Source organism: Salmo salar, chromosome ssa05 (genome assembly GCF_905237065.1).
Source record: "Salmo salar chromosome ssa05, Ssal_v3.1, whole genome shotgun sequence".
Lineage (NCBI taxonomy): Eukaryota > Metazoa > Chordata > Actinopteri > Salmoniformes > Salmonidae > Salmo > Salmo salar.
The window spans coordinates 47,929,144-47,991,960 of record NC_059446.1 but is presented as its reverse complement, the minus strand read 5'-3'; the positions used below and the strand labels follow the sequence as shown (position 1 = coordinate 47,991,960).

Here is a 62,817-nt window from a genome sequence, read left to right as displayed (position 1 = left end):
TGTCTCCGACTAATTTTTCAGCAGAAATAAAAAATGGAGGCGATTTTAAGTAACATTCCAAAATTGTATTATGAAAGCTGTCTGTTGTAACTGATATTGCCATAGCACAAGAATGGGGGCAAAACTATCAGCGTTTTGTGTGAGGTAATCTTTATAGTTATGCTGTCATATAGCCAGATTTGCTGAAAAAAATAACTCTGCCTCCCAATAGCCAATGTTTTCACATTAGATCGCTATTGACTGTGTGTCTGTGTCTAGCTTTTTTGATATGCTGCGTACATACAGTACCAGTCAAAAGTTGCCACCTACTCATTCAAGGGTTTTTCTTTATTTTTACTATTCTACATTGTAGAATAATAGTGAAGACAACACAATGAAATACACATATGGAATCAAGTATTAACCAAAAAAAGTGTTAAAGAAAAAAATATTTTTTATTTTAGATTCTTCAAAGTAGCCACCCTTTGCCTTGATGACAGCTTTGCACATTCCTGGCATTCTCTCAACCAGCTTCATGAGGAATGCTTTTCCAACAGTCTTGATGGAGTTCCCACATATGCTAAGCACTTGTTGGCTGCTTTTCCTTCACTCTGCGGTCCAACTCATCCCAAACCATCTCAATTGGTTTGAGGGCAGGTGATTGTGGAGGCCAGGTCATCTGATGCAGCACTCCATCCCTCTCCTTCTTGGTCAAATAGCCCTTACACAGCCTGAAGGTGTGTTGGGTCATTGTCCTGTTGAAAAACAAATGATAGTCCCACTAAGCCCAAACCAGATGGGATGGCGTATCGCTGCAGAATGCTGTAGTAGCCATGCTGGGTAAGTGTGCCTTGAATTATAAATAAATTACAGACAGTGTCACTAGCAAGGCACCCCCACACTTCCTCCTCCATTCTTCACTTGGGAACTACACATACAGAGATTATCCATTCACCTACTTTGCGTCTCACAAAGACACAACGGTTGGATCCAAAAATCTCCAATTTGGACTCCAAAAGGACCAATTTCCACCGGTCTAATGTCCATTGCTCGTGTTTCTTGGCCCAATCAAGTCTCTTCTTAATGGTGTCCTTTTGTAGTGGTTTCTTTACAGCAATTTGACCATGAAGGCCTGATTCACGCAGTCTCCTCTGAACAGTGGATGTTGAGATGTGTCTGTTACTTGAACTCTGAAGCATTTATTTGGGCTGCAATCTAAGGTGCAGTTAACTCTAATGAACTTATCCTCTGGAGCAGAGGTAACTGGGTATTCCTTTCCTGTGGCGGTCCTCAAATTTTGTTTCATCATAGTGCTTGATGGTTTTTGGGACTGCACTTGAAGAAACTTTCAACGTTCTTGAAATGATCCATATTGACTGACCTTCATGTCTTAAAGTAATAATGGACTGTTGTTACCCTTTACTTATTTGGACTTGGTCTTTTACCAAATAGGGCCATCTTCTGTAAATCCACCCCTACCTTGTCACAACTGATTGGCGCAAAATGCATTAAGGAAAGAAATTCCACAAATGAACTTAAGGTACACCTGTCTTGGCTAAGGGTGGCTACTTTGAAGAACCTCAAATATATTTTGATTTGTTGAACACTTTTTTGGTTATACGGTATTATTCTAAAATGTAGAAAATATTTAAAATAAAGAAAAACCCTGGAATGAGTAGGTGTCCAAACTTTTGACTGGTACTGTAGATATTGCTTTGCTTATGTTTGCAATAGATTTCTGTTACAAAAGACAAACAAGTACAGTTTGTTCAAACAGTCTTTCATGTACAAGAGGCAGCAGAGTCATGGAGGGTGTAAGCACTGAGCAGTAGCTAAAAGGACTCAAAGGGAAGTGGTAGCGGTTCCTGCACATGCGCAGAAATCTCAGCATCTTTATGCCAGAAAATACCTGTCCCAGAGAATTCCGAACCGCAGCCACTCTGTAATTCTTACATTTAAGTAATTTAGGAGACACTCTTATCCAGAGCGACTTGCAGTGCATACATTTTTTTTTCTCGTACTTGACCACAACCCTAACGTTGCAAGTGCCATGCTCTACCAACTGGGCCACACAGGTTCTTATCTAGAAAAGGTTTTTGAAAAATATTGAATAAATGCTCATCAGTTCATAAACCGACATGTAGCCTGTAAATATGCAATGAGACCAGGGAGGACAACAAGGTGTGCCTCGATCCATGACACTACAATTGTTCTGATCTACACAATGAATATTGTTTTTTCAATACTATTACGTGTGTACTATCAAAGTTAGTTTGCAGTCAGGGTTAGTAGAATTTCTTTACATTAATATTTGGTTCAGTAATGAAGAATTCTCAGGTCTCTAAACTGCTACAATATTGCTACAAACTTTATTAGCTGGCAATGATCATACTTCATCAGCATGTTACTGTTCAATTCTGAAGTGTTTGATCATTGCAGAGACCTAACACGATTCCGTCTACAGAAAACATTTAACGACATTCACTTTTTTCCCAAACGTTGGGCCCTGCTGAACAGGTCCCGTTTTTTTGGCAACAGTGACATACTGTTTGCTATCAAAGCTTGCAATCGCACAATTTCAATTAGAGGAAATACATTGTACATTTTATAGGTTATGATCCAAACCACCAACTCTGATATATAAAGAGAGGGCGAATGGTAGAAGATGGAGAATGTTAAACAGGCCCTTCGAAAATATGTTTCTGTATTTCTACCAGCATGTCACATGTGCAACCAGAGGGTGTGAATAAATAAATAAATAAATAAAAACTCTAGACCACCTTCACTCCACAAACAGAGACGGATTCAAAGCTCTCCCTCACCCTCCATTTGGCAAATCTGACCATAACTCTATCCTCCCGATTCCTGCTTACAAGCAAAAACTAAAGCAGGAAGTACCAGTGACACACTCAATACTGAAGTGGTCCGATGATGCAACTGTTATGCCACAGGACTGTTTTGCTAGCACAGACTGGAATACGTTCCGTGATTCATCCAATGGCATTGAGGAGTATACCACCTCAGTCACCGGCTTCATCAATAAGTGCATTGAGGACGTCGTCCCCACAGTGACCGTACGTACATATCCCAACCAGAAGCCATGGATTACAGGCAAAATCCGTAACAAGATAAAGGCTAGAGCTGCCGCTTTCAAGGAGCGGGAGATTAATTTGGACGCTTATAAGAAATCCTGCTATGCCCTCAGACGAACCATCAAACAGGCAAAGCGTCAAAACAGGACAAAAATGAATCCTACAACACCAGCTCTGACATTTGTCAGATGTGGCGAGCTGCCCAGTGACGTGAGCCTACTAAATGAGCCAAATGCTTTTCATGCTCGCTTCGAGGCAAGCAACACTGAAGCATGCATGAGAGCACCAGCTGTTCTGGACGATTGTGTGATCACGCTCTCCGTAGGCGATGTGAGCAAGACCTTTAAACAGGTCAACATTCACAAGGCCGCAGGGCCAGAAGGATTACCAGGGTGTGTACTCAGAGCATGTGCGGACCAACTGACAACTGTCTTCACTAACATTTTCAACCTCTCCCTGACCGAGTCTGTAATACCCACGTTTCATGCAGATCACCATAGTCCCTGTGCCCAAGAATGTGAAGGTAACCTGCCTAAATGACTACCGCCCAGTAGCACTCACGTCAGTAGCCAGAGAAGTGCTTGAAAAGGCTTGTCCTGGCTCACATCAACAGCATCATCCCGGAAACCCTAGACCCACTTCAATTTGCTTACCACCCCAATAGATTGTAAATAAGAATTTGTTCTTAACTGACTTGCCTAGTTAAACAAAGTTCAAAAAAATTTTAAAAACGCAAGGCTCTCCAGAGGGTGGTGCGGTCTTCCCAACGCATTACCGGGGGCAAACTACCTGCTCTCCAGGACACCTACAGCACCCGATGTTACAGGAAGGCCAAAAAGATCATCAAGGACATCAACCACCCGAGCCACTGCCTGTTCAGTACAGGTGCATCAAAGCTGGGACCGAGAGACAGAAAAACAGCTTCTATCGCAAGGCCATCAGACTGTTAAAGCCATTACTAGCACAGAGGCTGCTGCCTATAGGCATAGACTAGAAATCACTGGCCACTTAAAGGAATGGATCAATAGTCACTTAATGTTTACATATCTTGCATTACTCATCTCATGTGTATATACTGTATTCTATACTACTGTATCTTAGTCAGGTCTACTCTGACAAAGCTTGTCCATATATGTAAACTCAGCAAAAAAAGAAAAGATCTCTCACTGTCAACTGCTTTTATTTTCAGCAAACTTAACATGTGTAAATATTTGTATGAACATAACAAGTTTCAACAATTGAGACAAACTGAACAAGTTCCACAGACATATGACTAACAGAAACGGAATAATGTGTCCCTGAACAAAGGGGGGGGGGGGGGGGTCAAAATCAAAAGTAACAGTCTGTATCTGGTGTGGCCACCAGCTGCATTAAGTACTGCAGTGCATCTCCTCCTCATGGACTGCATCAGATTTGCCAGTTCTTGCTGTGAGATGTTACCCCACTCTTCCACCAAGGCACCTGCAAGTTCCCGGACATTTCTGGGGGGAATGGCCCTATACATCACCCTCCGATCCAACAGATCCCAGATATGGGATTGAGATCCGGGCTCTTCGCTGGCCATGGCAGAACACTGACATTCCTGCCTTGCAGGAAATCACGCACAGAACGAGCAATATGGCTGGTGGCATTGTTGTGCTGGAGGGTCATGTCAGGATGAGCCTGCAGGAAGGGTACCACATGAGGGAGGAGGATGTCTTCCCTGTAACGCACAGAGTTGAGATTGCCTGCAATGACAACAAGCTCAGTCCGATGATGCTGTGACACACCGCCCCAGACCATGACGGACCCTCCACCTCTAAATCGATCCCGCTCCAGAGTACAGGCCTCGGTGTAACGCTCATTCCTTCGACGATAAACGCGAATCCGACCTTCACCCCTGGTGAGACAAAACTGCGACTCGTCAGAGAAGAGCACTTTTTGCCAGTCCTGTCTGGTCCAGCGACGGTGGGTTTGTGCCCATAGGCGACATTGTTGCCGGTGATGTCTGGTGAGGACCTGCCTTGCAACAGGCCTACAAGCCCTCAGTCCAGCCTCTCTCAGCATATTGCTGAGAGAGGCTGGACAATCCCATCTGAGCACTGATGGAGGGATTGTGCGTCCCTGGTGTAACTCGGGCAGTTGTTGTTACCATCCTGTACCTGTCCTGCAGCTGTGATGTTCGGATGTACCGATCCTGTGCAGGTGTTGTTACACGTGGTCTGCCACTGCGAGGACGATCAGCTGTCCGTCCTGTCTCCCTGTAGTGCTGTCTTAGGCGTCTCACAGTACGGACATTGCAATTTATTGCCTTGCCACATCTGCAGTCCTCATGCCTCCTTGCAGCATGCTTAAGGCATGTTCACGCAGATGAGCAGGGACCCTGGGCATCTTTCTTTTGGTATTTTTCAGAGTCAGTAGAAAGGTCTCTTTAGTATCTTACGTTTTCGTCACTGTGATCTTAATTGCCTACCGTCTGTAAGCTGTTAGTGTCTTAACGACCGTTCCACAGGTGCATGTTCATTAATTCAAATCAAATTTATATATATAGCCCTTCTTACATCAGCTGATATCTCAAAGTGCTGTACAGAAACCCAGCCTAAAACCCCAAACAGCAAGCAATGCAGGTGTAGAAGCACGGTGGCTAGGAAAAACTCCCTATAAAGGCCAAAACCTTGGAAGAAACCTAGAGAGGAACCAGGCTATGAGGGGTGGCCAGTCCTCCAGACAGGAAGACCACGTCAGTGACTCAACCCACTCAAGTGACGCACCCCTCCCAGGGACGGCATGGAAGAACACCAGTAAGCCAGTGACTCAGCCCCTGTAATAGGGGTAGAGGCAGAGAATCCCAGTGGAGAGAGGGGAACCGGCCAGGCAGAGACAGCAAGGGCGGTTCGTTGCTCCAGCCTTTCCGTTCACCTTCACACCCCTGGGCCAGACTACACTTAATCATAGGACCTACTGAAGAGATGTGTCTTCAGTAAAGACTTAAAGGTTGAGACTGAATCTGCGTCTCTCACATGGGTAGGCAGACCATTCCATAAAAATTGAGCTCTATAGGAGAAAGCCCTGCCTCCAGCTGTTTGCTTAGAAATTCTAGGGACAATTAGGAGGCTCGCGTCTTGTGACCGTAGCGTACATGTAGGTATGTACGGCAGGACCAAATCGGAAAGATAGGTAGGAGCAAGCCCATGTAATGCTTTGTAGGTTAGCAGTAAAACCTTGAAATCAGCCCTTGCCTTAACAGGAAGCCAGTGTAGGGAGGAAAGCACTGGAGTAATATGATCAAATTTTTTGGTTCTAGTCAGGATTCTACCAGCTGTATTTAGCACTAACTGAAGTTTATTTAGTGCTTTATCCGGGTAGCCAGAAAGTAGAGCATTGCAGTAGTCCAACCTAGAAGTAACAAAGGCATGGATTAATTTTTCTGCGTCATTTTTGGACAGAAAGTTTTTGATTTTTGCAATGTTACATAGATGGAAAAAAGCTGTCCTTGAAACAGTCTTGATATGTTCTTCAAAAGATCAGGGTCCAGAGTAACGCTGAGGTCCTTCACAGTTTTATTTGAGACGACTGTACAACCATCCAGATTAATTGTCAGATTCAACAGAAGATCTCTTTGTTTCTTGGGACCTAGAACAAGCATCTCTGTTTTGTCCGAGTTTAAAAGTAGAAAGTTTGCAGCCATCCACTTCCTTATGTCTGAGACACAGGCTTCTAGCGAGGGAAATTTTGGGGCTTCACCATGTTTCATTGAAATGTACAGCTGTGTGTCATCCGCATAGCAGTGAAATTTAACATTATGTTTTCGAATGACATCCCCAAGAGGTAAAATATATAGTGAAAACAATAGTGGTCCTAAAAAGGAACCTTGAGGAACACCGAAATTTACAGTTGATTTGTCAGAGGACAAACCATTCACAGAGACAAACTGATATCTTTCCGACAGATAAGATCTAAACCAGGCCAGAACTTGTCCATGTAGACCAATTTGGGTTTCCAATCTCTCCAAAAGAATGTGGTGATCGATGGTATCAAAAGCAGCACTAAGATCTAGGAGCACGAGGACAAATGCAGAGCCTCAGTCTGACGCCATTAAAAGGTCATTTACCACCTTCACAAGTGCAGTCTCAGTGCTACGATGGGGTCTAAAACCAGACTGAAGCGTTTCGTATACATTGTTTGTCTTCAGGAAGGCAGTGAGTTGCTGCGCAACAGCTTTTTCTAACATTTTTGAGAGGAAAGGAAGATTCGATATAGGCCGATTAGTTTTTTATAATTCCTGGGTCAAGATTTGGCTTTTTCAAGAGAGGCTTTATTACTGCCACTTTTAGGTGAGTTTGGTACACATCCGGTGGATAGAGAGCCGTTTATTATGTTCAACATAGGAGGGCCAAGCACAGAAAGAAGCTCTTATAGTAGTTTAGTTGGAATAGGGTCCAGTATGCAGCTTGAAGGTTTAGAGGCCATGATTATTTTCATCATTGTGTTAAGAGATATAGTACTAAAACACTTTAGTGTCTCCCTTGATCCTAGGTCCTGGCAGAGTTGTGCAGACTCAGGACAACAGAGCTTTGGAGAAATACACAGATTTAAAGAGGAGTCCGTAATTTGCTTTCTAATGATCATGATCTTTTCCTCAAAGAAGTTCATGAATTCATTACTGCTGAAGTGAAAGCCATCCTCTCTTGTGGAATGCTGCATTTTAGTTAGCTTTGCAACAGTATAAAAAAATAAATTTCGGATTGTTCCTATTTTCCTCAATTAAGTTGGAAAAATAGGATGATCGAGCAGCAGTGAGGGCTCTTCGATACTGCACGGTACTGTCTTTCCAAGCTAGTCGGAAGACTTCCAGTTTGGTGTGGCGCCATTTCCGTTCCAATTTTCTGGAAGCTTGCTTCAGAGCTCGTGTATTTTCTGTATACCAGGGAGCTAGTTTCTTATGACAAATGTTTTTAGTTTTTAGGGGTGCAACTGCATCAAGGGTATTGCGTAAGGTTAAATTGAGTTCCTCAATTAGGTGGTTAACTGATTTTTGTCCTCTGACGTCCTTGGGCAGGCAGAGGGAGTCTGGAAGGGCATCAAGGAATCTTTGGGTTGTCTGAGAATTTATAGCATGACTTTTAATGCTCCTTGGTTGGGGTCTGAGCAGATTATTTGTTGCGATTGCAAACGTAATAAAATGGTGGTCCGATAGTCCAGGATTATGAGGAAAAACATTAAGATCCACAACATTTATTCCATGGGACAAAACTAGGTCCAGAGTATGACTGTGGCAGTGAGTAGGTCCAGAGACATGTTGGACAAAACCCACTGAGTCGATGATGGCTCCGAAAGCCTTTTGGAGTGGGTCTGTGGACTTTTCCATGTGAATATTAAAGTCACCAAAAATTGGAATATTATCTGCGATGACTACAAGGCCCGATAGGAATTCAGGGAACTCAGTGAGGAACGCTGCATATGGCCCAGGAGGCCTGTAAACAGTAGCTATAAAAAGTGATTGAGTAGGCTGCATAGATTTCATGACTAGAAGCTCAAAAGACGAAAACGTCATTTAAAAAAATATATATATTGAAATTTGCTATCGTAAATGTTAGCAACACCTCCGCCTTTGCGGGATGCGCGGGGATATGGTCACTAGTGTAACCAGGGGGTGAGGCCTCATTTAACACAGTAAATTCATCAGGCTTAAGCCATGTTTCAGTCAGGCCAATCACATCAAGATTATGATCAGTGATTAGTTCATTGACTATAACTGCCTTTGAAGTGAGGGATCTAACATTAAGTAGCCCTATTTTGAGATGTGAGGTATCACAATCTCTTTCAATAATGGCAGGGATGAAGGAGGTCTTTATACTAGTGAGAATGCTAAGGCGAACACCGCCATCTTTAATTTTGCCCAACCTAGGTCGAGGCACAGACACGGTCTCGATGGGGATAGCTGAGCTGACTACACTGACTGTGCTAGTGGCAGACTCCACTAAGCTGGCAGGCTGATTAACAGCCTGCTGCCTGGCCTGCACCCTATTTCATTGTGGAGCTAGAGGAGTTAGAGCCCTGTCTATGTTCATAGATAAGATGAGAGCACCCCTCCAGCTAGGATGGAGTCCGTCACTCCTCAACAGGCCAGGCTTGGTCCTGTTTGTGGGTGAGTCCCAGAAAGAGGGACAATTATCTACAAATTCTATCTTTTGGGAGGGGCAGAAAACAGTTTTCAACCAGCGATTGAGTTGTGAGACTGCTGTAGAGCTCATCACTCCCCCTAACTGGGAGGGGGCCAGAGACAATTAATCGATGCCGACACATCTTTCTAGCTGATTTACACGCTGAAGCTATGTTGCGCTTGGTGACCTCTGACTGTTTCATCCTAACATCGTTGGTGCCGACGTGGATAACAATATCTCTATACTCGCCAGTTTTAGCTTTAGCCAGCACCGTCTTTAGATTAGTCTTAACGTCGGTAGCCCTGCCCCCTGGTAAACAGTGTATGATCGCTGGATGATTCGTTTTAAGTCTAATACTGCGGGTAATGGAGTCGCCAATGACTAGGGTTTTCAATTTGTCAGAGCTAATGGTGGGAGGCTTCGGCGTCTCAGACCCCATAACGGGAGGAGCAGAGACCAGAGAAGTCTCGGCCTCTGACTCCGACTCGCTTAATGGGGAGAACCGATTGAAAGTTTCTGTCGGCTGAATAAGCGACACCGGTTGAGCATTCCTACAGCGTTTCCCTCCAGAAGCCATGAGAAAGTTGTCTGGCTGCGGGGACCGTGCGAGGGGGTTTATACTAACGTTACTATCTGTACTTACTGGTGGCACAGACGCTGTTTCATCCTTTCCTACACTAAAATTGCCCTTGCCTAACGATTGCGTCTGAAGCTGGGCTTGCAGCACAGCTATCCTCGCCGTAAGGCGATCGTTCTCCTGTATATTATGAGTACAGCGACTGCAATTAGAAGGCATCATGTTAATGTTACTACTTAGCTTCGGCTGTTTGAAGTCCTGACGAACCATGTCCAGATAAAACCTCCGGGGTGAAAAAGTTGAATGAAAAAAGTTGAGCGAGGGAAAAACTAAAAATATACGGTAATCAAAAAGTAAAAACCGTGAAGTAGTCAGGTAGCAAAGTAAGATTGGCAACAAAACGCACAGCAGCACGTAAACAAGTCTGCAAGTTGGGGTAAGTGTTTATGGTTCATTGAACAAGCATGGGAAACAGTGTTTAAACCCTTTACAATGAAGATCTGTGAAGTTATTTGGATGTTTACGAATTATCTTTGAAAGACAGGGTCCTGAAAAAGGGACATTTTATGTATATATATTGATTTTGAGACATGATGTAGTATTTTCATATTATTGCAAAGTTCCTGTTCGTTTCAAAGACTCTGTGAAATGTCAATGGAGCACTTAGCGTTCTGCAAGCTCTTTATTTTCAAAGTCTTTTACATTTAATTCAGCTCGTGTGACGTTAGTCTAGCTATTTGCAGTCCGCGGAAACAATTTATAAGACAACGGCCAAAAAATGTAAAATCCTTAAGTTTCGTCGAAAGCTGCACCGCTCTGTCAACTGACCTCAGTGCTTATTATCAGATTTATTAGCTTACAAAATCAGACTTTTTAGATATAATGTTCATGATATGTTAGAGAAAGACCCCACTGAATGATTCAGAACATGACAAATCATATTTGTCTTGGTAAAATTGATTTTATAACATAAGGAAGTGAAATGTCATAACCAAAGTGTTTTCACCCACTCTGGGCAGTAGGCACCCACACCCTACTGAATGCTATATTTTTATCCTGTAATATGGAGCATTGTAGAGGCATAATTATGAATTGTTCTTATCTTAAATAAATATGTAGTTTTAAGGTTGTCCTCTGGTGTAAGTTTCCTTCATCTTGGCTTAGTAATGATCTTTATCTGTTTTATTCATAGATTTTTTTTTTTTCAGTAACTCCATATTACCATCAGTTTATCCTGCAGTCCTGAGGCCTTTTCTCCCTTAGTATCTTTTTACAATTTGAGTGATTCTCCTTTTATACCAGGACTAAACGGACAGATCTCTGTGCTCCACTGTGTGTAACTCCCAGTTTTGTGATGTGTCCCTCCCACCCCACTATAGGAGGAGAATTGTCAGGATTTTGCTCTGTCCTGCACAGCCTAAAGGGTAACTTTCACATGTAGAGGGTCGATGGTAAGAGTAGGGCTCAAGCTCCAACCCATCACCACACATTTATTTTTGCTGTCATCTGTTCAGTTTGCATGTTCGTCATGTGTGGCTGCTATCATAAGTAAGTGTGAAATGACATCACAATTTGTGAGAAATATCTGTGTTGGGATACTGGCTCAGTATTGCCTTCCTTGCTGGTGCTAATAATGGATACTTTCCCTGGTATAAACGAGCCCATCTTGTCAACCCCGGTGACAAGATGTCCTGTCCTACATATCCTCATTCCCCTAACAGAGGAGGGAAGGGAAGCTTCCCCAAGCTTTGTGTCTAATTGTCTCTTTTGTCTTTGTTCCTCCCTGTCCTGTGCTAATTGGATGGGTTACTCACTCTTTCTCCACAATGCCATTCTGTCACACCTAACCTGGCTATTGCTCTTACGTCAATCTCACTGTGCTGCTCCAAACGAATGCTTGTTTTCAGCTCCTGTGCTTTTCCCTTCATTAACCATGTTCTGTCATACCATTGCTGTCTGTCTCACTTCCTCATATCCCCTCATCTTTTTCCTTCTCTAGTTTTTCCTTTTCTCACTTTTCCCTTTTTCTTGACTTCTCTGCATTCCTCCTTTCTTCACACAGTGCACTCCGAGGACTAAGGACCTTCTGGAGAGGGTGATCCGCTCTTCTGAGCTCCGGGGCCTGTGGCCCCCCGGCACCCCCAAGACTGCCCCTGGCCAGGTGTTAAGAGCCAGACCAGAGTCCAGGTCCCCAGCCCCCTCCTCCGCTGGGGCTCCCCCTTCAAGCTGCTCAGGGTCTGCTGATGGGCATCCCCCCACCGGCTGCTCTGGGTTTCCCCCCACCGGCTGCTCTGGGTCTGCCAATGGGCCTCCCCCCACAGAGTGCTCAGGGCGCCAGGCCCCGTCCATGGACTGTCCCCCTGTGAGCAGCAGCAAGAGACCCTCACTGCACTCCAACAAGCCGGCCTTCCGTCTGGCCAGCCCCTCACCCTCCTTCACCCACAATACCATCATCCTGGGAGACGCTTCTGACATGGGCTTCATCCCACTGCACTGATTGCACGCAGTGGCTCCAGTAGGACTGCTTCAGAGTACATTCCCCTTCCACACAGCTCCCTGGAACTCATTACAGTAGCTACACTGCCATGAACCTTTGCAAGTGTTTTTTTTTTAACCATTCACTTTTTCATGGCACTTACTGCGTCTTCTTCTAAACTTAGGACTTAAGCCTGTTTTTCCCCCTGTACTGTTGGTGATGAATTAGCTGGCGAACATTTATTTTCATAGAATGTTTTATTCCTCAAAGGAAATATCTTCTGCTGGCAGCAAGTTAAACTTGGTAACACTGACAAGCACAAAGTTTTTATACACACTTATTCATAGAACATTTGTTTCACAAAGCTTCAAGCCATATGCACTTAATTACTTGGCTGGTGTTCCAGCATAGTAACTAATGAAGCAGCCTCTTTGCCTTTTATGTACTCTGTTGTATTACCTCTTATGCAAATAATTCATACACCTATGGCAGAATAGGGGTGTGTGAGAGGGCTTTTGTTAGTGGATAAGTAGGGTTTTGGGCCTAACTAGCTTCCTATGCTCTTGGTCTTAGCTGTAGTGAAAACACTTAGGGTCTCCCAGTGTAAAGTGCTCTTTGAAGTTACTTTCCACCCCCCATTCTACTCAACTGGCTTTTGGATCGGCCATGTCATGGATATTGTTATGTATTTTTAGTCATTGGCTGCAGTTGAGACAGTGACTCATTTTGATTGGATGGGACAAGAGCTATTGTCTGTAGTGGGCTGTTTCCCACTACAGACATCGTAATCTGTTGGACCTCTTTTTTTCTTCTTCTTCTTCTTAGGCTCAAAAAGTGTTCAGATTGATTGTTGGATTTAAACTCATGCTTGCTTTTGTATATTTATTTCTCACTATGTTTAAGAGAGATTGTCAGTGAGGCAGAGCGGGTGTAAATGTGATAATGAATTTATTCTGGTATTCTGTTTGAACTGACTGGTACTAGACTTTGACTTTCCAAGCTAAATGAGCATGTGCTTTAGGAAAAGAGTTAATCGTGAGCTTGCATTTTTGATTGTCCTTTGAATGTTCCTTTTACATTTATTCTCATTTAAGCACTGATACAAATTTACTACTGCCTGCTGAGTTTCTTCTGTGTTTTGGAGGCCAGTTAATACATTTTGACACAATGTTAACTGTTCAATTAACTTGCTTTGGATTTTGAAATGTGATGCCTGGTTCCCTCTTTTTCCTCATGTATATTGACTGTAATGTCACGTTTTTTTCGTAGAGAGGTAAGGTACAGATTAATGTGATATGTAACGGTTTACATCATGTTTGAAGCACAGAACTTCTAGAAGTGTAAGATGATACCGCTTGCAGGCAATGCAAGTTGTAATTTTGCCTTGAAGTGACCTTTGCCTATGCTGCTAGTGGCATGAAACCATATATCCCTTGGACTGGTTGTTTATCATAGACTACTATCTGTAACATGACATTACACTGAAGGTAATGCTGTTGGCCACAAGGGGGTGTTCTCCTTCCACAACACAATTAGTACATTCTAGATACCTTTCTATAGCTTGTAGAGCAATTGGGGTAGGTCCATTGATGCCTACTTTTCCTTCAATATACTTAAATTAACTGTGTGTGTAGTTGTAGAGGACTGCTGTGTGGTAGTCAACCATCTGTGTATTTATTCATTTGAAACTTCTTATAACTAGGTCAGTTGTATCAAAGATGTTCAGCGCTCCTACAATTTATAAGCTGTGCTTGTACTATTATGGGCTGTTTGATTTGGTTTTGTATTCTGTAGATCATTCCTGTGAGGATTAAACGGAGGAACTGCACCATTGCTCATTTAAAACTCATTAGCTTTCTACTGGTAGTTTTTTTCCCCCCTGCCTCAGAGGAGGATCGTTTTCCACTTCAAGTTGTCATTTGAGAGGTTTTGCAGTAGCAACACTACTGACATGACAATTCTACTCAGTGGAGACTGGTGGGAGGCGCTATAGGAGGACAGGCTCGTTGGAATGGTATGAAACGCATCAAACATGGAAACCACGTTTGTGCGATACCCTGGCCTGACCACAGACTACCAAGTCTCCTGACAGAGTTTGTGTGTATATTTATGAAACGGGTACAAAGATAAATAGAGGAATGGATAGGTTGCACAACAATGTTTTGTCACTGCTATTGACCGATGCTCTGAGCAGTTTTGTATATGTTTTTAAATACATTTGAAACTTCTTATCCTCCCATATATTTTGCCATGCCATTCATTATACAGTGCATTCAGAAAGTATTCACAGCCCTTGACCTTTTCCACTTTTTTGTGTTGATTTTTTTGTCACTGGCCTACACACAATACCCCATAATGTCAAAGAGGAATTATGTTTTTCAAATTGTTTACAAATGAATTAAAAATGAAAAGCTGAAATGTCTTGAGTCAATACGTATTCAACCCCTTTGTTATGGCAACCCTTAATACATTCAGGAGTAAAGTCACATAAGTTGCATAGACTCATTGTGTGCAATAAGTGTTTAACATGATTTTTGAATGACTCATCTCTGTACCCCACACACACAATTATCTGTAAGGCCCCTCAGTCGAGCAGTGAATTTCAAACACAGATTCAACCATGGAGGTTTTTCAATGCCTCGCAAAGAAGGCCACCTTTTGGTGGATGGGTAAAACAAAAAGGAGGGAAAAAAAGACCTTGAATGTCCCTTTGACCATGGTGAAGTTATTAATTACACTGTGGATCAATACAGCCAGTCGCTATAAAGCTACAGGCGTCCTTCCAAATTCAGTTGCAGGAGAGGAAGGAAACCCCTCAGGGATTTCACCATGAGGCCAATACTGACTTTAAAACAATTAAGTTTTAATGGCTGTAATAGGAGAAAACTGATGATGGATCAACATTGTAGTTACTCCACAATACTAACTTGGAGTGGCAGGTGGGTAGCCTAGTGGTTAGAGCTTTGGGCCAGTAACCGAAAAGTTGCTAGATCGAATCCCTGAGCTGACAAGGTAAAAATCTGTCATTCTGCCCCTGAACATATATATACTGTATACAGTGGCAAAATAAAGTATGTGAACCCTTTGGAATTACATGGATTTCTGCTTAAATTGGTCATACAATTTGATCTTCATCTAAGTCATCAATAGACAAACACAGTCTGCTTAAACTAACACACAAACAATTATAGCTTTTCATGTCTTTAACACACAGTGTAAACATTCACAGTGCAGGGTGGAAAAAGTATGTGAACCCTTGGATGTAATAACTGGTTGACCCTCCTTTGGAAGCAATAACCTCAACCAAACATTTTCTGTAGTTGCGGGTCAGACCTGCACAACGGTCAGGAGGAATATTGGACCATTCCTGTTTACAAAACTGTTTCAGTTCAGTAATATTCTTGTGATATCTGGTGTGAACCGCTCTCGAGGTCATGCCACTGCATCTCAATCGGGTTGAGGTCAGGACTCTGACTGGGCCACTCCAGAAGGCGTATTGTCTTAAGTTGAAGCCATTTACTTCTGTGTTTTGGGTTGTTGTCCTGTTGCATCACCCAGCTTTGGTTGACCTTCAATTGGCAGACATATAACCTTACATTCTTCTGCAAAAAGTCTTGATAAACTTGAGAATTCATTTTTCCATCGATTATAGCGAGCTGTCCAGGCCCTGAGGCAGCAAAGCGGCCCCAAACCATGATGCTCCCTTCACCATGCATTACAGTTGGGATGAGGTTTTGATGTTGGTGTGCTGTGCCTTTTTTTTCTCCACACAGTGTTGAGTTGTTTGGAAGGAACACACAACTTTATTTTAATCTGTCCACAGAATATTTTGCCAGTAGCGCTGTGGAACATCTAGGTGCTCTTTTTGCGAACTTCAGACGTGATGTCCTCCCATGCACACCACTCTTGTTTAGTATTTTACGTATCGTAGACTTGTCAACAGAGATGTTATGTTCCAGAGATTTCTATAAGTCTTTAGCTGACACTCTAGGATTCTTCTTAACCTCATTGAGCATTATGCACTGTGCTCTTGCAGTCATCTTTGCAGGACGGCCAGTCCTAGGGAGAGTAGCAACATTGCTGAACTTTCTCCATTTATAGATCATTTGTCTTACCGTGGACTGATGAACATCAAGGCTTTTAGAGATACTTTTGTAACCCTTTCCAGCTTTATGCAAGTCAGCAATTCTTAATCTTAGGTCTTCTGAGATCGCTTTTGATCGAGGCATGGTTCACATCAGGCACTGCTTCTTGTGAATAGCAAACTCAAACTTTTGTGAGTGTTTTGTATAGGGCAGGGCAACTCTAAACATCTCTAATCTCATCTCATTGATTGGACTCCAGGTTAGCCGACTCCTGACTCCAAATAGCTTTTGGAGAAGTCATTAGCATAATGGTTCACATACTTTTCCCAACCTACACTGTGAATTTTTAAATGATGTATTCAATATAGGTAAGAAAAATACAATAATTTGTGTGTTATTAGTTTAAGCACACTGTTTGTCTATTGTTGTGACTTAGATGAAGGTCAGATCAAATTTTATGACCAATTTATGCAGAAATCCAGGTAATTCCAAAGGGTTTACATACTTTTTCTTGCCACGTTATATACACTACCGTTCAAAAGTTTGGGGTCACTTAGAAATGTCCTTGTTTTCCATGAAAACACACATGAAATGAGTTGCAAAATGAATAGGAAATATAGCAAAGGCGTTGACAATAATTGTGTCCTTCAAACTTAGCTTTCGTCAAAGAATCCTCCATTTGCAGCAATTACAGCCTTGCAGGCATTCTAGTTCTCAATTTGTTGGATTGGCTTGATGGGCACTTCTTACGTACCATACAGTAAAGCTGTTGTGAGATATGGCTTTTTCTTTGCAACTCTGGCTAGATGGCCAGCATCCCAGTCGCCTCTTCACTGTTGAAACTGGTGTTTTTCGGGTACTATTTAATGAAGCTGCCAGTTGAGAACTTGTGAGGCGTCTGTTTCTCAAACTAGACACTAATGTGCTTGTCCTCCTGCTCAGTTGTGCACCCGGGCCTCCCACTCCTCTTTCTATTCTGGTTAGAGCCAGTTTGCGCTGTTCTGTGAAGGGAGTAGTACACAGCATTGTATGAGATCTTCAGTTTCTTGGCAATTTCTTGCATGGAATAGCCTTTATTTCTCAGAACAAGAATAGACTGATGAGTTTCAGAAGAAAGGTTTTTGTTTCTGGCCATTTTTGAGCCTGTTATCGAACCCACAACTGCTGATGCTCCAGATACTCAACTAGTCTAAAGAAGGCCAGTTTTATTGCTTCTTTAATCAGGAAACAGTTTTCAGCTGTGCTAACATAATTGCAAAAGGGTTTTCTAATGGATAAATTAGCGGTTTAAAATGACCAAATCAAATCAAATTGTATTGGTTAGCAGATGTTGATGCGAGTGTAGCGAAATGCTTGTGCTTCTAGTTCCGACCGTGCAGTAATATCTAACAAGTAATCTAACAATTTCTCAACAACTACCTTATACACACACACACAAGTGTAAAGGAATGAAAAACAATATGTACATATAAATACAGTTGAAGTCGGAAGTTTACATACACTTAGGTTGGAGTCATTAAAACTCGTTTTTCAACCACTCCACAAATTTCTTGTTAACAAACTATAGTTTTGGCAAGTCGGTTAGGACATCTACTTTGTGCATGACACAAGTAACTTTTCCAACAATTGTTTACAGACAGACTGTTTCACTTATCATTCACTGGATCACAATTCCAGTGGGCCAGACGTTTACATACACTAAGTTGACTGTGCCTTTAAACAGCTTGGAAAATTCCAGAAAATGTCATGGCTTTAGAATTTTCTGATAGGCTAATTGACATAATTTGAGCCAATTGGAGGTGTACATGTATTTCAAGGCCTACCTTCAAACTCGGTGCCTCTTTGCTTGACATCATGGGGAAAATCTAAAGAAAACAGCCAAGACCTCAGGGAAAAAAAAGGCTAGACCTCCACAAGTCTGGTTTATCATTGAGTACCACGTTCATCTGTACAAACAATAGTACACAAGTATAAACACCATGGGACCACGCAGCCGTCATACCGCTCAGGAAGGAGACGTGTTCTGTCTCCTAGAGATGAACGTACTTGTGCGATAAGTGCAAATCAATCCCAGAACAACAGGAAAGGACCTTGTGAAGATGCTGGAAGACACAGGTACAAAAGTATCTACATCCACAGTAAAACGAGTCCTATATCGACATAACCTGAAAGGCCGCTCAGCAAGGAAGAAGCCACTGCTCCAAAACCGCCATAAAAAAGCCAGACTACGGTTTGCAACTGCACATGGGGACAAAGATCATACTTTTTGGGGAAATGTCCTCTGGTCTGATGAAACTAAAATAGAACTGTTTGGCCATAATGACCATTGTTAATGTTTGGAGGAAAAAGGGGGAGGCTTGCAAGCCAAAGAACACCATCCCAACCGTGAAGCACAGGGGTGGCAGCATCGTGTTGTGGGGGTGATTTGCTGCAGGAGGGACTTGTGCACTTCACAAAATAGATGGCATCATGAGGGAGGAAAATGATGTGGATATATTTAAGCAACATCTCAAGACATCAGTCAGGAAGTTAAAGTTTGGCCGCAAATGGGTCTTCCAAATGGACAATGACCCAAAGCATACTTCCAAAGTTGTGGCAAAATGGCTTAAGGACAACAAAGTCAAGGTATTGGAGTGGCCATCACAAAGCCCTGATCTCAATCCTATAGAAAATTTGTGTGTAGAACTGAAAAAGCGTGTGCGAGCAAGGAGGCCTACAAACCTGACTCAGTTACACCAGCTCTGTCAGGAGGAATGGGCCAAAATGGAAGGCTACCTGAAACGTTTGACCCAAGTTAAACAATTTAAAGGCAATGCTACCAAATACTAATTGAGTGTATGTAAACTTCTGACCCGCTGAGGATGTGATGAAAGAAATAAAAGCTGAAATAAATCATTCCCTCTACTATTATTCTGACATTTCACATTCTTAAAATAAAGTGGTGATCCTAAGACAGGGAATTTTTACTAGGATTAAATGTCAGGAATTGTGAAAAACTGAGTTTAAATGTATTTGGCTAAGGTGTATGTAAACTTCTGACTTCAACTGTATATCTAATGCAAATAACTTTACTTGGCAAAGGAGGGTAAAAAGGGGGTAGTTCGAGTTTACCCTCTACTATGTGTGGTCACAGTTCAAAAGGCTGACATTCCCCCAATAAAATGGCTATGGGTTCCTAAAGTTTAGCAGTGCAGGCTATTCATTGAAATTTATATTGCAAGTTGCAACATTGTCTGTGGCTTCGATTTGAACAGAGTTTGAAGAAATAAACAGGTCATGAAATTCAATTTACATTGGGATGTATGCTATGTATTAATTCCCTCAATACAATAGACTGGAATTGGCTTGGCCACAGACAATTTCTCCCTTAATGACAGTGATCAACACTTTGTGTGAAGTGGTTTAGAGAGAGGCATCTCTTTAACAAAGCAACTGGAGTCAGGTTAAAGTGAAGACAAATATTCTAAAAATGGTCTGAGGCAAGCCAATCTAAGGTAAAATCCTCTAAAACTACTAATTTGGATGACAGAAAAGGTTTGTAAAGAACACTAAAGTTGTAAAGAACACTGTAAAGATACAACCCCATCTCACACAACTTTGTCAAAGTAGTCCTCATGATAAGAAACCCAACACCAGAGCAACATCTTCTGCGCAATAAAGTGACTCCAACTTTCCCCCATAGTAAATTCAAGGGAACACTGGAAAACGCTCCAACTTGTGTGTAGACTTGTGTACTACCTACTAGTTTTTTTTGCAGCTGTCAGAGCTGTGTAGATTGTTAGAGTGTTAAAGTGGAGGTGTGTCACCACATCAATAGCGCCCTACATGCCATATTCAATGATGTATATAAACACTGGATTGCTATTGGCCAATGAGAGGCTTTGAAGTCAGTCCTCTATAGGAATGAATGGAATTCTACAGTATTTCAATGAAATGTTTTAAGGACAAAATTACATGTATTTAAGTATTTTTCTTGTTGTAGTGGGGACAGTAACAGTCAAAAACTTTCTAAAAATTATACTTTAAGGAAAATGTTTTATATATTTTGTATGTTTAGCTCACATAATATAATTTAAAAATAGAATAAACATGGCAAAAACAAATGTAGACATTAATAAGTGCATTTCTAAAGCTTCCAAAATATTTTTTACAACGTGCTAGGCCTATTTATATTAAAATATTAATTAGCCCCCCCTAAATAAATCAATATATTTTCTCTACGATTTCTTTTTTGTTTCGTCAACCGTTCCATCGCATCTTAAAAGGCGGGCACTAGGACCTGGGGGAGGCTGCTGCTGCACGCGCTAGTGACTGTTATTCTTTCTTCAGCAAAGATGTCTGACAAAAATACTAGGATGGAAGCACATGTAAGTAATTATAACGTCATAACGAATCATGATTTTTTTTTTTAATGTATTTTTTTTTTTTTTTACAGTTGACAGGAATATGTTAGTTAATGTAGAGACAAACGATTATGGATATGTTTATTATAAAGTTAATTTACAGAAATTGCAATTTAGCAAGCTAACATTAGCCAGCTAGCTGTATGAGTGTTGTGACATGAGTATGAAATTGTAATTCTGGTTGTTTAATATTTCAGGGACTCCTGAAACAACCAGCAAACCAGGCTGTCGTCTTGTGAAACAGTGGATGTATAGATTCTAGCTAGCTTAAGTATTTACTGCAAATTGAATGTACAATTTTGTAAGCTTGTCTTGCTGATATGCCATGCAGATAGCTAGCTACGTTATTTAATCAATGTTCTTGCTTATTGTGCAGTGGAGGATACAAATACCTGTATGCCTATGGATGTGTAGCTAGCTATCTAGCCGATCTGCGTATTGACCCAAACGTTTGGTATATTTATTAGTTCAGAACCTAGCTATGAACTTCAGCTATCATAGCCAGTTGTATCAACTTCAAAAGTCTGAATGACATCAATGAAGCCTTATGGATTGAGTAGAACATAATATAACTTTGTGCCAAGGATGCAAGTTGTATATACATGTAGTTATTACCATACATGAGATCCCCACATTGTAGGCTGTACATTTTAATATATTCACTGATCATGTACTCTACCTTGGCAAATAAATGTGCAGTTCAGGTATGAATGTCTTTCAGATTATTTTTCAGTCATATCCAATACCAGGAGTATCAAATACCAGTCTTTGAATGACTGTGTCTGCATGTATGTATTACAATTATACACTTCAACAGGGTTTACCAATCTTGGTCCTGGGACAGCAATGGTTACACATTGAAACTAACAGACTAGAAACAGGATTTAAATAGTTAAAGGTTGATTTGTAATTCATATATATATATATATATATATATATATACAGAAAAACAGTACACTACACTTCCTATGCATCATGTAAATAGTCTAAAACCGGTTCATCTCAATATTTAATGCCCTTCATCTGCATTGATCTGATAAACACAGAATAGGTGTAGTATTTCATCAAATGAGACTTATTTTTCAACCAGTAGAGAATGTAAAATGGTTTATTGAAAAGCTCATTATCCAAGTGTTATAAATACATGCATTCTAAATATTATAATTGTAATATTATAAATACAAGTTCAATCTGTACTTCAATGCACATCTGTTGTGCATTATAAAAACAGAGGAAGAAAGAGGTGGCGGGAGAGGTGTAAAAGACAAAGGGAAAGAGGTAAAACAGGAGCAGGGAAGGCAGCATATGATTAATGAATCACAGTGCTACCTAAATATTCTCAGTTCATCACAATTACATAACCTTTGGGCTGTCGAGAGATACTTATCTTAAAAGCGGGTGAGGTGGCGATGATAGGACTGGGGGTTGGCATCCTCTCTCACATCAAAACATATCTGCAGACGATGGAGAGAGAGCATGTTTAAGCCTTGTTTTTATTCTAACGTTGTTAGTCATCAATCAGGAGGTGAAATGCAAAACTGACCTTGGATCATTAACTCTGGGACTACTTTATCTCTATTTCAATGTAAAGCATCTCTTTAATAACACTTCCTGTTGACCTGACCAAGTGACCACTCACCTCTGATCATGCTGTGCCCTCTATGTAGCCAGTTCAGATGCAGGAGGGGTTCACCGACACAGCTGATATAACCTAGAGGATCTAGGGAGAAGAGGAGAAAGGGATGAAGTGAAGGAGAGACTTGAGAAAATAAGGTAGTCAAAAGTGACTGTTTTCAACAGGAATCCTGGTGTGGCCTCACCTGGTGTCCACACCACACTAAGTGGCTGCAGAGTACTTTATGCTGAAAAACATGAACGGACACACGAGGACAAACAATATAGCGTAGTTATAGAAATAATGAAGTGTTTTACTATTCTCCATGGTTGGCCCTCTTGCCTATTCTTTGAAGGTGGAAGAAGCCAGTTATACACCTGAACCTGCTCAACACCATCCATCAATCAGATTGATAAATGAGTGTGTGGGTTATAGGGTGTCTAATTGTTCAAAAAATAATAATAATAATAATATCAATATGGGTGATTTAAAATAGCCTGTTTTGTTTTTGTACAGACATCACACCCTTAGCTAAACAGCACCCTCACCTGAGAAGTAGAAATCAAAGGGAGAAAAACTGTGAATTCAATAACTGCAGTTGACATAGCTAAGTAAATGGAAGAATACTCTTATTGCAATGTGAATGGCTCTTAAAAGAGCCTTTGGTTGTGCATAGTGTAGTCTATGGTGTTGCCAGGGAACAGCACCCTCTTCGAAGAAGTAGAAGATCTCCCGCACATGGATTGCCTCTCTTGCTGCGTCTCTTGCTACCCAATCCTTAACATCCCGCAGAGCAGCAGACTTCTACTCTGGCACACGGCGGCAAGCTGCAGATCCCCTCCTGGTCCTCGTGTCCATCCTCATTAAGTTATGCAGCACACAGGTAGCCTTCACACACCTGAATTCCCCCAGGAGGCAGTCCCAGATGGCCCTGGTCACCCAACCTTGCAGTGCCCTATATGTTAACTGTAGGCAATCGTTTTGAAGGAATCTCCAGTTACAAGGTATCTGTAGTAATATGGAAGACAATGTAATTATTAGACTTTTACATCACTGGGTCATTATACTAAAGTATAATATCCCTTATAACAACTCATGAAAACAATGGATATCAAGATGCATGAGCACACATGTGCATGTATAGCATGTGACAATAACAGGATCATATCAAATAATTAATACATAAATACCACTCGAAGCTTGATGAGTTGATCAACTGAATCAGCTGTGCAGTGCTAAGGCAAAAACAAAAATGTGCACCCCTTTTGAGACCCCAGGACTGAGAACCACTGCTCTTCATATTTATTTTATTTAACCAGGTAGGAAAGTTGAGAACAAGTTCTCATTTACAATTGCGACCTGACCAAGATAAAGCAAGCAGTTTGACACATACAACAACATGGAGTAAAACAAACATACAGTCAATAATATAGTAGAAAAATAAGTCTATATACAAAGTGAGCAAATGAGGTGAGATAAGGGAGGTAAAGGCAAAAAAGGCCATGGTGGCAAAGTAAATACAATATAGCAAGTAAAACACTGGAATGGTAGATTTGCAGTGGAAGAAAGTGCAAAATAGAAATAATGGGGTGCAAAGGAGCAAAAAAATAAATAAATAAATAAATACAGTAGGGGAAGAGGTAGTTGTATGGGCTAAATTATAGATGGGCTATGTACAGGTGCAGTAATCTGTGAGCTGCTCTGACAGCTGGTGCTTAAAGCTAGTGAGGGAGATAAGCGTTTCCCGTTTTAGAGATTTTTGTAGTTCGTTCCAGTCATTGGCAGTAGAGAACTGGAAGGAGAGGCGGCCGAAGGAGGAATTGGCTTTGGGGGTGACCAGAGAGATATACCTGCTAGAGCGCGTGCTACAGGTGGGTGCTGCTATGGTGACCAGCGAGCTGAGATAAGGGGGAACTTTAGCTAGCAGGGTCTTGTAGATGACCTGGAGCCAGTGGGTTTGGCGACGAGTATGAAGCGAGGGCCAGCCAACGAGAGCGCGTGGTGGGTAATATATGGGGCTTTGGTGACAAAACGGATGGCACTGCATCCAATTTATTGAGTAGGGTATTGGAGGCTATTTTGTAAATGACATCGCCGAAGTCGAGGATCGGTAGGATGGTCAGTTTTACGAGGGTATGTTTGGCAGCATGAGTGAAAGATGCTTTGTTGCGAAATAGGAAGCCAATTCTAGATTTAACTTTGGATGGGAGATATTTGATGTGAGTCTGGAAGGAGAGTTCACAGTCTAACCAGACACCTAGGTATTTGTAGTTGTCCACATATTCTAAGTCAGAACCGTCCAGAGTAGTGATGCTGGACGGGCGGGCAGGTGCAGGCAGTGATCGGTTGAAGAGCATGCATTTAGTTTTACTTGTTGGAAGCAGTTGGAAGCCACGGAAGGAGAGTTGTATGGCATTGAAGCTCGTCTGGAGGGTAGTTAACACAGTGTCCAAAGGGCCAGAAGTATACAGAATGGTGTCGTCTGCGTAGAGGTGGATCAGAGACTCACCAGCAGCAAGAGCGACATCATTGATGTATACAGAGAAAAGAGTCGGCTCAAGAATTGAACCCTGTGGCACCCCCATATGTAGACAGGCTTTCACAGCTCTCTTTATCTGAGGACAGAAAACCTCACAATAAACAGACTTCATTATAGTGAAATTATACCGTACTGAATATTATGTTACTATTATCTCCGTCCTCACTTCTAGGGACAGGAACTACACAAAAGTACCTGCCCTATCCAGAATAGCCAACTCTCTCACTTTGACAGTTGGGGCTGCTATCCTTTCACCCTCCATGGCTGTTAGCTAGCTACCGACAAATGCATTTTGAGTTCGTTTTTTACAGTGATAAATACATCAAGATACCGAGCTAATATGAGGTAAGGTAGCTGGTGATATTTAATTCACTTGGCTAGCTATCTATACAGTATGTGAAGTTGGCTAGATAGCTAGCTAGCCAACTAGCTAGTTCATTTAGCAGCTCATTTGAGTTAGCCTGCACTGTAGCTAGTTAGCTAATAACACGTAGGTTTAAAAAAAATAAAAAAACTTTTTCAAATGTATTTACTTACTTCAATAGGTTCTCCCAGCCATGTAGATAATTGGATACAGGGCAGCAAAGTTTGTTTGTCACCAGTGCGTTTTAGAGGATATTACTATTGAACTACGTACCCATTTAATAACCAGACCTTCATACAAACTTGCTACGCTGAATTATTGACGCACTCGGTTGTGGGCGTGCTATATGCTGCCTGCACGCCCACAACCGAGTCACAATGGGCGGCCTAAGCGGCACGCGGCAATTTACCACTTACGGTACAAGCCTACTTGTAGCTAACATTTCAGTTAATGTTAGCTACCTCTGTGGCTTGAGACTGCTAGCTAACAATAAACGGACAGGGAGTATGCCAGGCCCCCAACAAGAGGCTTAGACCCCACCCATGAATCTCTAGTGACGTCCCTGGTTGGGGGGGATTGCCAAAATGGAGTGGCTGAATGGTGGCTTCAAAACAGCGCCCCCTGTCAGTCATCTAATACATATATAAATGATTGCCATATTTCACTGTATTAATCAAACATTAGGCTACATGGTTTACAATTAAGGTATATCATATAACAATTATTTATTATATCTTCAAACTAAAGTGTAGACACACAGAGTGGGATATTTTAGTGTGTGGTTGGATACGCAACTATAGAGAGCAATAGTAATGGGGAAATGAATGTTTTTTGGGGATAAACGCCCCAAAAAAGGTCTGTGGTTAACACAGACTTAAGAGATCATATACGTTTGTTCTGTGAGAAAATGTCATCAGCTAACGTCACTTCTTGTGAATTTTGAAGCATGTATGTAATCAAAACAAGCACATAATATCATGACCTTTATGAATTATGAAGCCTTTATGTACTTTATCTCATAGAACAAAACATACAAGATGTGTTAACCTCAGACCTTATTTTCGACGTTTATCCCAAAACCCCATTATTTCCCAATTAATTTCCCCTATAAGAATTGCTGAACGAACCAGAGTAACTAAGTTCAGGTGTTTCGGACAACAAACTGGCGAGCTCTATTGCGCAAGGCCCATTGTCATTGGGGTTCTCTCCAAAGTCATCGGAAACAGTTTCCAAAGCCCACTGTATTAAAGTACGTTTTGAAGTTATTCAATATTTTTCATATAAAGACGATATTAGTGTGAGACCCATAGCAACGTCTATATTTAGCTGTTGCCATGTGTCTCATGGGCATTTTGACTTGATGGTCAGACGATCCGACAACTGTCCTTCTGCCTGTAACTTGAGGACACGCCCCTTCGCGAATGGAATGGACCGCGCCATAATGTAAAGTTCAATCTACGTAGGATGAACATTTACATTTCGTATTTTTTATTATATAGCATTTTACATAATATAATATTATTGTACGTTTAATCCATGCATAAACTATGACGCGAGAAGAGGAGTTAATTCGGATTGCAAAAAAGCTGGACAAGATGGTGTCTAGAAATAACACGGTGAGAATGTATTTTGACACCTTGCTTTATGTCGCATGTTTTTCTGTCACCTCGTGCAGTCAAATGTATGAAATCAAGTGTAGATACATGCTTTATTTTGAATTTGCAATGACGTATTCCATTTTATAGTTATCTACATTAATACGAAGTTTTACATTTCGAGGTTGTGCTTTAAAAAGTTGTGCACTGTCCCGAGAGGAACAGTTGTTCAAATAGCAAATGCCGAACAGGTGTTTGGCACATAATTGTCCAGATTTTGACTATTAAGCAAGACCGTGCAATATATATACACACACTGAATAAAACTACTAATGCAAAAGTGTGAGACTTAAAGCATGCTGGTATTCGACAACAACTCCGTGCATGGAACCGAACGTAAACAACGCAAAGTCGTGACAGTGGCGTACTATGGGCCAATTGTGCAGTGCTGTTTTTGCGGATTGTAGAATGCAAGTCGTTCACTGATACATTTTAATGAATTTCCTTATTAACAGCGCCTGCTGTAGACTACATAAACACAACTATTTTGACAATTAGGCTACATTACTATTACAATATTTTTACGTAGTTATTATAATATCACAGTTTGTTATTGATTGTAATTATGATTAATACAATTGATTACACGTCAATTGTAATTTTAAGTGTGATCACTTAAAAACAGACTGTAGAAACGTGCAGCTATTACAATAGACCTACTAATTACAGTACAAATTCAGCCTGCCGTATGAATTCAATAATACTATACTCCTTAAAAACAGACTGTAGAAACATGTGCAGCAGCTACAGTAGACCTACTAACTACAGTACAAACCCTGCTTGTAGCATGAATGAAAGAATACTATGCTCCCACCATCACCCTGCTCTTCCGAGTCAACACAGGGGTGCAACTTTGGTTTTAGAAGTAGGGGGACATAACCTGGCGGGGGGTCTGGGGGTCCTCCCTCAGAATTTTTTGGGCATCTCAAGCTCATTTCCTGCATTTCTACACAATCTAATATTACCCTTTTGCGGTCACTTTGATTGTAAGAATATAATATATTTTTAAACACTTCTACATGAACGTGGATGCTACAATGATTATGGATAATCCTAAATGAATAATGACGAGTGAGAAAGTTATAGATGCACAAATATCATACCCCCCCCAAAATAGTGAGAGGTTAGCATGTCTTGGGGGTATGATATTTGTGCATCTAACTTTCTCATGCATCATTATTCACAATTCATTCAGGATTATCCATTATCATGGCAGCATTCATGTAGAAGTGTTTAGAAACATATTCTTATTTAAATAAAAGTGACTCAAATGACAATACATTATTTACCATTAATTTCTATTGGGCACAAAATAATCTGAAACACAACCAAAACAAACAGCAAATGCATCCAACAAATGTGTGGAGTCACAAGCTTGATGTAGTCATTGCATGCTATGATTGTGGGACCAAACTTTTTACTACTTTAATACACATATAAGGGGATTTGTCCCAATACTTTTGCTCCCCCAAAATGGGGGGGGGCGCTCTATGTACAAAAAGTGCAGTATATATAAACGGTTCCCCCATATGGATGAAAATACCCTAAAATGGAAGCTGTCAGTCTGCACTTTAACTTCGTAGTCATTGTTTGATTTTAAATCCAAACTTTTGGAGTATAGAGCCAAAAGAAGAAAAAGTTGTTCACTGTCCCAATAATTACGGAGGGCACTATAATTCATATCATGGCCTAATAGTACTGTAGAGCTCTTTTTACTGGCACACAATATAACTGGATTGCCCCCTCCTGCCCCTAGGGGTCACCGGCCTGCAGAGCCCCAACCCAACATACCCCACTCAGATCTTAGTGAAAAATTCATTATTGGTTTCAGGTGTGTTAGGCCAAGGCCATTGTCACATCCAACAGTACGGCAGACCCCCAGGGCCAGGACTGAGCAGCCCAGTAGCTAGGGATTGCTTAAATCTGATGTGGGCATGTTTTCAATACAGACTCCTTTTGTCATACAGTATTCCATATAAGGCATCCAGACCTTATGAAAGTTGAATCTAGTAAAAAATAAAATCTAGTGATGCATAACTTAATGGCAATGAATTTCTTAGCCACTATAAATGCTAGGTTACACAGTTTCTTCTGATAAGTCTGAATTATTTCCAAGCCAACAAAAACAGGGAGAAGGGAGAATCTGTAGACATAAAAGAACAATCTCTATGCCAGAATTCAGCCAGCTTTCACAAGAGCATAACATATTGAATGAAATATGTCCCCTTTTGTGTTTTACAACTTGAAGCTTCTGGCTTGTCAAGTGTTTGCTGCACAGAGATAATACGTTTATGTTTTAGTTTAATTTATTTGCACCAAAGAAAACAAGTGATAGACAACAATATAGCTGCCCACTGAAGAAAAAGCTTCAAACTGTAACCTGTGCCTGCAACCTGGCTCCGGTTCAGTCAACCTACAACAGCACAGGAATGAAATCATCAACATGTATTGATCACATCTTTACTAATGCTGCAGAAATGCAGAAATGCTTTAACTTCTCTAGGGCCAGTGGGACGATTTCGTCCCACCTACGTAACAGCCAGTGGAATCCCGTGGCGCGTTATTCAAATACCTTAGAAATGCTATTAATTCAATTTCTCAAACATATGACTATTTTACACCATTTTAAAGACAAGACTCTCGTTAATCTAACCACACTGTCCGATTTCAAAAAGGCTTTACAACGAAAGCAAAACATTAGATTATGTCAGCAGAGTACCCAGCCAGAAATAATCAGACACCCATTTTTCAAGCTAGCATATAATGTCACATAAACCCAAACCACAGCTAAATGCAGCACTAACCTTTGATGATCTTCATCAGATGACACCCCTAGGACATTATGTTATACAATACATGCATGTTTTGTTCAATCAAGTTCATATTTATATCAAAAAACAGCTTTTTACATTAGCATGTGACTAGCATGTGACTAGCATTCCCACCGAACACTGCCAGTGAATTTACTAAATTACTCACGATAAACGTTCACAAAAAACACAATAATTATTTTAAGAATTATAGATACAGAACTCCTCTATGCACTCGCTATGTCCGATTTTAAAATAGCTTTTCGGTGAAAGCACATTTTGCAATATTCTAAGTAGATAGCCCGGCATCACAGGGCTAGCTATTTAGACACCCACCAAGTTTAGCCCTCATCAAAGTCAGATTTACTATAAGAAAAATGTTATTACCTTTGCTGTTCTTCGTAAGAATGCACTCCCAGGACTTCTACTTCAACAACAAATGTTGGTTTGGTTCAAAATAATCCATAGTTATATCCAAATAGCGGCGTTTTGTTCGTGCGTTCAAGACACTATCCGAAAGGGTAAAGAAGGGTGACGCGCCCGACGCGTTTCGTGACAAAAAAATTCTAAATATTCCATTACCGTACTTCGAAGCATGTCAACCGCTGTTTAAAATAAATTTTTATGCCATTTTTCTCGTAAAAAAGCGATAATATTCCGACCGGGAATCTGTGTTTTAGTACAAAGAGAGAGAAAATAAAAACATGGGGTCGCCTCGTGCACGCGCCTCAGTGTCATTGTCCTCTGATAGACCACTTACCAAAGGCGCTAATGTTTTTCAGCCAGGGGCTGGAATTACATCATTCAGCTTTTTCCCGGGTTCTGAGAGCCTATGGGAGCCGTAGGAAGTGTCACGTTACAGCAAAGATCCTAAGTTTTCAATAAAAAGAGTCAAGAAGCCCAAGGAATGGTGACAGGGCACTTCCTGTACAGAATCTTCTCAGGTTTTTGCCTGCCATATGAGTTCTGTTATACTCACAGACACCATTCAAACAGTTTTAGAAACTTTAGGGTGTTTTCTATCCAAAGCCAATACTTATATGCATATTCTAGTTTCTGGGCAGTAGTAATAACCAGATTAAATCAGGTACGTTTTTTATCCGGCCGTGTAAATACTGCCCCCTAGCCCTAACAGGTTAAAGCAGTATCCAAATCCAGTGGATGTGGTGATTACAATATAGAAGCCATATATAGGAAAACCAAAGTTCCAAAGGATGGGCATAATATAGTGTATGAGGTCATACAATACGTTTTGTAGTGATTCTTAGGTTGATGATGTAAAGAATATTTGCTGGTCTGGGGTGTGTAATGAGGACCATTCATTTAACTCTTTCACACGTACCATCACACGGGTGTGATCATTCTACAGTTGTCCCTGTTGCGGACGATCACACCGGTGTGATTAGAAAACTTATTTTGAACGGCCAGTTTCGAATGGAAATATTGACATAACACAAGCGGACATATTTGTATAACTCTCGCTGACAAACTACAATATGAATTAGCTAATATAAATTACTATTTATAATTAATCACATCACGGGTGAGCTCACCATTGATCGAAATAATTGAGTAAAACACTTCAGAATTCGAAAGTAATCCGACGATGGGTTGTTTGCGCTATGCCATGCTTTTTTCCCCTCACAGAAACCAAAGATAATAAGAGGAGACAAGATGAGTTTCGTCTGTTTATAGTATGCATGTTCAAGGGGGGGTGTCGTCTACCATCGTTCACATCCCACCATTCATATCCGGAAGTCCTCAAAAAATGAGTGAACCCTTACCTAATTTTGTTATAACATCTTTGTTCCAACAGACGATTACGTGAAACCCAGAATGCATTGTATGTCAACCAAACATCGCTACACACAGCTGGAATTAGCTTAGCTCATCATAATCAGTACCTTCAAAAAAGTATTTTACACACATATGTGCCCATTACAATCTATGCAAGAATCGGAATGCATGATTTGTCAACAGTAATTGAAAACATGTGACTAAAACAGTAAATATATAAATAATTACCACACAAAACATTTTCTGATAGTGATTTATTTATACAAGTGGCACATGCCGGCAGTCAATCACGTAACCTCTCACTCCCACTCTGAGCCATTCAGTGTTGTTGTTTATGTATGTAGCTAGTGAGCTAAGCTGTAGCATTAGAAATGTCTTTCAAAAGGAGATTTTTTTTATTCTGACATTGAGTATGAAAGTCAGGAATCAGATTCTGACAGTGACAGTGAGACCTTGTAGCCGTTGAGAACCCTAAATCTGAGGATCCCTTGTCTACTGACGAAGTCCCCGGTCTTTTTGAAGATGCTGGTGGTGATGGAGGCAGACCGACAGTGGATGAAGTACAGGAGTTCTGTGGTAGCTGAAAACCCGCCAGCCATTTCACCCCTCCTGACCCTGCTGTTTGCTTTGATGAGTCCCAGTCTGGAGTGCAACACCCTTGCCATTTCCAACTGAGGCAGAGTGCTTCAAGTTGTTTCTGACAAGAGGAGCTGGTGGGAGACATAGTAGAGGAGACCAATCGCTATGCCTTGGAGCTACAGGAGAAGAGAGAGCAGCCAGGAGTGGGGGGGACAACCACATTTAGTGAAATGTATACCTTCCTGGTGACAGTCCTTCTCATGGGATAGTAAAGAAGAACTCCCTAAGAGAATACTGGAGCACAGATCCTATGTTTGCAACTCCCTTCTTTGCCACCCTCTTTTCCCAAGACTGCTTCCTAGTTCTGCTGCGATGACTGCATTTCATCAACAATGTTACTGCCATCCTAAATGACCCGTTACACAAAATAAGAAATGTCAACAGCTGGCAGTAAAGTGGCATTACAAACGAGATGTCCATGTCCTCTCCACTGTCCATACAGCAACCATGTGGACCACCTGACGGAAGAGAGAAAAATCAAACCAGACTGCATGCTTGACTATAACCTCAAAATGGGGGCAGTGGATAAGGCGACATGATAAACTGCTTTGTCGAATGCACTCAGAAAACGAACAAGTGGTATAAGATCTTTTTCCATTTTTCCAGGGTAGCTTCAAAATACAACAAGCCAATACTTCTCTGATGCAAATAGCATTGTTTTACAGAGCTAAAAGAAGAATGTAGCTAGCTACATAAGCACGATTGAATATAACACCATAAAGGTTATGAAATGAGTAACGTTACCTCGCGTGTCCGCGGTTATAAGGAATATACACAAAAATGTTATGCTACAGTAGAAATGACAACACAACATGCAGAAACGAATTTAACTATTATAAAGTTGATAGAAATGCACACATTTCCAAAGTTATTATTGGTAACGAAAACAACTATGACTGCGATGCAGGCGTCATACGGAAAATGTGAACACGTGTGTGTGCAGGACGGGAGATGAGCAAATGTCTGCAGACTTGAACTGCACAAACAATTGGGAAGTGTTTGGGGAATTTTGTCCGGGTCAGAAATGTCTAAAACTTAATTGGTCCGCAAAAGTTAAAATGACTACTTTTATGTGATGAATGAGGCCGGAACACAACTCAATTCAAACTGTTGTTAGAAAATAAAAAACTTGTTAGAAAATAATTTGAAATTGACAAGTTGAAAACAGCCTATAAATAAAAACAGTCTGCGTGCCTTGGTTTGAGGCAGCGCGGAGTAAATGTACTCTTGCATAACAATCACATTCTGGAATGGAGAGAAAGTTCTGTTATCACGTGCATAAAAAAACTCTCACGCTGCGGCGACCATTAGAGATATTTGGAACTCACGCATGAAAGAGTTAAGAAAATTACTCTTAAAACTGTTAAATCCAGTTGGATTGATGAGGAATTAAAAAATTATATGGTTGAGAGGGATGAGGCAAAAGGTATGGCAAATAAGTTTGGCTGCACCAACGATTGGCAAACATACTGCAAATTGAGAAATCGTGACTAAACTGAATACAAAGAAGAAGAAACTATACTATGAAACAGAGATAAAGAATGATAGTAAAAAGCTTTGGAGTACCTTAACATTTTGGGCAAAAAGGCAAACTCCGCTCCATCATTAATTGAATCAGATGGCTCATTAACCTTTTCACACGTACCAACACACATGTGTGATCATTCTACAGTGGTCCCTGTAGTGTACGATCAAACCGGTGCGATTAGAACGCTTATTTAGAACGTCCAGTTTCGAATGACGCTACAATCAGCGTTTAAGCTGGCCACACAGTTTTTTCAGAAACATTTTGCACAAACAAAGTCCTTACAAAGTTATGTCCAGATGTGAGCAGTTTATTTTTGGATGCAATGTTAAGACATTCACAGAAGTAGCTACAGCAAACACAATCATCCAAACCGGAAAAATCTAGGCTACATTTGTCCTTGCACTAACTGAAGAAAGATTGACATAACACAAGCGGTCATATTTTTATATCTCTCGGCTGACAGAAACTACAATATGAATTAGCTAATAGCAATTACTATTTATAATTAATTACATCATGGGTGAGCTCACCATTGATTGAAAATAATTGAGTAAAACACTAGAAATCATAAGTAATCTGACGATGGGTAGTATGTGCGCGCCGCCATGCTTGTTTTTTTTTCGCATCAACCAAAGATGATAAGAGGAGACAAGATGAGTTTTCGTCTGTTTATAGTATGCATGTTGAAGGGGGTGTGTTGTTTACGATCCTCCACTTCCCTTCATTCACTTCCGTAAGTTTACCCGAAAGATGAGTGAACCATTCCTTCTAGAGGTCGACCGATTATGATTTTTCAACGCCGATACTGATTATTGGGGGACCAAAAAAGCCGATACCGATTAATCTGCCTTTTTTTTTTTCTTCCTGCTGTTGTTGTTTGTTTTTGTTTATTTATTTATAATAATGATAATTACAACAATACTGAATGAACACTTATTTTAACTTAATATAATACATCAATAAAATCAACTTAGCCTCATAAATAATGAAACATGTTCAATTTGGTTTAAATAATGCAAAACAAAGTGTTGGAGAAGAAAGTAAAAGTGCAATATGTGCCATGTAAAAAAAATAAAAGGTTTAAGTTCCTTGCTCAGAACATGGGAACATATGAAAGCTGGTGGTTCCTTTTAACATGAGTCTTCAATATTCCCAGGTAAGTTTTAGGTTGTAGTTATTATGGGAATTATAGGACTATTTCTCTCTATACGATTTGTATTTCATATACCTGTGACTATTGGATGTTCTTATAGGCACTTTAGTATTGCCAGTGTAACAGTAAAGCTTCCGTCCCTCTCGTCGCTCCTACCTGGGCTTGAACCAGGAACACATCGACAACAGCCACCCTCGAAGCAGCGTTACCCATGCAGAGGAAGGGAAACAACTACTCCAAGTCTCAGAGTGAGTGACGTTTGAAACGCTATTAGCGCGCACCCCGCTAACTAGCTAGCCATTTCACATCGGTTACACCAGCCTAATCTTGGGAGTTGACAGGCTTGAAGGGGTGGGTATAATTTGTGGAACGTTCCAACAGGAATCTGTTCCAAAAAACGTAAAGTAAAAGGTTGCCAACTAACAACGCATACAAAGTAGCAACGAATACAAACCTAGCTAACTAGCTGCTGAATAGGCATCAACTCACCACGTAGCTTATTCTTAATGTTTGTCTATAGGCAACCAGAGTGAGGACAGACATTTTTCGGAATAAACGTGATGAGTGAAAAACGCAATGAAATAGACCACTCACAACCCGGTATCTTATTCTGCCGTTATACAACTTTGTATGCGTTGTTTTTTGGCAACCTTGTTATGTACAAAGTTTTTGGAATAGATTCCTGTTGGAACATTCCACAAATTATACCCACCCAGTTTGAAGTCATAAACAGCTTGGAACACAGCGAAGAGCTGCTGGCAAAACGCACGAAAGTGCTGTCTGAATGAATGCTTACGAGTTATGTTATGTCAATGTTATGTCATAATTACGTAAATTTCTGGCAAATTAGTTCGCAACGAGCCAGGCGGCCCAAACTGTTGCATATACCCTGACTCTGCGTGTAATGAACGCTAGAGATGTGACACAATTTCATGTTAGCAGGCAATATTAACTTCTTTGGGATAGGGGGCAGTATTTTCACGGCCGGATAAAAAACGTACCGATTTAATCTGGTTACTACTCCTGCCCAGAAACTACAATATGCATATAATTAGTAGATTTGGATAGGAAACACTCTAAAGTTTCTAAAACTGTTTGAATGGTGTCTGTGAGTATAACAGAACTCATATGGCAGGCCAAAACCTGAGAAGATTCCATACAGGAAGTGCCCTGTCTGACAATTTGTTGTCCTTCTGTTGCATCTCTATCGGCTGTAACGTGACACATTTTCTAAGGCTTCCATTGGCTCTCTAAAGCAGCCAGAAAGTGGAATGGGGTGTCTGCTGTCTCTGGGCAAAGTACAACAGCTCTGTTTGTAAGTGGTCAGCCTGGGGACAGTGAGACTGAGATGCGCGTTCACGAGACTTCTCCATTTTTTTTCTTTCAGCCTTTGAATGAATACAACGTTGCCCGGTTGGAATATTATCGATATTTTACGAGAAAAATAGCATAAACATTTATTTTAAACAGCGTTTGACATGCTTCTAAGTACGGTAATGGAATATTTTGAATTTTTTTGTCACGAAATGCGCTCGCGCGTTACCCTTTGGATAGTGACCTGAACGCACGAACAAAACGGCGGTATTTGGATATAACTATGGATTATTTGGAACCAAAACAACATTTGTTGTTGAAGTAGAAGTCCTGGGAGTGCATTCTGACGAAGAACACCAAAGGTAATCCAATTTTTCTAATAGTAATTCTGAGTTTAGTGAGCCCCAAACTTGGTGGGTGTCAAATTAGCTAGCCTGTGATGGCCGAGCTATGTACTCAGAATATTGCAAAATGTGCTTTCGCCGAAAAGCTATTTTAAAATCTGACACCGCGATTGCATAAAGGAGTTCTGTATCTATAATTCTTAAAATAATTGTTATGTCTTTTGTCAACGTTTATCATGAGTAATTTAGTAAATTCACCGGAAGTTTTCGGTGGGTATGCTAGTTCTGAACATCACATGCTAATGTAAAAAGCTGGTTTTTGATATAAATATGAACTTGATTGAACAAAACATGCATGTATTGTATAACATAATGTCCTAGGAGTGTCATCTGATGAAGATCATCAAAGGTTAGTGCTGCATTTAGCTGTGGTTTGGGTTTATGTGACATATATGCTTGCTTGGAAAATGGCTGTGTGATTATTTGTGTCTATGTACTCTCCTAACATAATCTAATGTTTTGCTTTCGCTGTAAAGCCTTTTTGAAATCGGACAATGTGGTTAGATTAACGAGAGTCTTATCTTTAAAATGGTGTAAAATAGTTGATTGTTTGAGAAAATTGAATTGTGGTATTTTAGTTGGTTTTGTATTTCGCGCCATGCGATGCCATTGGCTGTTGGCTAGGGGTTCCGCAGGCGGAACGGGGTTCTGCTAGCAGAACGTCTGTCCTCAACAGGTTAACTAAATATGCAGGTTTAAAAATATATACTTGTTTATTGTTTTTAAAAGATAGGCATTGGTGTTTATGGTTAGGTACATTGGTGCAACGACAGTGCTTTTTTCGCAAATGCGCTTGTTAAATCAACACCCGTTTGGCGAAATAGGCTATGATTTAATAATAAATTAACAGGCACCGCATCGATTATATGCAACGCAGGACACGTTAGATTAACTAGTAAAATCATCAACCATGTGTAGTTAACTAGTGATTATGTTAAGATTGATAGTTTTTTATAAGATAAGTTTAATGCTAGCTAGCAACTTACCTGGGCTTCATGCTGCCCTCGCGTAACAGGTAGTCAGCCTGCCATGCAGGCTCCTCGTGGAGTGCAATGTAAGGCAGGTGGTTAGAGCATTGGACTAGAAACCGGAAGTTTACAAAAACGAATCCCCGAATCCCCCCTGAACAAGGCAGTTAACCCCCGTTCCTAGGCCGTCATTGAAAATAAGAATGTGTTCTTAATCTGACTTGCCTAGTTAAATAAAGGTGTAAAAACAAAAAAAGGGCCAAATCGGTGGCAAAAAATACCGATTACCGATTAATCGGTCGACCTCTAGTCTGAACCCCGCCCTGTGCAACTGGGTCCTGGACTTGCTGACGGGCCGCCCCCAGATGGTGAATGTAGGAAACTTCACCTCCACTCGGCTGATCCTCAACACTGGGGCCCCACAAGGGTGCGTGCTCAGCCCCCTCCTGTACTCCCTGTTTACCCATGACTGAGTGGCCAAGCACGCCTCCAACTCAATTATCAAGTTTGCAGACGACACAACAGTAGTAGACTTGATTACCAATGATGACAAGACAGCCTATAGGGAGGAGGTGATGGCTCTGGGAGTGTGGTGCCTGGAAAACAACCTCTCACTCAACGTCAATAAAAAACAAAGGAGATGATCGTGGACTTCAGGAAACAGCAGAGGGTGCACCCCCCCCCATCTACATTGACTGGACCGCAGTGGAGAAGGTGGAAAGTTCCTTGGCGTATACATCACTGACAAACTGAAATGGAATACCCACACAGACAGTGTGGTGAAGAATGCACAACAGAGCCTCTTCAACCTCAGGAGGCTAAAGAAATTTGGCTTGTCACCTAAAACCCTCACAAACTTTTACAGATGCACAATTAAAAGCATACTGTCGGGCTGTATCACTGCCTGGTACGGCAACTGCACCTCCCGCAACCGCAAGGCTCTCCGGAGGGTGGTGCGTGCGGTCTGCCCTCCAGGACACCTAAAACACCCGATGTCACAGGAAGGCCAAAAAGATCATCAAGGACATCAACCACCCGAGCCATTGCCTGTTCACCCCGCTATCATCCAGAAGGCGAGGTCAGTACAGGTGCATCAAAGCTGAGACCGAGAGACTGAAAAACAGCTTCTACGTCAAGGCCATCAGACTGTTAAACAGCCATCACTAGCACAGAGGCTGCTGCCTATAGGCATAGACTAGAAATCACTGGCCACTTTAAGGAATGGAACACTAGTCACTTTAATGTTCTATACTATTCTACTGTGTCTTAGTCCGTTCCGCTCTGACATCGCTCGTCCATATGTATATAGTCTTGATTAATTCCTACTTAGATTTGTGTGTATTGGGTATATGTTGTGTAATTTGTTAGATATCACTTGTTAGATATTACTGCACTGTCAGAGCTAGAAGCACAAGCATTTCGCTACACCCGCAATAACATCTGCTAATCACGTGTATGTGACCAATAAAATTTGATTTGATATAGATTAGGAATAACAAAGGTCCAATTATCGAACCCTGTGGCAGGATGTCTTGACCCTGGTTGATGCACAGCAGTTAGCATAAACAAATTGTTCTCTATCATAAACATAACTATGTAACCAATTATATGCATAATCATGATCAAACCATAATCATGATCAAACCATAATATTGCAATTTAGAAAGTAATATTTCATGATCAAGCGCTTTGGATAAATTGAAAAAGATGCCAAGAGTGTATTCATTATTGTGTAGTCGTTTTTTATGAAAACCATATTGGTGCTCATATAGAATACAGTGTTGATTTAAACATTCTCTTCTACACCAATTTTGTAGGAATTTTGAAAAACATGGTAGTACAGATAATGGGAGATCATTTGTAAAATATCTTGGATCCCCAGATTTATAGAGGGGATAACTTTAGTAACAATACCAGTTTGCATAGATTTGGTGAAGATACGTTAGAGGCTCAATAATCGAGGAAGACACTGATTTCACCAGAGGCACCAATCTCATCATGACCTGCTGCTGATATCTTTAAGTTACCAATTACCTCCATTATATCAGGAGGATCAAACTAAAACGGAGAAGGGAAATGTCCCTTAATATCATCCAAGGGATTTCCATCAGTTTTCTCTATTTTCTTTGAGATAGAGGAACCCACATTAACAAAAAAAGTTATTAAAATCACATTAAATCAGGATCACTATAAGTCTTATTTCCAACAATAAATTGAGATGGGATAGTTGTAGATTACTTTTTGTTATTCAACAGTTGATTGATGATTTTCCAAGTTGACATTATATTATTTAAGGATTCTTGGAATTTGTTAGTAAAATATATTTTAGGGGATGTCTGAAGTAGGTACATTTGTTCTTGTACCTTTTGTGTAAAAAAAATGTTGCATCTGCAAAAGTTCACTTCAGTGCCGTCACAGACTGGTCTTCCCTGGTTGCCTGACTTTGCTGAGACCCCTGTCACCATTTGATACTGCTCAGATGAGGCATGACAAACAATTACCTTGGTGTACATTCATACATTATATTATCCAAGAATAGAATCAATTGTTCAATAATTTAAATTACCATTATTCCCAGATCCCAGAATGTAGACTACCCATGAACTCAAGATGGAACTTTGTATTCATTCATTGATTGTTATAATATACTGCAAAATTCACCTGAGCTCCCTAGACTGGTCTTCCCTGGTTCCCTGTCACCTGTCACCATCTGATACTGCTAAGACATGATGAGAATAGTGTTGTGTACTAACTGCACCATGACAGTGAAGCCTCTAGAGCTGTTTATTATTGTCAGTGTGAAAAGTAGGGAATTACCTAGGGAAACTGACATATCAATAACGTTTCATTGCTACTGTATACTGACTGTTGGGGAAAAATAATATCTTAACGTTAGCCAACTTTTGGCTGGCTCTAATGGTACATCAACTGGCGAAAAACGAGCCAAGTTAATTTACTTCTGTTGAAACGAGACAAAACAAAAGCTACAAAACATTTCTGCCCAACAGCTGTTAGATATTGCTACCTGACAGGTAGCTTGGCTGAACTGGCTGTGGTAGCTACTAGCTAGCTAGGTAGCTAGCAAGCTAGCTAAATTAGTTCATTCACTTCAGACAGAACTTAAGTCGAGAGGGGATGAAACATTAGCTAACATTACATGTCAGTTACAGTACTATCTCAGCTCTGGTAATAAATACTTTTTTTCTGTTAAGTCAAACAGCAGTTACCTTGCCAGCTACATCAGTCAAATAAAGAGTAGCCAGTTTCTGCTCTGCTTGCTTTTACAACTCAGGAAAAAAAGCACAACACACACATACAACAGCTGCCTCTGTTCGCACGCTCTGTTGTCTCCGCACGGTCCTAAATCCAGCTGGTTAAAACCACCAAACAGCCTACCCGACCACTGAGTCGTCATCACAATGCAATGATAAAACTGGGGGGTAACAAAAATGCTATTTCAGAATGAGGGGGGTCATATCTCCCCCGTCCCCAGTGAAAGTTGCACCCCTGGTACTATATATGTAATGAAAATAAATATTTCTGCTCCTCTCCCTGTTGGCTACAACTTCTAATACCATCATCTCCATGTTTGTGTACATAGGAGGGTGCCCTGGACCTGCTGAATGAACTGAAGGGCTTCAACATGACGCTGAAACTTCTGCAGGTAGAGGACCTGCAACAGGAATATCCCACTCACCTGTTATGTATTATTTAGGTGTACAGAAGTTCAATATTTTAGGCTACTTCTACATTCAACATTAAATATTATCAAATGCATGGGGAATACAGTGCAGTCAGTGCAATTTCCCCACAAACAGGGAATGGATTATATAGTTATGCCTACTCCAAATGATGTGTGAACTCATTATAAAAGTGTAAACTCATTATTTCAAGGATCACATGCCACAAACCATTCTCTCCGCTGAATAGGAAACGAGGATCGGCATGTCTGTGAATGGAATCAGGAAGCACTGCACAGACGACGAGGTCGTTTCCCTGGCCAAGATCCTCATCAAGGACTGGAAGAGACTGTTGGGTAGGATTGTAGGAGACTGTTTTTTAGAAAGTGGAGCTGTCTGGAGTTGTGTTTTACAGTATGTAGAGACATCATTTTCAACCCTCTTTGCCCCCTAGATGCTGCACGTACTCAGAGTACTGAGAGGCCCAATGAGATGAAGAATGGGGTTGACTCCAACAAATCCACAGGGTTCCCAGTCAGGTCCCCCTTAGAGAAAGACACCAGGTAGGTGCATACATACACACTCACTCAAACCATTGCCTGCGTGTGAAGGCAAAAATGTAAACATAGAAAAGGGGAAGATGCGGTATCTGGTGTGGTCTGTGTTTTTTTGCTATAGTCACAAGAGGCTGGATGTTTCTGATTCAGATCCTGAATCTGAAAAGAAAGAATACTCTGACAAACGGCGAAAAGAGAAGCACAATGTTGAACATAAAAAAGACGAGAGAGCTGTTGACCTTAAAAAGGAGCGATACACAGAGGCATTCAAAAACAAACGGCATGCAGAACAATCCAAAAATGGAAAACATACAGAAGATGCCAGAAAAGAAAGACATGTAGAACACTTAAAAGAACCCAAAAAGGAGAGACACTTCGAAAAATCCAGAAAAGAAAGACATGTGCAAGAACCCAAGAATGAGAGCCACACAGACGAACCCAGAAGGGAGAGTTACAAAGATGAACTGAGAAAGGAAAGACACACAGAGGAATGCAGGAAGGAGATACCAATGTATGAACCCCCACAAGAGAGACCTGAGGAAAACCACAGACAAGGGTTTGAGAGGTGAGAGGTGCCTCTGTTAATTTGATTCCATACAGTCTAGAGAGGACAAGGGCTGGGCCTCAGGGATGTGTTGTGTTTTCAGGAGAAGCGTCTTGGATGATCTTTACCCCTCTTGTTACTCTCCTCCTCGGCCCCCCCGACCACCCCGTCTTCCTCCCCTTGTCAGACGTATGTCTGCGGAGGTGAATAAAGGGGTGAAAAAAGAGGTGAAGAAGGAGAGAGAGAGGTCAGGATGGATAGATACTCTGGTGTCAATGCATGGAACTTTTCTGAGAAGACTGTATTACTTTCAGATGCTTTGGTGATTTACCGAATGAGTGGTTTGTACAGATATAAGGGTATAGTTTGAGATGTTTATATTGGAAGCCCTTGAGATGGATTGCACACTAACCTTGTTGTTTAACTGAGTTGTTCGTACAGCATACCACTGGGCACATCACGTAATTTCAACGTGGAAATGTGGGTAATATTTGGTGGAGACATTGATCCATGAGATTTCAACCTTTATTCACCCACTCAAAAAGTCAGCCGGAAGTTTGTTGAATTACTAATGCGTTATCACTATGCTTGCAACCATCTAAAAGCATATCTCAATTCCAGTGGGAAAACAATGTTAGATTATTGATTTAGTTCTCATTTAAATGTGTTATCAGTGTGCTTTCAACCATTTTAAAAGCACAACAAAGTTCAAAAGGGGAAAACAATGTCAGGTATTCATACTTAATGTTTTATCACTGTGCTTCATCTAATTGCACTACCAAATTACCTGGATTGCAGTTGAGATAACATTAAAAGTACATAGTGCAAGTGTTCAATGCTGTAGAGATTCTGCACAGATTATTATAGCAATTGTGAAGACCTCCACAGAACTGCAACCTTTGCACGCTTTCTTGAACATGCACACTTTCTATGATTACATAAGAAGACATTTATAGTAACAGTAGGCTAACCTCAACATGTGGCCATAGATGTGTTACTCATCGTAGCCCTCGGTGGAATGGGTGGAATGTTATTAATATTTTTCATCATTAATAAACAAATAGAATTATATATCCGGTGTTTCTATGTCAAACGGGTTTGTTATATTTCAGTCTTCTGTGATGTAATATTGGGATGCAAACTACACATTTTTATACATTTTATACATCTACAGTTGAAGTCGGAGGTTTACATACACCTTAGCCAAATACATTTAAACTCAGTTTTTCACAATTCCTGATATTTAATCCCAGTAAAAAATTCCCTGTTTTAGGTCAGTTAGGATCACCACTTTATTTTAAGAATGTGAAATGTCAGAATAATAGTAGAGAGAATGATTTATTTCAGCTTTTATTTCTTTCGTCACATTCCCAGTGGTTCAGAAGTTTACATACACTCAATTAGTATTTGGTAACATTGCCTTTAAATTGTTTAACTTGGGTCAAACATTTCGGGTAGCCTTCCACAAGCTTCCCACAATATGTTGGGTAAATTTTGGCCCATTCCTCCTGACAGAGCTGGTGTAACCGAGTCAGGTTTGTAGGCCTCTGTCACGACTTCCGCCGAAATCGGTCCCTCTCCTTGTTCGTGCGTCGGCGGTCGACATCACCGACTTTCTAGCCATCGCCGATCCACTTTTCATTTTCCATTGGTTTTGTCTTGTCTTCCATCACACCTGGTTCCAATTCCGTCAATTACATGTTGTGTATTTAACCCTCTGTTCCCCCCCATGTCCTTGTCCGTAATTGTTTGTTGTCAGTGCTTGTGCACGTTATGTTCTGGTGTGCGTCGGGTTATGTACCCATTTATTTTCATTGTTCTGTATCCAGTGGGTTTTGATGATTAAACTGAGCCGTTTGAAACACAGTTTTGCTCTCCTGTGTCTGACTTCTCTGCCGCCAGTACGCACCCCTGACAGAATTACGGACCACTACGATGTAGTCAGCAGGAGCAGGTACCACGGAATTAGGGGTGGAGGAGCACGCAGCAATGCTCCAACATCTTGGCACCGTCATGGACCGCGTTGTCCAGACAATGGACCGCTGGGAGAGACAGGGAGTTCTTCCAGCGCCTCCACCAGCACAACCGGGGTCTCCACTGAGCGCCCCTCTTCATCCTGGTTCCAGTGGGATTTCGTCTCTCAATGCACCAGAAATACAACGGGAAGGCTGCGAACTGCCAGGGGTACCTTCTCCAACTGGACCTATACCTGGCCACCATCCACCCGGCTCTGTCGGGTCGTGAGAGGGTGTCCGCACTCGTCTCGTGCCTCACCAGGAAAGCCCTCGAGTGGGCCAACACTGTATGGAGAGAGGGAGATGCGGCGTTGGACCAGTTTGAGGAGATCACACGCGGTTTCCAGGCAGTCTTCGATCATCCGCCCGAGGGTCGAGCGGCGGGTGAGCGCCTCTTCCATCTAAGTCAGGAGACGAGGAACCCTGGCTGCCGGCGCATGATGGAACGACAGGGCCCTGATCGACCATTACCGCTGCAGTCTGCGCTAGGACGCTCTCGGGAGTTGGCCTGCAGAGACACCACCCTTATGTTTGACCAGCTGGTGGACCTGTCCATCCGGCTGGACAACCTGCTGGCTACCCGCGGACTTTCAGATCAGGGTCTGGTGGTTCCATCCCCCCGCACCCCCTCTCCGATACTTATGGAGCTGGGAGGGGCGGTGCGCAGGGAGACCGGAGGGGGTTCCAGCTCGTGCACCATCTGTGGCCGCAGAGGTCACACTGCCAGTCGGTACCGAGTTGGTTCCTCTGGGGATCGAGGTAACAGACAGGGCGCTCTGGCGTCACCCCAGGTGAGCCGGCACCATTCTCACCCAGAGTCCTCTGTTGCTTATATGTTTGTCTATGTTACCTTTTCTGAGTTTTCCCCACATTCCCAGCATAAGGCGCTCGTCGATTCAGGCACAGCTGGGATCTTTATAGATGGAGCGTTCGCTTATAGTTTAGGGATCCCCATTGTTCCCGTGGCTGTGCCCTTCCCCGTTCACGCCTTAGATAGTCGACCATTAGGGTCAGGTTTGATCAGGGAGGCCACCACTACTCTGGGCATGGTGACGCAGGGGGGGAGAGAATTAGTCTCTACCTTATTGACTCTCCTGCGTTTCCCATGGTGCTAGGCCTACCCTGGTTAGTTTGTCATGACCCCACTGTTTCTTGGCCACAGAGGGCTCTCACGGGGTGGTCGCTGGAGTGCTCAGGGAGGTGTTTAGGGGTTTCCGTTGGTGCTACTACGGTGGAGAGTCCAGACCAGCTCTCCACCATGCGCATTCTCCCTGAATATGCCGATTTGGCTCTCGCCTTCTCTAAAAAGAAGGCGACTCAATTACCACCCCATCGACGGGGCGATTGCGCGATAAATCTCCTGGTAGACGCTGCACTTCCCAGGAGGCACGTGTATCTCCTCTCACAGGCGGAGACGGAGGCTATGGAAACATATGTCTCCGAATCCCTGCGTCAGGGGTACATTTGGTCCTCCACTTCACCCGCCTCCTCGAATTTCTTTTTTGTGAAGAAGGAGGGAGGTCTACACCTGTGTATTGAGTATCGGGGTCTGAATCAGATCAATGTATAGCTACCCGCTACCACTCATAGCCACAGCGATTGAGTCAATGCACGTGGCGAGCTTCTTCACGAAACTAGATCTCAGGAGCGCTTACAACCTGGTGCGTATCCGAGAGGGAGACGAGTGGAAGGCGTCTTTCAGTACCACCTCAGGGCACTATGTGTATCTTGTCATGCCGTACGGGTTGATGAATGTGCCATCAGTCTTCCAAGCCTTTGTAGACGAGATTTTCCGGGACCTGCACGTGCAGGGTGTAGTGGTGTATATTGATGACATTCTGATATACTCCGCCACACACGTCGCGCATGTGTCCCTGGTGCGCAGGGTGCTTGGTCGCCTGTTGGAGCATGACCTGTACGTCAAGGCTGAGAAATGCTTGTTTTTCCAGCAATCTGTCTCCTTCCTAGGATATCGCATTTCCACATCAGGGGTGGAGATGGAGAGTGACCGCATTTCAGCCGTGCGTAATTGGCCGACTCCCACCACGGTAAAGGAGTTGCAGCGGTTCTTAGGGTTTGCCAACTACTACCGGAGGTTTATCCGAGGTTTTGGTCAGGTAGCGGCTCCCATTACCTCACTGCTGAAGGGGGGCCCGGTGCGTTTGCAGTGGTCGGTTGAGGCGGACAGAGCTTTTAGTCACCTGAGGGCTCTGTTTACCTCGGCTCCCGTGCTGGCCCATCCGGATCCCTCTTTGGCATTCATAGTGGAGGTGGATGCGTCCGAGGCTGGGATAGGAGCGGTGCTCTCTCAGCACTTGGATACGCCACCGAAGCTCTGCCCCTGTGCCGCCTTCTCGAAGAAGCTCAGCCCGGCGGTGCAAAACTATGACATGGGGGACCGGGAGCTGTTGGCTGTCGTCAAGGCCTTGAAGGCGTGGAGACACTGGCTTGAGGGGGCTAGACACCCTTTTCTCATCTGGACTGACCACCGCAATCTGGAGTACATCCGGGCAGTGAGGAGACTGAACCCTCGCCAGACAAAGTGGGCCATGTATTTCACCTGTTTTGTGTTTACCCTGTCCTACAGACCAGGCTCCCAGAACGTGATTTCTCCCAAGGATGAACCTGACTTGTGGAGGTCTCCAATTCTTTTCCTGAGGTCTTGGCTGATTTATTTTCCCATAATGTCAAGCAAAGAGGCACTGAGTTTGAAGGTAGGCCTTGAAATACATCCACAGGTACACCTCCAATTGACTCAAATGATGTCAATTAGCCTATCAGAAGCTTCTAAAGCCATGACATTTTCTGGAATTTTGCAAGCTGTTTAGAGGCACAGTCAACTTAGTGTATGTAAACTTCTGACCCACTGGAATTGTGATACAGTGAATTATAAGTGAAATAATCTGTCTGTAAACAATTGTTGTAAAAATGACTTGTGTCATGCACAAAGTAGATGTCCTAACCGACTTGCCAAAACTATAGTTTTGTAACAAGAAATGTGTGGAGTGGTTGAAAAACGAGTTTTAATGACTCCAACCTAAGTGTATGTAAACTTCTGACTTCAACTGTATATATCTGACATGGTACAGGTGCCTTCTTTTTTTTTAAGCCCATAACCGTGTGTGAGGTGTATACCTTTGTTTCAAAGTAGATTTGAAACACTCTTTGAAACACTCGGTTGAATAAATACTGTTAACTTAACTAGGCTATTTACTGAATTACAAAAGTCATATTGAATTGTTTGGTTGTCAACACAGTCAAATATCAACATTTAAAGGATATATATAATGCTTGGACCGTTTCATCTGAGCCACTGGCCTAATCCTATTCTTTTAACTTTTTATTTTTTTATTTAGTTGGAGACGTGAATCCAACAAAATGCCTTAATTTGTCGACAAGTAAATATGCTATTTACTGTATTGCAGAAGTGATATTGAATCGTTTGATTGTCAACTCAACCAAATATCAACATTTGAACATCAACATGTGTATTTTGTGCCACTGACTTAGTCTGGCTTTATTTCCAGTTTGTTTACAAATTAATAATTGATATGTTGGATTAATTTCTCCATTTCAACCAAGAATCAAAGTTAAAGAATACAACTAAATCAGTTTGTGCCCAGTGGGTAGTGAGTCGGAGAGTGACTTACCCAGCACCCACTTCTGCATGGTGCACGGTGTGATCATGGTAAATTGTGCATGCTTTCCTTAATCATTCGATTTGTGCTAGTTGTATTAGTTCTGGAAATAATTTTTTTCTTCTCAGATTTCATTTTGAATATTTCGATTTCCATTCAGGAGAGATTCTTCAGACACTCTGTCTCCTTCTCATCCTCGTCCTATCCCTCCGTCCAGACGTCCCTCAGTGAAGGTGAAGAAAGAGAGGTCAGAGGGCATGCTGTTTGTGAATAGACTGAGTTGTGTACTATGGTCCATAGTTTGTGTTCGATCATCACCTACCTCTGTTTTATCAGACACAGTGAAAACTGCCCTGAAATCCCTGTTTTACTGTTTGTTTTGTTATCATAGGTTAAACATTATACAGCACAGCAAAGTCAAAATCATTGCAACTATGTGCATGTTCTTCCTTTTTTGATGAAAACTGTCAGCGATACACAGAAAATGACTATACAGTTTTCAGAATCGCAATAGATTATTTAGTCTGTTGGTTTTTCATTTAGGAAAAAAGCTCCTCCTGACCCTAATTCCCCGCTTCCTCCTCTTCATCCTCGTCCTTCTATGCCCACTGCAGCAGAGGTCAAGAAGGAGAGGTTAGAGTCAGCTTCTCTTCTCTCATAATCTAGATTTATTTCATAAGACATATTGGACTACAGTATAAATTGTGCGTCCTGTATTATACTTATGCTAAAATGTATATTTTATTCTACTTTATGTTCGTTCGTATTCTTATCTTTTATTACTTATTGTTGTTGCATTGTCGAGAAGCAACCTGCAAACAGTGATGGAAAAAGTACGTAATTGTCATACTTGTGTAAAAGTAAAGAGACTTTAATAGAAAATGACTCATGTAAAAGTCACCCAGTAAAATACTACTTGAGTATTTGGTTTTAAATATACTTAAGTATCAAAAGTAAATGTAATTGCAAAAATATACTTAAGTATATTTACTTGGGGTGGCAGGTAACTTAGTGGTTAGAGTGTTGGGCCAGTAACCGAAATGTTGCTTGATCGAATCCCCGAGCTGACAAGGTAAAAATCTGTCGTTCTGCCCCTGAACAAGGCAGTTAACCCACTGTTCCCCGGTAGGCCATCATTGTAAATAAGAATTTGTTCTCAACTGACTTGCCTAGTTAAATAAATAAAACAGTTATCAAAAGTTGAATTATACATTATTTCAAATGCTCTTGTATTAAGCAAACCAGACAGCACCAATTTAAAAAAATTTTTTAAATAATTTAACAGATACCCAGGGGCACACTCCAACACTCAGACATGTGAAGCTATTGTATTTATTGAGTCTGCCAGATCAGAGGCAGTAAAGATGACCGGGGATGTTCTCTTGATAAGTGTGTGAATTGGACCATTTTGCTGTCCTGCTAAGCATTCAAAATATAATTACTTTTGGGTGTCAAGGAAACTGTATGGAGTAAAAAGTATATAATTTTCTTTAGGATTGTAGTGAAGTAAAAGTAACAGTTGTCAAAAATATAAATAGTAAAGTACAGATACCCTCAAACTACTTAAGTAAAAATACTTTAAAGTACTACTTAAGTACTTTACACCACTGCCTGCAAGTAAGCGTTTCGTTGGATGGTGCATGTGTATCCCCTATATACGACTAATAAAACTTGAAACATGAGTGTGCTAATATAGTATTGATAGTTATGATGAATAGTAGTGATGATTTGAAAATAATGTTTTACATTTAGAAAAGAGCCTCCACGGATTTCTGTGGTTAGAAAAGAGCCTCCGGACCCCAATGCTCCATTTGCTCCTCTTCCTCTCCATCTCCATCCTCCCCCTCCTGTGAAGCGCCCGTCAGTGGAGGTCAAAAAGGAGAGGTCGCTGTTATGTTGCATGGTTGTTTTTTTGTGTGGTTACTTTTGAGTGTCGGCAATGTTTGTTCTCTGTGACATTATTGAACTGCTCCTATTGACAGATATGCTTAATGGATTCTATTCATTTCGATACAATGCATTTTTGTTGCTTTTCCTTGTGAAGTTTCAAACATCACTTTCTTTGCTGTTTGCTACCCAGAGAAGAGTCGTCAGATTACAAACCCGTTTCTCTGAAGGTGACGTCATCTGACCATGTGAAAAAGGATAGGTCTGGGATCTGTAAATCATACTACCTCATTCATGTTGAGTGTGCTCAATTGTGTTTAGCCTTTTCAGTACATGTTCCTAATATCATGATAAATATAGTATTCAACAGTCAGTTAATAGTTCCTGTTATATAGTGCCTTCGGAAAGTATCCAGACCCCTTGACTTTTTACACATTTTGTTAGGTTACGGCCTTATTTTAAAATCAATTTTTTTCTCTCATCAATCTACCCCATAATGATGAAGCAAAAACGAGTTTAGACATTTTTATTCAGACCCTTAACTCAGTACTTTGTTGAAGCACCTTTGGCAGTGATTACAGCCTCGAGTCTTTTTGGGTATGACGCTACAAGCTTTGCACACCTGTATTTGGGAAGTTTCTCCCAGTCTTCTCTGCAGATCCTTGGAATGGGAGCGTCGCTGCACAGCTATTTTCAGGTCTCTCCAGAGACGTTCGATCAGGTTCAAGTCTGGGCTCTGACTGGGCCACACAATGACATTTAGAGACTTGTCCCGAAGCCACTCCTGCGTTGTCTTGGCTTTGTGCTTAGAGTCGTTGTCCTGTTAGAAGGTGAACCTTCACCCCAGTCTGAGGTCCTGAGTGCTCTGGGGCAGGTTTTCATCAAGGATCTCTCTGTACTTTGCTTCGTTCATCTTTACCTCGATCCTGACTAGTCTCCCAGTCCCTGCCGCTGAATGGCTGGATGGTGCCAGGTTTCCTCCAGACGTGAGCTCTGTCAGAGTGAACATCGGGTTCTTGGTCACCTCCCTAATCAAGGCCCTTCTCCCCCGAATGCTCAGTTTGGCCGGGTGGCCAGCTCTAGGGAGAGTCTTGGTGGTTCCAAACTTCTTCCATTTAAGAATGATGGAGGCCACTGTGTTCTTGGGGACCTTCAATGCTGCAGAAATGTTTTTGTACCCTTCCCCAGATCTGTGCCTCGACACAATCCTGTCTCGGAGCTCTACGGACAATTCCTTTGACCTCATGGTTTGTTTTTTGCTTTGACATGCACTGTCCACTGCAGGACCTTATATAGACCGGTGTGTGCCTTTCCAAATCATGTCCAATCAATTGAATTTACCACAGGTGGACTCCAATCAAGTTGTAGAAACATCTCAAGGATGATCAATGGAAACAGGATGCACCTGAGCTCAATTTCGAGTCTCATAGCAAAGGGTCTGAATACTTATGTAAATAAGGTATTTTTGTTTTTAAGTTTGCAAACATTTCTAAAACCTGTTTTCGCTTTTCCGTTATGGGGTACTCTGTGTCGATTGCTGAGGAAATTGTTTTATTTAATCAATTTTAGAATAAGGCTGTAACAAAACAAAATGTGGAAAAAGTCAAGGGGTCTGAATACTTTCCGAAGGCACTGTATTTATCATGACATTCTGTAAATGCGGATGATGATAATGATGTAATTTTGTTAAATTAGATTAAGATTATTATGACAACAGTTGCAAAGCACTGCTAACCGTTCTTTGTTTGCAGAAAAGACTCCGATACCAAAGTGCCCCAAAAAACATCAGTTGATGCCAAGAAAGAAAGGTTGGCAAGCCATAGTCCACAGGTGCATGCATAATTATACACTGCACGTGGGCCTATGTGCTTGTTGAAGTTGAATCCCACTGACATGAGTTGTGGTTGTGTATTTGGTGATATTAGAGAATTGTTTGTTAACCCCTTCATTGGAGCAGAGGTCTTCATAGGGAAATAATATATGTGGGCATATTTGTCAGCAAAGCATATTTGTCAGTGCTTTGCCACCTTGTGATCTTGTCTGCCCTCTGCTGGTGAGGCTGTTTGATCAAGCATGCCTGCTTCCTGAATGCTGTGTGCTTTTTGCCAATCAGCTATGGCTGCAATACATGCAAATGTTACATACATACAAATGTTTCCTGTTTCAGAAAGGATTTGTCAGATTCCAAACCAAAACCTGCTAAAAGGCAGAGTCTGGACTCCTCAGATTCCAATCCAAAACGTTCTAAAAGGCCAAGTCTGGATGGCAAGAAAGACAGGTCTGCATAAGCAGGATCATATTCTATACACAGTAATTGGTGGATGTAGTGAACTTCACTCTAAAAACACTTATTGACCTCACTTTTAAACCTGTATGATGTGAACTTTGAAGGAAAATAATTAAATAAATATTTTAATTTGTAAAGCTTTTCTCACACCCAAGGCACTGAAAAAAATTATTATAATAAAAGCAGAAAACAATCAATGCTATGTACAGGTGTCGTCCGATCCGGTGAACATAATTAACATAGGTCATTGAAAGCTTTTCTGAACAGCTCAGTTATTTAGATGTGCCTTAAGCAAGGCCAGAGGCTGCAGCCCTGACAGTGACTGGAAGCTGGAAGTGCGTTCCACAGCCGAGAAGCCGCACCACTGAAAACCCTGCCACCCATAGTTTTTTTTGTCTGCTGTGGGACTGCTGAAGGGATATGGACCTGTAAGAGCGAAGGGAGTGTGAGGTCAGACCGATAGTTGGGTCCAGAGTTGTGGATAACTTGTTAGGTGTGGATTCTAAAGTCAATGCATGAGCATTTGCGGAGCCAGTGGAGGTTGAACAGCACTGGAGTGATGGCGGCAGGGTAGCCTAGTGGTTAGAGCGTTGGACTAGTAACTGCAAGGTTGCAAGTTCAAATCTCCGAACTGACAAAGTACAAATCTGTCGTTCTGCCCCTGAACAAGGCAGTTAACCCACTGTTCCTAGGCTGTCATTCAAAATAAGAATTTGTTCTTAACTGACTAAAGGTAAAATAATAATAATAATAATGTGCTCATGGGGGAGTTGTGGGTGAGGACACATGCAGCACAGTTCTGGACATATTGTAGGCACGTGTCAGATTTGTCAACAAACAGGGTATTACAATAGTCCAGATGGGATAAGATAAAGGTGTGGATGAGTTGCTCAGCTGGAGGCTGTAAAAGTATAACACTTTGATGTGGGCCTCAAACGAGCGCTGACTGTCAAATATCACATCCAGATTGCGAACCTCACTGGAGGGGAGGACCTTGACACCATCAATATTGAGGCTGTAGCTGCTGATTTAGTCGATGATGCGAGTGCCACTCAGGACGACCTCTGTCTTTTTGAAGTTTAACTGCAGGAAACTCCGCTGCATCCACACTTTGATGTCCTACAGGCAACTGACAAGGAATGCAGTGTTTGTGGAGATATACAGCTGAGTGTCGTCAGCATAAAAGTTAAAGCCCAGTCCATGTTTCCCAGTGGCAGCATGTAGATCCAAAACAGTAGTTGCCCTAGGACCGAGCCTTCAGGGACCCCCTGGCGGATCAGTGAGCTTAGGACCTGAACCAGTCCAGGACAGTGTCTGACAGGCCCAGTTGCTTCTCCATGCGGTCCAGCAGAATGGCATGGCTGACCGTGTTAAATGCTGCACTGAGGTCCAGCAGTATGAGGATGCTGGCAGCCCCAGAGTCCGCATTCATGAGGAGGTCATTGGTGACCCTTACCAAGGCAGTCTCTGTGTTTGAAACCAGACTGGAAGGGCTCAAGTAGGTTGTGAATGGCAAGATGTTGTTGGAGTTGGCTAGACATAGCACGTTCGAGGACCTTACTCAGGAAGGGCAGGTTGGAGATAGGCCTGTAGTTCTGGAGGTTGTCAGGGTCAGATCCAGGCTTTTTAAGTACTGGTGTGACTGTGGCGAGTTTGAGCTGTGGAGGGACACATCCAGTGGTGAGGGACTTGTTAATGATTTTCTGTGAAAAAAAGGCTCCAGAGCAGGTAACTAGGTCTTGACAAATGAGGTGGGGATAGGGTCAAGTGAGCAAGTGGTGAGCCTCATTGTTCTAACCAGCTTGGTTACATCAGCTGCAGTGACTGTGGTGAACTTTGAGAACCTTGACTCGGGGAGCGTAGGACTGTGTAGATCAACTATAGGGGCTGGAGAGGACAGGCTGGTGTCATTGATGTTTTCAATTTTGCTTTGGAAGAAACAAAGGTATTGATTGCACCGTTCTGGGGAGGCTTAGGTAGCAGAGTTGTTCACAGGTTTAAGGAGCTTGCTCACAGTAGACAACAGTACCTGGGAGTTACCACTGCTGTTGCTGATCAGTTGGGAGTAGTAGTAGCAAAATGGTCAAATGAAAGTAAAAACAGGATATCATTTAAAGCTTTACCTCGTCACTCAACATCTAACACTCACTCAGATGAACCGACAGCAGTGTCACAAGATGACATGTTTTCCTCTCTCTCGTGTTGTTGTAGAAAGGACTCCACTGACTCCAAGCCCAGCCATTCTGTGAAACGTCATTCGACTGACTCCAAATCAGACAGGTAGGTACTGGCTCTCATTCAGATTCAATACTATGACTGACACTTCTCTGGTCATTACTGCTAAATGCCTTAATACCCAGTGGGCAAAGTACATCCGTCAGCAACTAGTTTTAATTGACATTCGATTGAATAGCCAAATAACGTGACATCAATATGAAATCTACATTACAAGCGAAAAGTGGTGGGAAAAGTACTCAATTGTCATACTTAAGTAAATGCTAGTAGATTTATTTTATTTTATGGACAGATGGGGGCACACTCCAACACTCACATCATTTACAAAATGCAGTATTTGTATTTAGTTAGTCCACCAGATCAGAGGCAGTAGGGATGACAACGCATTATAAGTGTGTGAATTGGACCATCATTCTGTTCTGCCTGAGCAAGTACTTTTTGGTACCAGGGAAAATGTATGTTAAAAGTGCTTATTTTCTTTAGGGATGTAGTGGATTACAAGTTGCCAAAAATATACTTAACAAAAATATAAAAGCAACATGTAAAGTGTTGGCCCCATGTTTCATGAGCTGAAATAAAAGATCCCAGAAATGTTCCATACACACAAAAAGCTTATTTCCCTCAAATTTTGTGCGCAAATTTGTTTACATCCCTGTTAGTGAGCATTTCTCCTTTGCCAAGATAATCCACCCTCTTGACATGTGGCATATCAATAAGTAATGATCATTACACAGGTGCACCTTGTGCTGGGGACAATTGAAGGCCACTCTAAAATATGCAGTTTTGTCACATAACACAATGCCACAGATGTCTGAGGTTTTGAGGGAGTGTGCAGTTGGCATGCTGACTGCAGGAATGTCCACCAGAGCTGTTGCCAGATAATTGAATGTTCATTTTTCTACTATAAGCCACCTCAAGTCATTTTAGAGAATTTGGCAGTACAACAAACTAGCCTCATTACCACAGACCAAGTCTCACCATGTGAGCTCAGGACCTCCACATCTGGCTTCTTCACCTGCAGGATTGTCTGAGACCAGCCACCCGGACAGCTGATTAAACTGTGGGTTTGCACAAAGGAAAAATTACTGCACAGAAACTGTCTCAGGGGAGCTCATCTGTGGCTCGTCGTCCTCACCAAGGTCTTCACCTTACTGCAGTTCGGCATCGTAACTGACTTCAGTGGCAAATGCTCACCTTCGATGGTCACTGGCACGCTGGAGAAGTGTGCCCTTCACGGCTGAATTCCGGTTTCAACTGTACCGGGCAGATGGCAGACAGCGTGTATGGCATTGTGTGGGCGAGTGGTTTGCTGATGTCAACGTTGTGAACAGAGTGCCCCGTGGTGGTGGTGGTGGGGTTATGGTATGGGCAGGCACAAGCTACGGACAACGAACACAATTGCATTTTATCGATGACCGTGACGAGATCCTGAGGCCTATGTCGTGCCATTCATCTGCCGCCATCACCTCATGTTTCAGCATGATAATGCACGGCCCCATGTTGCAAGGATCTGTACACAATTCCTGGAAGCTGAAAATGTCCCAGTTTTTCCTTGGCCTACATACTCACCAGACATGTCACCCATTTGAGTATGTTTGGGATGCTCTGGATCGACGTGTACGAAAGCGGGTTCCATTTCCCGCCAATATCCAGCAACTTCACACAGCCATTGAAGAGGAGTGGGACAACATTCCACAGGCCACACAACATTCCACAGGCCGCAATCAACTCTATGCGAAGGAGATGTGTCCTGCTGCATGAAGCAAATGATTGCCACACCAGATACGGAATTGTTTTCTGATCCATTCCCCAACATTTTTTTTTTTTAAGGTATATGTGACCAACAGATGCGTATCTGTATTCCTAGTCATGTGAAATCCATATATTAGGGCCTAATTTATTCATTTCAATTGACAGATTTCCTTAGATGAACTGTAACTCAGTAAAATATTTTTAATTGTTGCATTTATATTTTTGTTCAGTGTATAAATAGTAAAGTATAAATACCACCAAAAAACTACTTATGTATTTTTACTTAAAGGAAAACTCAAAATCAAGTTTTCAAGATACGTATCTTGAAAAATACAACAATCTGGCATCTTGAAATGTTGATTGCTGACATACAAACTATTTTGGGTCTACATCAACAATGGACTAAGAAATCTAGCCCGTATGATGGTTTTTGCATCATATGATGCTGCGTTTTGCAACTTTCAAAATACAGCAATTTTGAAAGTTCTGTATTTGCTCTATTCTAAATTGCTCTATTCTGAAACCAATCTGGCCTGTATGATGCATTTTGTGTCATATGATGTGGAACGCAGCGTCATATGATGCAAAATGGATCATATGGGCCAGATTTCTGTATTTTGAAGTTTCGTATCTTGAAAACTTGATTGTTGATATGCAAGATATTTTGGGACTATATCAACAATGGACTAATGAAACAAATACTAAAAGACACATTTTGGGGTGGAGTTTTCCTTCAAGTACTTTACACCACTGCAAGCGAGCCATGTCATTGCATTTTAGTTAAAATTTGGATGAAAAAAAGGTGTACTTTTTACACATTTTTGACAAAGTTGTCACATGGATTTTTTATTTTATTTGTTGAAATTACATTGAATCAATCAGTGGGTAGTAACCCCCTTTTCTCGCTTTCAAATCATTCCTCATTTACTACCTCTCTTTAGGAGGGACTCTGTGGATTCCAAGACTAGCAACTCACCCTCAGCTAAGAAGCTCTCTAGTGAGACGTAAGAGGGCGCCTTTCTTATGCAGATAGAAAAGCAAATTTCCTTTTCTTATTTATTTTACTGCTTCATTAAGGCCTTTTTATTTACTTTGCATAATGGAGCACATTAAGATAAGGATGTTAGTTCACTCCCTTGCTTTTTCTGTCTCTGTGTTTGTTTCAGGAAAGAATTTCATGGCTCCAAGTCCTCTCACCCTGGCCCTCTGCAGAGAAAGTCCTCAACGGACAGTATTGAACGGTACCCTTTTTAACTGGAAAATACTATCTACTGTACTACTGAAATAAATATGGATCAGATTTTAAACTCGTGATTGACGTATATGCTGTCTGGCTTGTGTATACGATGACCAGGAGAGGGAAACCAGAGATGCCAAAGATCCCCACCACCCCCACCAGTCCCATGTCCCCCTCCTTCAGCTCAGCAGGGGTTCCCCTGTCCCCTTGCCTTGCCACTGGAGAAACCATCAGGGACAAGTGCATCGAGATGCTGGCTGCTGCTCTACGTACAGATGGTGGGGAAAAGACCAGCCACTAACTGAATGACTCACAGAGATAAAAGAGATCAATCTACACATAAAGTGACTCATTCAATGCACATTCATTCACACATACCGTACAGTATGGAAATTACTAATGGTTACATTACACACAGCTTGATAGATTTTGTAGATGAAAAGGAGGAAACGTAATACCCTCAGTTTTATCTCCTCAGACAACTTCAAAGAATTTGGGACAAACTGTGACTCCATGGCAGCAGAGATTGAAGATCATATCCTTTTAAATCTGCATGTGTTTCTGAAGTATTTTACCAATTTGGGTTGGTTTTAGGTTGCAGTGTGTTTGCAGAGCTGCCATTTGCTCTCTTGGCTTTGAATATAACAAATGTTATATTTGTTTGTTCTTTTATTGTCACCGTTAGATATTTCAGTCAGACGGTGATGAAAGCTTCCTTAACTATCCTCCGCTGCACATATTTACACGGAGATGGGATCCACAGATATGAAGTATAAAAACAGGGTGCGGAGCCGCATCAGCAACCTGAAGGACCCCAAAAACCCTGGACTGCGGAGGAACGTCCTGGCTGGAGGCATCGAGCTGAGACGCTTTGCCATCATGTCTGCTGAGGTACGGTAAACTTCTGTCATATCAACCCATGACCCACCCCTGCCTCTAACATATTCCAAAGATGTCGTACCAAAGAGAGAGAATCAAGAAAGTCAAACACCTACCAAAATATTGAGTAGAGTTGACAAATTTCCCTCAGAGATTTTGTCTATCTATCTACATTTGAAGTCGGACGTTTACATACACTTAGGTTGGAGTCATTAAAACTAGTTTTTCAACCACTCCACACATTTCTTGTTAATAAACTATAGTTTTGCCAAGTTGGTTAGGACATCTACTTTGTGCATGACACAAGTAATTTTTCCAACAATTTTTTACAAACAGATTATTTCACTTATAATTCACTGTATCACAATTCCAGTGGGTCAGAAGTTTATATACACTAAGTTGACTGTGCCTTTAAACAGCATGGAAAATTCCAGAAAATGATGGCATGGCTTTAGAAGCTTCTGATAGGCTAATTGACATCATTTGAGTCAATTGGAGGTGTACCTGTGGATGTATTTCAAGGCCTACCTTCACATTCAGTGCCTCTTTGCTTGACATCATGGGAAAATCAAAAGAAATCAGCCAAGACCTCAGAAAAAAAATTGTAGACCTCCACAAGTCTGGTTCATCCTTGGGAGCAATTTCCAAACGCCTGAAGGTACCACATTCATCTGTACAAACAATAGTACGCAAGTATAAACACTATGGGACCACGCAGCCGTCATACCGTTCAGGAAGGAGACACGTTTTGTCTCCTAGAGATGAACATACTTGTGCAAAAAGTGCAAATCAATCCCAGAACCACAGCAAAGGACCTTGTGAAGATGCTGGAGGAAACCAGTACAAAAGTTTCTATATCCACAGTAAAATGAGTCCTGTATTCACATAACCTGAAAGGCCGCTCAGCAAGGAAGAAGCCACTGCTCCAAAACCGTCATAAAAAAACAAGACTATGGTTTGCAACTGCACATGGGGACAAAAGAGCGTACTTTTTGGAGAAATGTCCTCTGGTCTGATGAAACAAAAATAGAACGGTTTGGCCATAATGACCATTGTTATGTTTGGAGGAAAAAGGGTGAAGCTTGCAAGCCGAAGAACACCATCCCAATCGTGAAGCACGGGGGTGGCAGCATCATGTTGTGGGGGTGCTTTGCTGCACTTCACAAATAGATGGCATCATGAAGGAGGAAAATTATGTGGCTATATTGAAGCAACATCTCAAGACATCAGTCAGGAAGTTAAAGCTTGGTCGCAAATGTGTCTTCCAAATGCACAATGACCCCAAGCATACTTCCAAAGTTGTGTCAAAATGGCTTAAGGACAACAAAGTCAAGATATTAGAGTGGCCATCACAAAGCCCTGACCTCAATCCCATAGAAAGTTGGGGGCAGAACTGAAAAAGTGTGTTCGAGCAAGGAGGCCTACAAATCTGACTCAGTTACACCAGCTCTGTCAGGAGGAATGGGCCAAAATTCACCCAGCTTATTGTGGGAAGCTTGTGGATGGCTACCTGAGACGTTTGACCCAAGTTAAACAATTTAAAGGCAATGCTACCAAATACTAATTGAGTGTATGTAAACTTCTTACCCACTGGGAATGTGATGAAGGAAATAAAAGCAGAAGTAAATCATTCTCTATACTATTATTCTGACATTTCTCATTCTTAAAATAAAGTGGTGATCCTAATTGACCTAAGACAGGGAATTTTTACTGGGATTAAATGTCAGGAATTGTGAAAAACTGAGTTGAAATGTAGTTGGCTAAGGTGTATGTAAACTTCTGACTTCAACTATATCTATCTATCTAATCTATCTCTAATCTAGGAGATGGCTAGTGATGAGCTGAAGCAGTTGAGGAACAATCTGACTAAGGAGGCCATTAGGGAACACCAGCTGTCCAAAACCAGTGGTACCATTTCTGACCTGTTTCAGTGCAGCAAGTGCAGCAAAAAGAACTGCACCTACAACCAGGTAAACATACCATACTCTGCATACACACCCTATTCTGCTTATTACCAAGTATATATTGTATTTTACTTAAACAGATACGCACGGCTCACTGCACTGAAAACATACATATGCTCTACATACTGACCCAATATCAGTTTTATTTTGTTCGCTCTACCAGTTCCAGTTCACACAGTGAGATACAGTGGAGACAGCCTGTGCTGTTGAATGAAAGCTGCCTTCTTATTTCTTGGTGTGTGTGCGGGTGTGTGTGTGTGTGTGTGTGTGTGTGTGTGTGTGTGTGTGTGTAGATGCAGACCCGCAGCGCTGATGAGCCTATGACTACTTTTGTTCTGTGTAACGAGTGCGGGAACCGCTGGAAGGTGAGACAGTTCCCTCACCAGTTCAGATAAAGCCCAGCACATACAGTGGTGTCTCTGAGGCATAACAATGGTCCACAGACATAAATAATCTATACATTTTCTAATATTAATTTGTTTTCTATTCCAGTTCTGCTGATGTGGCCCAGCTCCAATGACGATGTTGCAGACCACATTTGTCTATGAGGGGTTATAATGTTTAGCAATGAGTAATTTTACAAAAATGAATACTTACGATTTATAATTGACTTTTTAAGATGGGCTCCCGAGTGGCACAGCGGTCTAAGGCACTGCATCTCATTGCAAGAGGCGTCACTACAGTTCCTGGTTCAATTCCAGGCTGTATCACATCCGGCCGTGATTGGGAGTCCCATAGGGTGGCGCACAATTGGCCCAGTGTCGTCCGGGTTTGGCCGGGGTAGGCCGTCATTGTAAATAAGAATTTGTTCTTAACTGACTTGCCTAGTTAAATAAAGTTTACATTTTAAAAATAATAATGATAAATTAATGGGAGTTGAAAACATTTCTGTAAGAGGCAGGGGTTGAGAGTCTCCAGATTGATGGCAGTGTCATTTAATCTGTCCTGGTTGAACACAGGTAATTCAATGGTGCTGAGGATATGCAGCAGCCTTTTATGAATTTCACAGACAACAAAAATGCATCTTACATTTTTTTTTAATATTCTATTTAAATCTGCAAAGACCACAGAACAAATCAGAAATACAGTATGAAAGCTTATCATGCAACCCATTTCAGTTAACACATATTTATTGTTAATATCTCAAGCCCCAACTTCTGAGGTTTTATTGTCACCGTTTGGTCTTCAGTTTGAGCTTCAGGGAATAATATAATTCATTTTTCTAGATAAGTTAAAGACCAAAAAACAATTTGTCATTTGTGGGTTTCGCTCTGACATTTCAAAAGAGCAGCTAAAATGTCTATAAATATTTATGAATAAGTGGAGTTGGTTACTTTCATATGTACAGTATAATATATAAAATAGTAATAACATATTTGCCTACATATTGCTTTGCAGCATAATTGAATGAGTAAACAGTATTGAAATTATGCTAATTTATCAGAAATTATATAATTATCAAATTGTGTTTGAACAACAGGTGAAATGGAATGTCAATATACTGTACCACTAAGAGTAGCCACAAGATGGTGGGGAAGAAAACTGTATCCTGTAAGAGCACCCACTTGCAAATGACATATCATTTAGAGAGTGAATGTTATTTACAGTACCAGTCAAAAGTTTGTACACACCAACTCATTCAAGGGTTTTTCTTTACTTTTGCTATTTTCTACATTGTAGAATAATAGTGAAGACATCAAATCTATGAAATAACACATATGGAATCATGTAGTAAACCAACAAAAATATAAACATTTAGTAGCCACCCTTTGCCTTGATGACAGCTTTGCACACTTGGCATTCTCTCAGCTTCATGAGGTAGTCACCTGGAATGCATTTTAATTAACAGCCGTGCCTTGTTAATTTGTTGAATTTCTTTCCTTCTTAATTCCTTCAGTTGTGTTGTGACAAGAAGGTCAGTCAATATGGAAATTTCAAGAACTTTGAAAGTTTCTTCAAGTGCAGTCACAAAAACCATCAAGGGCTATGATGAACCTGGCTCTCATGAGGACCGCCACAGGAAAGGAAGACCCCAGAGTTACCTCTGCTGCAGAGGATAAGTTCATTAGAGTTAACTGCACCTCAGATTGGAGCCCAAATAAATGCTTCAGAGTTCAAGTAACAGACACATCTCAACATCAACTGTTCAGAGGAAACTGCATTAATCAGGCCTTCGTGGTTGAATTGCTGCAAAGAAACGACTACTAAAGGACACCAATAATAAGAAGAGACTTGCTTGGGCCAAGAAACGCGAGCAATGGACATTAGACTGGTGGAAATCTGTCTTTTGGTCTGATGAGTCCATTTTTGAGATTTTTGGTTCCAAATGCAGAGTAGGTGAACAGATGATCTCTGCATGTGTGTTTCCCACTGTGAAGCATGGAGGTGGGATGGTGTGGGGGTGCTTTGCTGGTGACACTGTCTGAGATTTATTTAGATTTCAAGGCACACTTAAACAGCATGGCTACCACAGCATTCTGCAGTGATGCCCTATCCCATCTGGTTTGCGGTTAGTGGAACTATCATTTGTTTTTCAACAGGACAACGACCCAACACACCTTCAGGTTGTGTAAGGGCTATTTGACCAAGAGGGGGAATGAT

General features: G+C 41.6%; 1 protein-coding gene and 1 long non-coding RNA gene across 25 annotated transcripts; one reads left to right on the top strand and one right to left on the bottom strand.

Moving 5' to 3' along the window:
• Window positions 1–21,849: 21,849 nt before the first annotated feature.
• Window positions 21,850–23,834, bottom strand: LOC106605171 (uncharacterized). Its single transcript, XR_001328801.2, has 2 exons — window positions 22,395–23,834; window positions 21,850–22,209 (listed from the first exon to the last, which is right to left on the bottom strand). It is a non-coding gene; the product is annotated as an uncharacterized lncRNA (long non-coding RNA).
• Window positions 23,835–26,616: 2,782 nt separating this feature from the next.
• Window positions 26,617–61,915, top strand: LOC106605011 (transcription elongation factor A protein 3). Of its 24 annotated transcripts, XM_045718291.1 has the most exons (22): window positions 26,651–26,889; window positions 35,027–35,103; window positions 41,143–41,205; window positions 41,472–41,577; window positions 41,676–41,784; window positions 41,900–42,343; window positions 42,426–42,569; window positions 48,136–48,222; window positions 48,519–48,608; window positions 49,728–49,859; window positions 50,056–50,124; window positions 51,614–51,670; window positions 52,030–52,140; window positions 54,361–54,429; window positions 57,078–57,140; window positions 57,303–57,377; window positions 57,491–57,651; window positions 57,852–57,908; window positions 58,110–58,264; window positions 60,076–60,222; window positions 60,510–60,581; window positions 60,709–61,914. In XM_045718291.1, the coding sequence occupies exons 3-22, from the start codon at window positions 41,185–41,187 to the stop codon at window positions 60,715–60,717; spliced, it is 2,178 nt and encodes a 725-aa protein (XP_045574247.1). In that variant the 5' UTR covers window positions 26,651–26,889; window positions 35,027–35,103; window positions 41,143–41,184; the 3' UTR covers window positions 60,718–61,914. The 24 variants fall into 24 exon arrangements, with proteins under 24 accessions (XP_014055687.2, XP_014055689.2, XP_014055694.2 ...); XM_014200212.2 differs by lacking the exon at window positions 35,027–35,103 and having other exon boundaries at window positions 26,617–26,889; XM_014200214.2 differs by lacking the exons at window positions 35,027–35,103; window positions 57,078–57,140 and having other exon boundaries at window positions 26,617–26,889; window positions 60,709–61,915.
• Window positions 61,916–62,817: the final 902 nt, after the last annotated feature.

Excerpts from the sequence above, each read along its gene's own strand:
- LOC106605011 (XM_014200212.2), top strand. The coding sequence starts at position 26,821 with ATGACGCGAGAAGAGGAGTTAATTCGGATTGCAAAAAAGCTGGACAAG. Across the intron at positions 48,609-49,727 it reads GCAGAGGTCAAGAAGGAGAG|AAAAGAGCCTCCACGGATTT; the intron begins GTTAGAGTCAGC and ends TTTTACATTTAG. Across the intron at positions 57,378-57,490 it reads TCAACGGACAGTATTGAACG|GAGAGGGAAACCAGAGATGC; the intron begins GTACCCTTTTTA and ends TACGATGACCAG.